This window comes from Vicia villosa, unplaced genomic scaffold (assembly GCF_029867415.1).
Source record: "Vicia villosa cultivar HV-30 ecotype Madison, WI unplaced genomic scaffold, Vvil1.0 ctg.003534F_1_1, whole genome shotgun sequence".
NCBI classification, from domain to species: domain Eukaryota; kingdom Viridiplantae; phylum Streptophyta; class Magnoliopsida; order Fabales; family Fabaceae; genus Vicia; species Vicia villosa.
The window spans coordinates 168528-240616 of NW_026706229.1; positions in this window are offsets into that span (position 1 = coordinate 168528).

Here is a 72089-nt window from a genome sequence, read left to right on the forward strand (position 1 = left end):
TTAAAATTTTGTTCCTTAGGGACATATGTTGCACGCGATGTCCTAGGACATGGTTCAAGAAGTTAAACCAGGGCCATCACAATTAACTAGCACAAGATGATGGAGAAGAATAGCAATTAATAACATGAGCAACTGGTATCCCACTTCGATGCAACTTGCACCTACGTTTGGAAGGTTGGATTCCAACCCAATAAAAGAAATTCCCTATTAGTAGCTTAGTACAACCAGTCTTATAAGCAAGAATAAACCATATTTTGTCCTATGCCTTTCCTAACGCTACCTAACGACTATCTATTTAGGTCTCTCCCTAAATATGAGAACCCCTCTTACTTTCTCTTAAACCAGGGTCGGCCCAAGGGCCAAGCCACCAAGGCTAGGGCTTTAGGCCTTAAAAGTTTGGGCTTAAAAAAGGCCTCAAAATTTTTTTATTTAGTTATAAAATTATATAATGACACATTAATCACATGTAGAATTGCAGTTGAGTTGCTAAAATTTAGGCCTCTTTTCCTTTTGGTCTTGAGTCCAGCTCTTAACAACCACAAAATTAATATTCAAAAAGATATTTTAAGAGCCTCATTTTAAAATTTGTTTTAAGCCACTAAACGGGTAGGGTCGGCCCTGTCTTAAACACTAACCCGAGTGTTTGAGCTTTCCAATCACCAAATCATAGTGATCAACCTCAATCACAACTATGAGTGATGTTGAATCTTACAACTCAACTAGACAAACCTATCATTCCAAGTTACTAAAACATAGTGTTGTACATAAAATAACAAGAACTCTTTTGAACCCTAAATTCTATAGATCTTCAATGTATGATTCGTGTCTTCTAATCTAGGAAAGAGCTCCTTATATAGCATAATTCTTGTGGGATTTTCTTCATAGATATTTGATTTGATTTCGTCCAGAATTGATGCAAAATCTGTTGGATATTATTTGTTCCTTAAATCTCTCCAATAAGATATGATTTGTTTCAATTTAAATTCAAATTTAAATCTCCATTAAAATTTTAATTAATCTTCATCCAGCTATCAAACATATCACCTAATCATATTGTTAAGTAAAACATGAACCTAATAAAAACAACTAAAGTGGTCTTCTACACCATCTTCCCTAATATGCCGCAAGCAAACACTCCTTAGTCTCAACTTGAGAATACTCTGCATATAGTTTCACATGGAGAAACATAGAAACAAAAGGGATGAGAATAAATTATATAAATTATAACATGGAATAATATTGTAAGGGTAGCACAAAAGTGAGTTACACAGTCCTCTTGACATCATATATACTATCACTTAATATTTTACATTGTACTTATAACATCACTTAGTCCTTCACAATATACATATCACATCGATTAGTGTTTCATTATATACATATAACATCAATTCACATTTTTCAATATACATATAATATATAGATGGATGCTAATGAGTTACACTTGTCCTCTACTCCAATATATGTGGTACCATTATTGGACTGAGAGTTATTTTACTGAAGTCCTAAAAGACTAGACCGAAGTCCTAACACTGGACCGGAGTCCTAACACTGGATTAAAGTCCTAACTTAAATCCAAAATATATGATGCATGATGCTTCAAAAAATGAAATCTTCCATCCGAACCTCCACACCATAATCCAAATTTTGCCAATTAAGGCTAACAATGGTTATTTCGAACCTAATAACATTTCTGATTAGGCTAAAACATTGGTCCTTTCAAACTGGGTTAATAATTGATTATGTCTTTTATCTTCTGCTATTTTACTTCTGCATAATTTATTGCTTTTAGTAAAACTATTATGTCAGTTGATGATGTCTTAACATATGTATTGACATTGTGTTTTGGTGTTAGGACATCAGTTTTGACATCTATTTGAAAATTCCCAATTTCAATTGGCTTCAGAGCAAGCATATTGTTTTGTTTTTGAGTGAGCTCTAGGGAAAATACTTTCTAGTACTATTGACAAGGAAGTAGGATACAATTGAAGGATAGAAAAACACTTAGAAAGGGGGGGGGTTTGAATAAGTGTAGTCTAAAAACTTGAACGATAAAAACAAATTACACAGTTATTTTTATCCTGGTTCGTTGTTAACTAAACTACTCCAGTCCACCCCCTTGGAGTGATTTACCTCACCTGAGGATTTAATCCACTAATCTCAACAGATTACAATGGTTTTCCACTTAGTCCGCGACTAAGTCTTCTAGAGTATCCTGATCACAACCTGATCACTCCAGGAACAATTGCTTAGACACAAGCTAAGACTTTCTAGAGTATCCTGACCACCACGTGATCACTCTAGTTACAACTGCTTAGACACAAGCTAAGACTTCCTAGAGTATCCTGATCACACTTGATCACTCTAGTTACTTACAAATTAATGTAATCAATTTCTAAGAGTATTACAATGCTTCTGAAAAGCTATAATCACAACAGTGATATTTCTCTTAAAGTTTAAGCTTAATCTCACTAATATATTACAATAGCAATGTAGTGAGCTTTGATGAAGATGAAGTTTGTGAGCTTTGATTTGAACAGCGTTTCAGCAAGTTAGTATTCACAGAATTCGTCAGAATCGGTAACCTTGCTTCTCATTAGAACTTCATATTTATAGGCACTTGAGAAGATGACCGTTGGGAGCATTTAATGCTTTGCGTATTCCGTACAGCATTGCATTTAATGTTTCACTCTTTTGTCAACTACCTCGAGCCTTGTTTACGCTGTGTCTACTGACGTTGCCTTTAATAGCTTCTAACGTTCCTTTTGTCAGTCAGCGTAGCCTGCCGCCATCTTGTACTTGCTTCTGATCTGATGTTTGTGTATACAACGTTTGAATATCATCAGAGTCAAACAGCTTGGTGCAGAGCATCTTCTTGTCTTCTGACCTTGAAGTGCTTCTAAGCGTGATACCATGAGAACTTCAGTGCTTCTGCTTCTGATCTCAAGTTCTTCTGATGCTTCCATAGACCCATGTTCTGATTCTGCTTTGACCATCTTCTGATGTCTTGCCAGACCATGTTCTGATGTTGCATGTTGAACCTTCTGAGTCAAAGCTTCTGAGCGCTGATTTGTGCATACTCTTTATATATTTCCTGAAAGGGAAATTGCAATGTATTAGAGTACCACATTATCTCATCCAAAATTCATATCCTTGTTATCATCAAAACTAAGAATATTGATCAGAACAAATCTTGTTCTAACAACAATAACATACCACCTATGTTAGATGGTGCAAACTATGACTATTGGAAGGTTAAAATGGTATCCTTTTTGAAATCCATCGACTACAAATCTTGGAAGACTATTTTGAAAGGATGGAATCATCCTATTGTGAAGGATAAAGATGGGAATGAGTCTTTGAAGCCAGAAGAAGACTGGTCCAAAGAGGAAGATGAATTAGCTTTTGGAAATTCCAAATCCTTGAATGCTCCATTCAATGGAATGGACAAGAATGTTTTCAAGTTAATTAATACATGTAATTTTGTGAAAGATTCTTGGAAAATTCTCAAGACAACTCATGAAGGCACATCTAAAATGAAGATGTCAAGACTTCAACTTCTCACCACAAGCTTTGAGAATCTAAATATGAAAGATGATGATAGCATTCAGGACTTTCACATGAATGTTCTTGAAATAGAAAATGCATCCAATGCTTTAGGGGAGAACATGTTGTTAGAACATAGTTTGGTTCTAATCATATTTTAGTGTTTTGATAGTAACAAGCAAATAAATATTGTATAAGAAAACATGGTACTCTAATTATATGTTTCTGATTTCAAAAGATGTACCAGTACCAGCACAATAAGAACTTGACAAATACACAAAGCTGGATAAACGCAAGAGATACTCAAGTCTTAAGGCAACTTCTGATACTGCACCAAAACGCTGCGAGCACATCTATAACAGAAGCTAAAATGCAAGGCTGAACAGAATATCACGAATACTGATTCAAAATAATGTTGTTAAAGACATAATCATTAGTAAAACGACTGCAACACTCCAAAAGCGTAATTCCCAAGGTTGATTGAAGAAGCTATCCACATGCAAATCCTTGGAGAAAACAAAAGCTAAGATAACACGCAAACCATTTAATGTTGCGTACAAGAGTTAAAGTTAACAGGAAAAAATCTTGAAGCTATATATATTCATGATCTTTTGAATCAAACAATGACAACAATCACACACGAGAACATCATTACTCTGAAAAATCATCAAGTGTGAAGAAAACTCTCTGAAGCAAAAACTCTCATATTCTTATTTTGAGTTCATAACTTTGTATTTAATCTTAGTGAAATATCACAATGGTGATTATAGCTCTTTAGAAGCAACCCTATACACTGTAATCAGAAGTTACATAATAACTGAGTCCTTGAGAGACCGGTTGGATCAGAAGTCTCAAGAAGTCTAGGACTAGTTGAGTCTTAGAAGTCAGTTAGTCACAAACAGTTGGTTTATGTAGGATTGTTAGTCACCAGCAGTTTGGCTCGTGCACTGTATTGTGAGTCATGACGATTGGTCGTGCAAGTGTAATCAGGTTCTGATTAAAGTGGATTAAGTCCTCCTTGAGAGAGGCAAATCACCTGAGGAGGGTGGACTGGAGGTAGCCTTATTCAGAAGGTTAACCAGGATAAAAATAATTGTGTTTTGTCTATCATCATTTAAAAAGATTCACTTATTCAACCCCACTTCTAAGTGTTTTCTCAACCTTCACATGTTAGAAGAAAAGCTTGTTAGGAAGATTCTTAGGTCTCTACCTAGAAAATTTGTCATGAAGGTAACAACTATTGAAGAAGCTCAAGACATCAGAAACATGAGAGTTTATGAATGTTTTGGTTCACTTCAAAATTTTAAATTTGCTATTAGTGACAAATTTGAAAGGAAAAACAAGAGCATAGCTTTTGTCTCCAACACTAAAGATGAAAAAGGTCAATATGACCTTGATACTAAGGAAGATATGTCAAATGCCATTGTGTTACTTGGGAGAAAATTTAACAAGGTGCTGAAGAGAATAAATAGAAGGGCAAGACTTGATATCAAGAACATCTAACCTAACATTAGCAAGAACTATAATTTTCAGGAAAGAAACAGAATTGAAGAGAAGTCATATCAAGATAAAATTATTCAGTGTTTTGAATGTGAAGGCTTTGGACTCATTAAGTCTGAATGTCCCACCTTCCTCAAGAAAAAAAGAAGGTTTTTTTTTTGTGTCTTGGTCTGATGGTGATGAATCAGAAGATGAAACAAAAGTTGAGACTGCTAAGCACGTGAATGCTCTCAGTGGCAGATGGGATTCTAATGAAAACTTCCATGTTGAAGAAATTTCTTATGATGAATTGAATGCTGCTTACAAAGAATTGTGCATTAAACATGAAGAATTATGTCAACTAGGAAAAAACATCAAGAGATCATGTTAATTCTCTGTTTTTGATTGGCTTTATGTTTGATAAAACCAACTTGTGAGAACATGTTGTATAATATGTTCCACTCAACTAAATAAGACATGTCAAATGAAGATGTCCCAGATGTTATTCGACACCGCGTCTATTATGTTACAGCTGGATCAGCTGAAGTTAGTTGATGTACATGTGCAGAATATTCTGGAATATTATGCAATCCTATGTGGCGCTTGAATTCAGGGATAAGAGATTGTCTCTGATTTCAAGACATTTGATTGGTTTCTAAATTTGGAGAAGATTTAGGAAACTCATATTTGAAGCCATATCTTCAGGGAGAAGATTATGGAAGATTTTCTAGAGTGCCCTGCAGGCTGCAGCAATTTGAAGCCCAAATCCAGTCCAGAAGATTGTTATATATAGCAAGCATCAAAACTATTAAGTTTTTGTGAACTTACATTTTAGTTTGTTAGGGTTTTTGCAGTCTTGTATATTGTGAACCACTCATATATCATATTGATAGAAGAGTTTGGTGTTTTCATTGAGTTGTAAGTTCTGTGTTCACTCATAAGCTTGTAAGCATTGAGTGAATGTGTTTTAAAAGTGTGCCTTCTATCATTTATGATTGTATTGAGGGCTATTTGAGATGGGATTCATACCTAGGTGAGTCTTAGGTAGAAGTTAGCACAGGTAGTGATTAAGTGAGAAGTTGTAAACGGGGGAGTTTAGCTTCAAATTGATAAAATCATAATGGACTTATCCCTGGCTTAGTAGCCCCCATAGTAGGTATTGTTGATACCGAACTGGGTGAACAATTACTTATGTTCATTATTGTTTCTGCACTGCACTTAATACCTTGTCATTGTGTGTGTTTGGAAAATGTTGTCTCGACATCCTTTAGGACATTTTTGATTTGAACGCCACAATTTTAGATCGTAACCCAGCTACAAGTTAAAAATAAGGATTGTCTAGCTGATATTTCTAATCTGCATGATGAAGTGACTTTGCCAACATCTAAACTTGAGAATATGACCAACTCCATAAGGATGTTGAACAATGGATCTAATCTGTTGGATGAAATACTTCAATATATGGAAGGAGGTAGAAGATCTACTAGTATAGGTTTTAATTATCAAACTTTGAAGAATAAGAAGAAAGCTGTGATGAAATTTGTTTCTGATGATGTAAAGGATAAGAGCAAAATGTCTAACTAAATGTCACAACATCCTGCTATGTGTCAGGAAACTCATGTCAACTATGTGATTAAGGTTTTAAAGTTAATTTCACTAAGTCTAAATGTGTGGTGACTAATGAGAAAAATGAAGTTCTGATGAGAGGAGGTAGGTCTAAGGATAATTGCTACCTATGGACACCTCAGGAAATTATCTTCTCCTCCATATGTATGATGTCCAAAGAAGATGAAGTTAAGCTGTGGCACCAAAAACTTGGTCACTCACACTTTAAAGGTATGAACAAAATTATGTCTAGAGAAGCTATCAGAGGTGTTCCTAATATTAAAATTGAAGAAGGAAGGATCTGTGGTGAGTGTCAAATTGAAAAGCAAACCAAGTTGTCACACCAGAAGATTCAACATCTGACCACCTCAAAAGTTCTAGAACTGCTTCAGATGGACTTAATGGGGCCTATGCAAGTTGAAAGTCTTGGTGGAAAAAGTATGATTATACTGTTGTTAATAATTTTTCAAGATTCACTTGGGTGAGTTTTATCAAAGAAAAGTCAAATGTTTTTGAAGTCTTCAAGGAGTTATGTCAAAAAATTCAAAGAGAGAAGGAAAGTGTTATTGTAAGGATTAGAAGTAATCATGGTAAGGAATTTGAAAACAGAAAATTTGCTGAATTCTACTCCTTTAAAGGTATTAGTCATTAATTCTATTCTCCCATCATCCCTCAGCAAAATGAAGTTGTTAAGCGCAAGAATAAGACTATACAAGAATCAACTAGAGTCATGCTTCATGCTAAGCATCAGGCATATCATTTTTGGGCTGAAGCTATGAATACTGCATGTTATATTCATAATAGAGTCACCTTAAGGACCGACACTTGAGCTACACTTTATGAGTTATGAAAAGGAAGAAATCCTACTGTTAAATATTTTCATGTCTTTGGAAGGAACTCTTACATCTTGGCTGATCATGATCAAAGAAGAAAAATAGATCCCAAGAGTGATGGAGAGATATTTATGGGTTACTCTACAAAAAAAAGAGCTTATAGAGTTTTTAATTCAATAACCAATTTCATGACATAATCTACAAATGTTGTGGTTGAACAATCAATCACAGAGAGTGGACATGATGTCGGTGCCAATGATGGAACATCATTTCAGATGGATGATGAGCCAGAAAATATGGTGAATAATGATACTGATGTTGACACTATAGATGTTGAGGTTGATGAAAATCAAGTCAACAAAGTTCCCTCAATCAAAATTCAGAAAGATCATCCTAAAGAACACATTATAGGAAATCTTAATGAAGGGATTACTACTAGATCAAGAGAGGTGCTTTCATATTCTTGTTTTGTCTCTAAGATTGAACCTACGAATGTGAAAGAAGCCTTAAATGATGAATTTTGGATCAATGCAATGCAATAAGAACAAGGTCAGTTCAAGAGGAATAAAGTGTGGGAGTTGGTTCCTAGGCCAAATGAAACAAATGTTATTGGAACAAAATGGGTGTATAGGAACAAATTTGATGAAAATGGAGTTGTCACCAGAAACAAGGCTAGACTTGTGGCTCAAGGATACACTCAAATTGAAGGAGTAGATTTTTATGAGACTTTTGCTTTAGTTGCTAGACTGGAATCCATCAGACTATTATTAGGAGTGGCATGCCTACTAAAGTTCAAGTTGTTTCAGATGGATGTGAAAAGAGCCTTTCTAAATGGGTACTTACATGAAGAAGTGTATGTTGAACAACCAAATGGGTTTATTGATCCTTCTTTTCCAGATCATGTATTCAAATTGAAGAAGGCTTTTTATGGATAAAAGCAAGCCCCTAGGGCTTGGTATGAAAGGCTGACAAAATTTCTTATCAACAATGCTCGAACATATTGGCAAAATATAAGCAGTCCTCTTTTGAGGAAGGGGTCTGGTGGTCTTTAGATCAAGAAAAACATATAGTGGTGGAACCTTCAAACTTATGCTTTACAGAACTTTTTTTAATTTACAATTAAGTCCTCGAAGTTGCAAAACCTTCCTGCAAACTTAAATTAGTTTTTCACCTCTGATACCTAAATCTTTTTAGGTTCTTAAATGTTAGTGGTTTTAAGATTTCTTGAGGAATTTCCCTTTGACCGTCTTAGATCATGCACTTTTTAATAACATTAGGCCTTTAAATGACATGGCTTATTACAATACTTGCATATAAACACACGATGATTAGATTTCTTTATATCATGGCAAATGTTAATGAAATATTTATTAGTTTGCTACCCTAATTTTTTAACTATAGGAAGTCTTTGATTAGATAAAATTAAATCCAATTTTTCTTTACCCGTAGTAAATTTTCCTAAGGTTTCATGCAAATCATTTACTTCTTTCTTTAACAAAACACAAGTTTCATATTTATCTGACTTTAAATATTGATTTTTAATATTAGATATTTTTTCCTAAGAATTTTATAACTATTTTCAAGAAAATTAAGATAACTTTAAAATCTATTGTGCTTCTTTATAATTTTTATTTCTCTTTAGTGAGCTTGACACTTAACCTAAAATTTTTCTTATACGTTAGAGTTGTTACTTCACTGTCGCCACCTTCTTTTGTGATTTTGAAGCAAATCTGTCTGTCTTTGTTAGATTCCTTTCTTTTAAAGGATACTTCATGGGAATCTTTGGACGTGATGCAATTCCTGAGGTTTCTCCCATTTATACATCTTTTCCAAGAGATTCCTGACATGATGAATCTCCAAAAAATTCCCAAATGTTGATTCTTCAAAACTACTTCCTCCTACAACACTAGAACAACAAAATCCACACTGATATTTTTCACTCTTAACGCACTAAGGCAATTTTGTGAAAAAGAAAGAAATGAAATGGAAAGAGTAAATAGTGAGAAATCATTATTGAAAATAAGTTTTGTGGTATAATTTGAAATGAGAAAAAGCCCATTGTAACGCCCTTGACAACTTTCAGGATTATCGACTGACCCCACTAACCAACACGGGTCTTTTTAGCGTGATTTGTCCTCACTCACACGCTTTCCAAGAAACTTCCCCGAAGGTCACCCATCCTAGAATTTCTCCAAGTCAAGCAAGCTTAACTATGGATTTCTTATGGAACGGGCTACCGAAAAGAAGATGCATCTTGTTGATATAGGTAGTACCCATCAATCCTTATAAGCTTTCCTTCAACCATGCAGGCCCATACGTAAATGGCCTCACGATCCCTCTCATTTCGATGTGGCGACCACCCTTGCCCCCTTCGACCTCAGGTGTTACATACGGTGCAACCACCCCTCTCCTTCTTTGGCCTCGGGTGTTACATGCCCACCAGCTTCCGCATGGTTCATCCTCGAACCACATCGTATTGGGAGAGGTACTACTCTGATACCATTTGTAACCCCCTATACTAATTTCAGGATTATCGACTGGCCACAAACCAACACAGGTCTTTTCATCATGATTTGTCCTCACTCACACGCTTTTTGGGAAACTTCCCAGAAGGTCACCCATCGCAGAATTGCTCCAAGTCAAGCACGCTTAACTATGAAGTTCTTATGGAACATGCTACCGAAAATAATGTGCATCTTGTTGGTATAGGTAGTACCCATCAATCCTTATAAGCTTTCCTTCAACCATGCAGTCCCATATTGCACAGCCTCACGATCCCTCTCATTCCGATGTGGCGACCACCCTTGCCCCCTTCGACCTCAGGTGTTACATGCGGTGCAACCACCCCTCACCTTCTTTGGCCTCGGGTGTTACACCCTCTATTTATAGGAGAAAATTTTGTCTCAAAAAGGAAAAAGGCTCATATGCCTTTAAATTGTACTTCAACCTTAATTTTGAAAAGGAAAACTTATAATGGAAATGTGTCTTAATTTATTAGAAGTATTCTTAATCTATTAAGAAGTCTTTTTCCTTGATCTAATCGATTGAATAAGGCCCCTAATCAATTATACAATGTACACAAGCTTCCTAAGTGATTATAAACCCTCTTGATCAATCTCACAATTACCTTGATGGTTCCTATATAGGTTTTAAGGTGTTTTTTTAATCAAAAGAGAGAGGTTTGAAAACTATTTTAAGTATCCGTGTGAATAGCCTTAGTAATTTTAGATTTACTCTTTTATCTTAACAATACACTAATCACTCATACATAGACCAGACGAGTTTTCACATTTCCTTTCTTTTATGATCTTTGAAGCTTCAAGACCATTGTTTATTTCATCATTGATTCAATATTTCATGTGACTTGACTTCATCTGACTTATGAGGTTTGAAAAGCTTCTTGATAGACACCATCATTAGATATTGCTTGACCAAATATCTTTAGGGATTCCACCAAGCATCGCTTAACATTAAGTGTTGTCTTTATTGAATTTGACTTGATTTCACAAATAAATCATCTTAATCTTGATATAACATTTTGATAATTACTTCTTCTTGACTGGTGAACACTTCATGTCATAGTGTTGTCATCATCAAAATAATTATGGCTATCTGATGGTTGTAGACAGTTGTATCTGCATGCACATAGATCTTGAAAAACCACAACTCAAACTATATAGGGTACACTAGTTTGGGTGAAGTAAAATAACCATTCATAATATCATTGAGTTGATTTAAATAAAACCAAAAATTTGGGGGTAGGGCAGTGGATTACCCAAAAACATGTTCTTTTTTTCCTTTCTTATATAACTATAAATGATGTATCATATTCTTTTTCAAAATTGCTTCAAACATTTTTTAGCATCAAATGTCGACACTTATAATAAAGTTCACTGTAAACATACTTGTAAATAATACATTTAATGACAAAACTTTCACCTCACACAAAAAAACGAGGTGTAATTTAATCTTTTATATAATTAAAGACACGTCATATTATAGTTAATTTTAAAAAACTATATATTCCCTTGGAAGAGCTGAAAACTGAGGGGTAAAGTATTTAGAGGACACGCTTTCGAATCTCGACACTACATTTTAACATCTTTTAATTTTTTAAAATTTTTGTATAACTTATTACCTCAATTTTGCTGAAAAATTGATGGGTAAAGTATTTCGAGGACAAGTCTTCGATTCCTAACAACTATATTTTATCACCTTTTAATTTTTTTTTAAATTTTTAATAGGACTTTACCCCTCGGTTTTTCTTAAAAATCGAGGTAAAAAGTAGCGTAGTTTTGAAAATCCAAAAAAATGCAGTTACTGGGGAATCGAACTCATGACCAATATCACCTTTTAATTTTTTAAAATTTTTAATGACCTATTACCTCGTTTTAGCTAAAATCTTAGGAGTAAATTAACTTTTTTAAAAAAAAAAAAAAATTATGTATGACCAATTGCTGAAAAAATTAAGTAACGAATCTTTGTCGTCCATTTATAAAGTAACAATGGTCAAGATATTTCCAACTTATCAATCCACATGAAACATTAGTACCTTGAATTACATAAAATACTTGTAACTTACAAGTATTAGATTCAAAATAATCAATGTGTGATATCCAAAATAAGTTAAAATCATGACACACAAAATAACAAATGTACAAGAGCCTAAAATTGAATCCACCAAGTCTAAACACATCAAAGTCATCACTCGTAAAATTAAAAAAACAAGCAAAAAAATGAAAGGTTTTTCATTTTTAAAAATTGCGTTCACCTAATATCCCGGTTCAATCAAATTTTTTGTCCATTTTGGGTTGGTTTTATTAGGTATATGACTCCACACATAAGAGGGAAGAGGGTGAATGGCAGGGGTTTAAAACATTATTATTTTCATTTTTCAAATTCTAAACATATTTTTGATAAAACGGTTGATAGATAGCAGCGAAAAAATAAATATGCGAAAAATAATGAATAAGGATAAAGAGATGACACCAAAAGTTTTCAAGGTTTGTTTCGTTTACCACCTCCTTGAGAGATGCGTTGTCATCTCCAAAAAGGGAGAGAATGTGGAACCATGTTTTGTAGTCCATTCAAGAAGCGATCCATGTTAAAGACTATCATAGTTTTCTTTTAATGACCATTAACCCAAAAAAAAAAATCCTCAATAGAAATTATACAGCAAAGATAAAAATAAATCTTGATGAATTTACAATATTACCCTCTTTCTAGAACAAAAACCTCACTTAAACACAGAGACTTTCTCGAAAGAGAGAGTGAGATGTGATATAGAGAGTTAACATTTCTGGATGTGAAAATATGAAGGGAGAGTCCTTTATTTATAGGATAGAGATTGGAACAGAAAAGAAAAATATATGTGGGCCATATTAATGATCTAATCGATTGGGACCTTCGGCAAATCAAATGGGTGCTCCAAATAATCGTTTACAATGGCTCATTTGGGAAATAATGGAGAGAGAGAGAGACATTTCCCTTTATTAAGAACCTATCACAATCATCCATGTGCATATTTTGCATTGACTCAATCGATTGGGTATATGTTCCAATCAATTAGACAATTCAAAAATATATCCAAACTATTATGACTGTTCCTGAATCAGCCTACACAATTCCAAAATATTTTTTAGGTTGTATTATTTTAGAAATAGAGGGTTTAAAACATGTTTTTTTTTTTGTGTGTGTGTATTATAAAGCCATACCACTTTATGAGAATTACCTTGTGTTTTAACAAAACATCTATCACTCGGACACGATTGAGCGAGCTTTAAACTTCCTCTCTTTCACACACTAAAGCTTTAAGATTTTTCCGAATAAAACCATCTTATAAGTACTTGCTTGAATCTTCTAGGAGATTAAGATTGAGATATCTTCAAGTTAAATTCCATCATTTGATGATAGAGATTGTACAACAATCTTAGTTCATCTTCTTGATTTGGAGAAAAAGTTTTGAGCAAAACAATATTATACATCAAAGGTTGCATCAAGTTTTCATATGTGAAACTAAGTTGTTACCATTAAAAGAAAAATATGATAGTTTTTGTTGATGCTCTGTCTGTTCTGTATTATTGTCTAATGTTTGGCTAAAACATATAATAGCAGCAAATGGTCAAAATGTGAATCTTGCAAGTTTAAAAAGAACACAACATGTATAAGCAAGATGTTAGATGGAATGTCGTGACATCAACTCATGACATCGCGCCTGCAGAACTGGAAGGAATATTCAGTTTGTACTCAACAGATACAGGATATTCGCAGAATATTTTGTAATCCTATGTGGCGCATATTTAAAGGTCAAAAGAATAATTGAAGAATCAGATCAGAAGATTGAAGATTCAGGAAGAATCAAATCAGAAGATTGAAGATTCAGGAAGAATCAGATCAGAAGATTGAAGATTCAACAATTTCTAATTTAGGAGATAAATTAGGAAACTCATGATTAAAAGACCTTATTTGTAGCAGAATATTCTGCATATTTGTAACAGCAAGGAATGCTGCGATTTGTAAGCCCAAATCCAATTGGGATCAGGTTATAAATAGGAAACTTTGTAACCTAGGTTGATATAGAAAACCTTATTTTTAACGATGTAGTCATTAGGGTTTCTATAGGTAGACCACCCAGGTTGTGGGATGACTTCCATGTCCTTCTCGAAACCTGTAGCTTAGAGAAGTGATTGTCCTCACTCAAAACTTGTAGGTAAGAGTTGAGTATTGTAAACTTGATTGAATCTGTGAAGCAAGATCAAGTATGTGTTCATTGTTAATTGTGTAAATAGCTGTTGCAGGGTTGTAACAGTTAGGTATCACTAGGGAGTGAGCAGAGGTTCTCTTGTCTTGGATGGAGTTCTGAGATAAAGGTTGCATTGGGTGGTGACTAGGTAAACCAGAGGTTGTTTATTTGTAAACCAGAGGTTGTTTACATAAAATAGTACTACTGATAGTGAAATCTTCTTCCTGGCTTGGTAGCCCCCAGAGTAGGTAGTTAGACCGAACTGGGTTAACAATTAACTGTGTTATTTATTGTTAGAACAAGATTTGTTATGATCAATTATCTTAGTTTTGATGATAACAATAATATGAATTTTGCTTAAAATAATATGGTACTCTAATCAAATGCAATTTCCTTTTCAGGAAATATATAAAGAGTATGCATAATTCAGCGCTCAGAAGCTTTGACTCAGAAGGTTCAGCATGCAACATCAGAACATGGTCTGGCAAGACATCAGAAGATGGTCGAAGCAGAATCAGGACATGGGTCTATGGAAGCATCAGAAGAACATGAGATCAGAAGCACTGAAGTTCTGATGGTATCACGCTCAGAAGCACTTCAAGGTCAGAAGATCAGAAGATGCTTTGCACCAAGCTGTTTGACTCTGATGATATTCAAACATTGTATTCACAAACATCAGATCAGAAGAAATTACAAGTGGCAGGCTACGCTGACTGAAAAAAGGAACGTTAGAAGCTATTAAAGGCAACGTCACTAGACACAGCGTGAACAAGGCTCGAGGTAGTTGACAAAAGCGTGAAACATTAAATGCAAAGCTGTACGGAACACGCAAAGCATTAAATGCGCTCAACGGTCATCTTCTCAAACGCCTATAAATATGAAGTTCTGATGAGAAGCAAGGTTAACGACTCCAAACCAAATTCTGTGAATATTAACTTGCTGAAACGTTGTTCAAATAAAAGCTCAGAAACTTCATCTTCATCAAAGCTCACTACATTGCTGTTGTAATATATTAGTGAGATTAAGCTTAAACGTTAAGAGAAATATCACAGTTTGTGATTATAGCTTTTAAGAAGCAATTGTAACACTCTTAGAATAGATTACATTAAGTTGTAAGGAACTAGAGTGATCAAGTGTTGATCAGGATACTCTAGGAAGTCTTAGCTTGTGTCTAAGCAGTTGTAATTAGAGTGATCACGTGGTGGTCAGGATACTCTAAGAAAGTCTTAGCTTGTGTCTAAGCAGTTGTTCCTGGAGTGATCAGGTTGTGATCAGGATACTCTAGAAGACTTAGTTGCGGACTAAGTGGAAAACCATTGTAATCCGTGCGATTAGTGGATTAAATCCTCGGTTGAGGTAAATCATCTCTGCGGGGGTGGACTGGAGTAGTTTAGTTAACAACGAACCAGGATAAAAATAACTGTGCAATTTATTTTTATCAGTCAAGTTTTAAAGCTACACTTATTCAAACCCCCCCTTTCTAAGTGTTTTTCTATCCTTCAATTGGCATCAGAGCGCCGGTTCTAAGGTGCAAACACTTAACCGTGTTTAGAAAAGATTCAGGAAGAGAAAAACGCTTCAGTAAAAGATGGCCGGTGAATCTCAAGCAAATCCAACTCCATCTACATCTGGCTCTGCTGAGAAATACAATGGTAACAATGGTTATACTAGACCACCAGTATTTGATGGTGAAAACTTTGAATACTGGAAAGATAAACTGGAAAGTTACTTTCTTGGTCTAGATGCTGATCTATGGGATCTTCTGTTGGATGGTTACAAACATCCGGTTAAAGCTACTGGTGTAAGGCTCACAAGAAGCGAAATGAATGATGATCAAAAGAAAGATTTCAAGAATCATCACAAATGCAGGACTGTTTTGCTGAATGCTATCTCTCATGCTGAGTATGAGAAGATATCTAACAGGGAAACGGCCCATGACATATATGAGTCCTTGAAGATGACTCATGAAGGAAATGCTCAAGTCAAGGAGACCAAAGCTCTTGCACTTATCCAGAAGTATGAAGCCTTCAAGATGGAGGATGATGAAGACATTGAAAAGATGTTTTCAAGATTTCAAACTTTGACTGCTGGATTGAGAGTTCTCGACAAAGGCTACACCAAGGCTGATCATGTAAAGAAGATCATCAGAAGTCTGCCCAGAAGATGGGGCCCAATGGTGACTGCATTCAAGATTGCCAAGAATCTGAATGAAGTCTCTTTGGAAGAGCTTATCAGTGCCTTGAGAAGCCATGAAATTGAGCTGGACGCAAACGAGCCTCAAAAGAAAGGTAAGTCTATTGCATTAAAATCCAATATCAAGAAATGCACTAACGCTTTTCAGGCTAGAGAAGAAGATTCTGAAGAATCAGAATCTGAAGAAGAAGATGAACTGTCCTTGATCTCCAGAAGGCTAAATCAACTCTGGAAGAACAAGCAAAGGAAGTTCAGAGGCGTCAGAAGTTCAAAGAAATTTGAACGTGGAGAATCTTCTGATGACAGAAGATCTGACAAGAAGAAGGCTGTCTGCTATGAGTGCAATGAGCCTGGACATTACAAGAATGAGTGTCCGAAACTTCAGAAGGAGAATCCCAAGAAGAAGTTTCATAAGAAGAAAGGTCTTATGGCAACCTGGGATGAGTCAGAAGATGATTCAGACTCTGAAGATGAGCAGGCTAACTGTGCGCTGATGGCGACAGAAGATGACGGATCAGAATCTACATCAGAATCAGATTCTGAAGAGGTATTTTCTGAACTTACTAGAGATGAGTTAGTTTCCAGTCTAACAGAACTTCTGGAATACAAGTCTCAGATTAGTCTCAAATACAAAAAGCTGAAAAAGCTATTTGAATTTGAAACTAAGAAGCTTGAGTTGGAAAATTCTGAATTAAAAGAATTTTTTTTAAAATTATCCAATAATGTTGGATCTCCTTCTGATTCAGAAAAATCCACTCCTAGTCTAAACCATATTCTGAAAGAATATGATTTAAGTTTCAGGAAGTTCTTATCTAGAAGTATTGGCAGAAGTCAGCTAGCTTCTATGATATATGCTGTGTCTGGAAACAAAAGAGTTGACATTGGTTATGAGGGTGAAATCCTGTACAAGCTTGAATCTGTGGATGATATGAAAATATCATACAAGCCTCTGTATAACCAATTTAAATTTGGCCACTCCCATGATATTAGGCACACATCACATGCACAAAGCTTTCACGTTACACACACTAAGAAGCATGTGACACAACCTAGGAAATATCATGAAACTCACATTAAGAATTATCATGCTGTTCCTCCTATTGCTTACAATGTTAAACCCAAGTTCAATCAGAACTTGAGAAAAACTAACAAGAAAGGACCCAAGAAAATGTGGGTACCTAAGGATAAGATTATTCCTATTGCAGATATCCTTGGCTGCAAAAAGGACAAAGCACAACATGTCATGGTACCTGGACTCTGGATGCTCACGACACATGACAGGAAGAAGGTCTATGTTCCAAGACCTGGTGCTTAAGTCTGGAGGAGAAGTCAAGTTTGGAGGAGATCAGAAGGGCAAGATAATTGGCTCTGGAACTATAAAGTCTGGTAACTCTCCTTCCATTTCAAATGTACTTCTTGTAGAAGGATTAACACATAACCTCTTATCTATCAGTCAATTGAGTGACAATGGTTATGATATAATCTTTAATCAAAAGTCTTGCAAGGCTGTAAATCAGAAGGATGGCTCAATCCTATTTACTGGCAAGAGGAAGAACAACATTTATAAGACAGATCTGCAAGATCTTTTGAGTCAGAAGGTGACTTGTCTTATGTCTGTTTCTGAAGAGCAGTGGGTCTGGCACAGAAGATTAGGTCATGCTAGTTTGAGAAAGATTTCTCAGATTAACAAACTGGATCTTGTCAGAGGACTCCCTAATTTGAAATTCAAATCAGATGCTCTTTGTGAAGCATGTCAGAAGGGCAAGTTCTCCAAACCTGCATTCAAGTCCAAGAATGTTGTTTCTACCTCAAGGCCATTAGAACTCTTGCACATTGATCTGTTTGGCCCAGTAAAAACATCATCTGTCAGAGGGAAGAAATATGGATTAGTCATCGTTGATGATTATAGCCGCTGGACATGGGTAAAGTTCTTGAAACACAAGGATGAGTCTCATTCAGTGTTCTTTGATTTCTGCATTCAGATTCAATCTGAAAAAGAGTGTAAAATCATAAAGGTTAGAAGTGATCATGGTGGTGAATTTGAGAACAGATTATTTGAAAAGTTCTTCAAAGAAAATGGTATTGCCCATGATTTCTCTTGTCCTAGAACTCCACAGCAAAATGGAGTTGTAGAACGAAAGAATAGGACTCTGCAAGAAATGGCCAGAACCATGATCAATGAAACCAATATGGCTAAGCATTTCTGGGCAGAAGCAATAAACACTGCATGCTATATTCAGAATAGAATCTCTATCAGACCTATTCTAAATAAGACTCCTTATGAATTGTGGAAGAACAGAAAGCCCAACATTTCATATTTCCATCCTTTTGGATGTGTATGTTTTATTCTGAACACTAAAGATCATCTTGGTAAATTTGATTCCAAAGCACAAAAATGTTTCCTTCTTGGATATTCTGAACGCTCAAAAGGCTACAGAGTATACAATACTGAAACACTGGTTGTAGAAGAATCAATCAATATCAGGTTTGATGATAAGCTTGGTTCTGAAAAACCAAAGCAGTTTGATAATTTTGCAGATTGTGATATTGATGTATCAGAAGTTGTTGAGCCAAGAAGCAACGCATCAGAAGCAGAGCTTCTCAGAAGCAAAGAATCTGAAGATCAAGTATCAGCTTCTCTGGAGAATCTAAGCATTTCTGAAGAACCATCTGTCAGAAGATCATCCAGACTCATTTCTGATCATTCAGAAGATGTCATTCTTGGAAAGAAGGATGATCCAATCAGAACAAGAGCATTCCTTAAGAACAATGCAGACTGTCAATTAGGTCTTGTATCTTTGATCGAGCCAACTTCTGTTGATCATGCTCTAGAAGATCCAGACTGGATAATTGCTATGCAAGAAGAACTGAATCAGTTTACAAGGAATGATGTTTGGGATCTTGTTCCTAGACCAGATGGATTCAATATAATCGGTACAAAATGGGTCTTCAGAAACAAGCTCAGTGAGAAAGGTGAAGTGGTAAGAAACAAAGCCAGACTGGTGGCTCAGGGTTACAGTCAGCAAGAAGGGATTGACTATACAGAAACCTTTGCACCAGTGGCCAGGTTAGAATCTATTCGTCTATTAATTTCATTTGCCACTCAACATAACATCACTCTCTATCAGATGGATGTTAAGAGTGCCTTCTTAAATGGTTATATAGATGAAGAAGTTTATGTCCATCAACCTCCTAGTTTTGAAGACTCTATGTCTCCTAATCATGTTTTTAAACTAAAGAAATCGTTGTATGGATTGAAACAAGCTCCCAGAGCTTGGTATGAACGCTTAAGTTCTTTCCTTCTGGATAATGGTTTCACTAGAGGAAAAGTGGACACTACTCTCTTTTGTAAAACCTTTAAAAGGGATATTTTAATTTGTCAAATATATGTAGATGATATTATTTTTGGAACATCTAATGCTACACTTGGAAAGGAGTTTGCTGAGTCTATGCAGGCTGAGTTTGAAATGAGCATGATGGGAGAACTCAAGTACTTCCTTGGAATACAAATAAATCAAACATCAGAAGGAACGTATGTTCACCAAACCAAGTATGTGAAGGAACTTCTGAAGAAGTTTAATCTTCTAGACTGCAAAGAAGCCAAAACTCCTATGCATCCAACATGCATCCTAGGTAAGGATGAGGTAAGTAAGAAGGTAGATCAGAAGTTATACAGAGGTATGATTGGATCTCTTCTATATTTGACTGCTTCTAGACCTGACATTCTTTTCAGTGTTTGTTTGTGTGCTAGATTCCAATCAGACCCTAGAGAATCTCATTTAACTGCTGTTAAGAGAATTCTAAGGTATCTGAAAGGTACTACTAATGTTGGCTTAGTTTACAGAAAATCTAAAGAATACAACTTAGTAGGATTCTGCGATGCTGACTATGCTGGAGACAGAATTGAAAGAAAGAGTACTTCAGGAAGTTGCCAATTTCTTGGAAGTCATTTGATCTCCTGGTATAGCAAGAAGCAAGCAACTATTGCTCTATCAACAACAGAAGCAGAATATGTCGCTGCTGCTGGTTGTAGTACACAGATGCTCTGGATGAAGAGTCAGCTAGAAGATTATCAGATATATGAGAGTAACATTCCTATATTCTGTGATAATACTTCTGCTATATGTTTATCTAAGAATCCTATTCTTCATTCAAAAGCTAAACATATTGAGATTAAACATCATTTCATAAGGGACTATGTTCAGAAGGGTGTTCTATCTTTAAACTTTGTGGATACAGACCATCAATGGGCTGATATCTTTACAAAACCCCTGGCTGAAGATAGGTTTAAGTTCATTCTGAAGAACATCAGTATGGATTTATGCCCAGAATGAGAAGATGAGAAGTTCTTATGTATGAGTATCTTCTGAAATGAAAGTGGATTATTTGTTAATCAGAAGTTCTGATTAAAATCTTTTAGAAATTATGATTCGGTTATTACTAACGTTTCATTGTCTAAGTTGATTCAGAACCTCTTTTAAAGAAAAACAGCTGTAACGTTTTATCTCGGGATGGTAAACCTGTCTTTACTGTTCATGGATAAGCGCGCGTGCAGTTGAAGGGACGCCGACCATAGGTAACTGTGCAAGTCACCTCATTTGTCTTTATTATCTCTCCTCATGTCACGTAACATTAAAAGCTATTCATCATTTGTTTCATTTTATTTTAAATACTCTTCAAACGCTTCTCCTTCCCTCTTACATTTTCTCTATAGTACTTTTTCATTTTTTTTGTCTATTTAAATCCTCCGTTCCTTTGCATTCCTCATCAAGTTTTTCTCTCTCTCTTCTATTTCCTTTCTTGCTCAAACAAAGTCTTTTTTCCTTCTTTAAAAATTCCTAGTTCAAACCTAGCGTTCATCATGAATCCTTTCAACTCAATGAAAACGGATGGAAGGGTTACTCAGTTACCGGATGTGAAGCATATCTTGGGATGGCTCTCCAAGTCTCTTTCAAGACAGATCTCTTCTTCAATGCTGTTATCAAAATTTATCCAAAGGAAGAAGACCTTCTTGAGTCACTGGAGCCCGTTTGCAACATTAGCTCCCTGTTTGTGAACTGTCCCTCACTTCCTCTCTGGTCTCTTGAATCTCTCCTACAGTGGAGGTTCTAGTCTGAAAAGACAAGAAGACCACAGGGATTCTTGATGGGTTGACACAGAATGTGTCTTGCTAGGGTTTTGTTTTTAATTTTTGTAGTCATTTCCTCTTGGGATGACTTTTTATGTATTTGCTAGGAATGTTTCTCATCTTGTTAAACATAAGAACCTTTGTAAAATCTTTTGATTATCAATGAAAAGTTTCTTTGTTTTTACATTCCAGTAATTTTATTTGTCGTTTTATACACCTGAATCTTTTGGAATATTCTTTTTGATGTTATGACAAAAAGGGGGAGAAGATAAATGATAAATGATTTGATTAATCTATCAGTTGCTGGGTAAAGCTCCCACACATTCACTAACAAGAACTGCAAGTTCTATATTGTTTAAGTGTTTTGCAGGTATAAAGAAGTGAAGAGAATCTTCAAAGCAAAACCATAAGAAGCGTTATTCTGTAAAAAGAATAAGCTTATGGAAACTGAAGCAAGCTGAGTGCTGTCAAGCTTCAAAATCAGAAGCACTGAGAATAGAATTTGATCCAAAATTTGTCTATTTGCTTTGACAAAATTCTATTTGCTCTGATACATTATTTTAGCCTATATGGCTCTGATACATATCATGTGTTCTAATATACATTTTATGTTCTGACTCGTTCATGCTGACTTTTGTCGTTTAGTTTTTGTTCTGTAACATTTCAGGATGTAGAGATGCTCTGATGATGCTCTGGTACATTCCACAATGTTCTGATACAAATCTAGCATGAAGTGATGTTGGTAGAAATTCAAAGCTCTGAAGCTATCCGAGGGAAGCAGAAATCAGAAGCTGTGAATGTTCTAAAGATCCAGAAAACTCAAGTTCTGAAGCTGTCCTAAATGGAAGCAGAAATCAGAAGCTGTGAATGTTCTGAAGATCAAAGAAATTCGAGTTCTGAAGCTGTCCTAGATGGAAGCAGGAATCAGAAGCTGGGAATGTTCTGAAGATCAAAGAAATTCAAGTTCTGAAGCTGTCCTGAATGGAAGCAGGAATCAGAAGCTGTGAGTGTTCTAGGGATCTAAAGAAATTCAAGTTCTGAAGCTGTCCATTGGAAGCAGAAGTCAGAAGCTATGAATTCTCTGAAGACAGAAGCTTATGTGATCGTCTCTACCGAAATAATCAGGGAAGTCTTTTATTAAAGTTCTTCGAGTATTTATTTCAGGGGGAGATTATTTATCTCAGGGGGAGATTGTTAATCTCAGGGGGAGACATATTCACATGCTTATGCTATAGCTGTGTAATTTGTCTTTTGCCGTCTGCTCTTTCTGATCGCAAATTCATATCATTTATATATGTTTTTGTCATCATCAAAAAGGGGGAGATTGTTAGAACAAGATTTGTTCTGATCAATTATCTTAGTTTTGATGATAACAATAATATGAATTTTGCTTAAAATAATATGGTACTCTAATCAAATGCAATTTCCTTTTCAGGAAATATATAAAGAGTATGCATAATTCAGCGCTCAGAAGCTTTGACTCAGAAGGTTCAGCATGCAACATCAGAACATGGTCTGGCAAGACATCAGAAGATGGTCGAAGCAGAATTAGAACATGGGTCTATGGAAGCATCAGAAGAACATGAGATCAAAAGCACTAAAGTTCTGATGGTATCACGCTCAGAAGCACATCAAGGTCAGAAGATCAGAAGATGCTTTGCACCAAGCTGTTTGACTCTGATGATATTCAAATGTTGTATTCACAAACATCAGATCAGAAGAAAGTACAAGTGGCAGGCTACGCTGACTGACAAAAGGAACGTTAGAAGCTATTAAAGGCAACGTCAGTAGACACAGCGTGAACAAGGCTCGAGGTAGTTGACAAAAGCGTGAAACATTAAATGCAAAGCTGTACGGAACACGCAAAGCATTAAATGCGCTCAACGGTCATCTTCTCAAACGCCTATAAATATGAAGTTCTGATGAGAAGCAAGGTTAACGACTCCAAACCAAATTCTGTGAATATTAACTTGCTGAAACGCTGTTCAAATAAAAGCTCAGAAACTTCATCTTCATCAAAGCTCACTACATTGCTGTTGTAATATATTAGTGAGATTAAGCTTAAACGTTAAGAGAAATATCACAGTTTGTGATTATAGCTTTTAAGAAGCAATTGTAACACTCTTAGAATAGATTACATTAAGTTGTAAGGAACTAGAGTGATCAAGTGTTGATCAGGATACTCTAGGAAGTCTTAGCTTGTGTCTAAGCAGTTGTAATTAGAGTGATCACGTGGTGGTCAGGATACTCTAAGAAAGTCTTAGCTTGTGTCTAAGCAGTTGTTCCTGGAGTGATCAGGTTGTGATCAGGATACTCTAGAAGACTTAGTTGCGGACTAAGTGGAAAACCATTGTAATCCGTGCGATTAGTGGATTAAATCCTCGGTTGAGGTAAATCATCTCTGCGGGGGTGGACTGGAGTAGTTTAGTTAACAACGAACCAGGATAAAAATAACTGTGCAATTTATTTTTATCAGTCAAGTTTTAAAGCTACACTTATTCAAACCCCCCCTTTCTAAGTGTTTTTCTATCCTTCATTTATCTTCTGCATTGTTTGTTCAGTTGTGAATGTTATGACTTTGTTTATAACACCAGGTTCAGATGTGTTAGCTGTTCTAAACAGAACCATGTAAAAATTATAATTTGGTTATGTCTACTGAACGTGTGTGATCCCAGGTCTCATTGACTCCTTTTTGGAGTAATTAATTAATGGGGGATCCTTCTATTCTGCTTATGCTATATTAATAACAGATCAGATGCCTTGACATCGGGATTGGCATCCGAGTCTGTCATACCAGAATTTTCAGCTTTAACTTGGATCGCTTCTTGAATGGACTATAAAACATGGTTCCGCATTCTCTCCCTTTTTGGTGATGACAACACATCTCTCAAGGAGGTGGTAAAAGAAACACACACACACACACACACACACACACACACACACACACACACACACACACACACACACACACACACACACACATATATATATATATATATATATATATATATATATATATATACATGGTGTGGTTAAACTCTCCCTCGATTAAGTAGAGAATATACTCTACTCCCTCTGAGAGTATACTTCTCCCTCTGTGCCACAATCAAAAGGTGGATAAAAGATGCATTGCGGGAATTTAAATATGAACACAGTCATATAAATATTTAGAAAAGGGAAAAATAAGCACACTTCATTGAATCAAATTATATTGAATTGAAGTACATAAAGCGATAAATTTGCAGCAATTGAAATAAGTAAGAGCTGAAGGCAAACACACTTAAAGACTAAAACACATTGGTGATAATACTCATTTCCATAAGTATGATCATTCCTCAAGATGATCTTATTGATTTTTTTCCATATCTTTGGCCAGATTCTGACATATCTACATGGCATTTTCTATTTTTGTTTTTTCTGATTCTTCTAAGTCTTTTTCTTCATTTGTTAAGTCATCCCTTAATTCTATATGTTTGATGCAAATCTTCATATTTCTAAGGGAGGAATAGTCGATATTTTATTGGAGGAGTTTATTGCTTCTCCTATAGTATCAACTTCAAATGAGTCTAGGAGTATAGTGATTAGTGTTCCATATGGAAGTCCCAATGACTAAGTTTTTGTGCACTAGATCATATGAAGAAGCATCCATTCAACCCTGTTGGTTGGAAACTTTTCAATTAGAAGCCAAAGAGGGATAATATCATCCTTGATGAACAATTTAAGGTTGATGTTCCTTGGAAGGAGGATCTTTGTAAGGATGTACCAGATAACATAAACTCTTGGTTTTTAGAAATCTTGACTTCATGGGAAGTGTTTTATCGTCTGTGGGATTCGTAACAAAGAAGTGGGTGGAAATGGAGCACTTGAATTTTTTAAACTCCTTTGGTGCTTATTAAGTGTAAGATATCCTTTGGAAGGGAAACTCAAATATCCTTCCGAAATAATCCTTACAAATATCTATTTTAACTCCTTTTACGATTGATCTTAGGGATGTTCCAACAATTGATATATTTGAATAAAGCTCTCTCACCAAATTTGGGAAAATTTGACCAGATACCTTCGTAAAGAATTCTCTTAGTGATCCTAAAAATATTTGAATATATGGTTTTCATCTCTTCATGAAGCTTTCATCCATGAATGATGGTTTGATCACTTTTCGGTTGGTTATCATCTTTCTTTCTTGAGTTCTCTCTAATATACTAGAGGTAAAAACTGTTCTTGTTGGGGTATCTCCATAATGGTAGATTTTTTTATGAGGCCATGATGATACTTATGCAGTGAGAGAAAGACTCACACAAGAAAAAAGAACATAGATGAATATATGAATTGCAGAAGAATGAGAAAGGTTTACCTATTTATAGGAGAGCTTCTAATGATTTTAGAGCGTGTAAACCTTGTACAAAATCAATGGAAATTGTGCACAGTAAAATTCAGAGCCAAATCTTTCTAAGAATTCTCCCCTAACCAATTTGGTTAAGGCTCCAATCAATTGAGTCATCAAATCTTCAGAGATTTTGTTCAATTTTCATCAATGTCAATATTTGATTGAGTTGTAGATGAAGTTTCAATCAATTTGGATTTCAAAATATGTGCGCCAATGTGATCTAATTGATTGGCTTAAAACTCCAATCAATTGAGCCTTTGCAGATTGACCTTCTTAATGCCTTTCGGGCCTTGTGCTAGGTTGGCTTTGATTTTCTCACTTTTTGCACCCATGGCCAACTTATTTACACCTATTTCTATGAAATACTAAAAAACTCATCTATTTGATTAGCAAAAATATTTTAGATGATGAGTAAAAATTAAACACACTATTTTATAGAATTGATCAGATTTTTTTGATCGTTCAACCTATAGAATAGTGTATTACCTTGATTACAAAGTAACCTTGACGAATTTTCATATTTTAAATTTGGTCCAAAAGTTTTAAAATTTATAAAAACTTACCCAAAAATTTAATAATGATTTGTTTTATACTCCATCCAAATAAAAGAATTTTAAAATAAATAAATTTTAATTAAATTATTTAAATTTTTAAAATTTTTCTATTACCTCGACCAAATCTCTTAACGTATTTATAGAAATGTTTCACTACTTCATTTCTTTTATGAAACAAACTTGTAATAGTGCACTCGTTGATTGAGCTTTTGGTTTAAAAAAAAAAAACAAAAATATTAGTAACTCTATATTGTACAATATCTTAAAGCAAGGTTTTCTAAATTTCACCTAAACTCAGTTTTGGAGCTTTCTAATTTTGTACATATGCTAAGACCTTCAAAAGTCTCGTTTTGAAGTTATTTTTAGTTTTTTAATTTATTAATTATTTTTCAAAGTTGTTTTACTGAAAGTGAAATGGACAAATAAACCAATCCAAAAATGGTGGGCGTAGGATGGAGGGGTAGTCAAGAAAAGAATTTAATATCTTGCTACTGAAACATATTCCCTAGTCTCTCTATTTTAAAATATACTAAAATTTTAATATAATATTAATTATTATTTTTCTAATTTTATATTTTAATTAAGGAAAAAAAGATACGCACTGACAGTGTAAAATAGTTTTACACTGTCAACCAATGACGATGATGAATCAGGACAAGTCATACTGAAAATTTAAAAAAACTTGTATGACATGGCAAAACGTTATATTCTAATTGGATGACAGTGTAAAACTTTTTTACACTGTCACTGCATAACCATTAAACTCTTTAATTAATATTTTTTACATCACTCTTAATTCAATATTTTTAATTTTTAATTTTAATTAAAAAAATATCAATGTGTGATAAAAATATTTTAATTAAAATATTTATTTATTTATTTAATATTATACATCTTTTAATTTATGTAAATTTGTCAATTTGATTAATTATTTTAAAACCAAAGTAATATTTTTTGTGATCTTTCTTTAGTTATGTGTACAATATTTGATGAACAAACCTATCCAATTCGTTGACTCATTAACTGTTTTCTTCTAATCAAACTTGTTGTAGTTTTTTGAAAACATTCCTTGTCGATAAATTTTTATTTTCTAATACGGGCGAGAATTAAGTACTAGTACATTCCAAAGTACTTAAAGCATTATTTCCTATTAATAATAAAAATCAATATAATAAACTTATTTATTATCGGACTTAAAACAATAAACCAACAAAATATCTGCAAAACAGCTTAGTTCCGCATTTTTAACAAATATGAACACTTTTAAGAAAAAAAATTTAAAAACAATGTTTTTTATTAGAGTTTAATTGCTATGCACTGTCAGTGTAAAACTTTTTACACTATCAATGCATCATAACCACTCAATTATATTACTTTTAGAAAAATTAAAATAAAAGTCAAACGCTTAATAGATTAACGGTTGTGATTCACTGACGTTGTAAAACTTCTTTACACCGTCAGTGTATTCCAATTAAATTCTTTTTATTAAAGAATTTTTTTGAAGAAAAATATTGTAAGGTATAAACATGTAAACTTTTGATTTTTTTTTTTTATAGTTAAAAGAGGGCCGTAGCTCGTGATATAACCGAAAAAAAAAAGGTAAAAATAATAGGGGACAAAAAGTCAAAACCTCAATCTAACCAATTTTAAAATTAAAAAGACCTAGTTTGTTTCTATTAAAGTCCATAGTTATATTGGTATATATATCATTCCTCACAATAAAATTAGTAATTACTAAGCTTAAGTTAGCAAGCTTATATAAACAAAGATTTCCTTTTCAGGAAATATGAGTTGCCAGGTTAATATTTATTTTCACCTCTGTCATATGGGGTTAGTTTGAAAAAAATCTTGTAAAAAAAAAAGTTGTAAAAATTCCTCTAAAAATTGAAGATCTCTTATTTTAAACCTTGTAATAAATTTATTTTTAAAACCAACCTTGTCACTTGAAGGACTCTATCATTTTGAACCCTGTAAATTATTATTTTTTAGTAAAATCAACCTTGTCAGTCATATTCCAGAGGGTTTAAAATGACTGAATCTTCAAATAGCAAGGTTGTTTTTAAAAACAAATTTTTTTACAAGGTTTAAAACGAGAGAATCTTCAAATGTGAGGGGAATTCTTGCAACTTTTTTTTTTGCAGGGGGATTTTTTAAACCAACCCCATATGGCAGGGGTGAAAATAGGTATTAACCCAATTAATTATTTTCATCTCTTGTATGAAGTTGTCCCGTTTATTCTTAATCTTTCACGGCACCGCAGATGGTTTGCAAGCAAGAACCACTAACTTCGAATCTCTCTCCAGCCATAAATTTCTCCAGTTTTGAGTAAGAGCATGCTCCATAACTAAAATAGCTCTCATAAGCTCAGAAAAAAAACAGTTTCTTAACCTAGATTAAAAGAAAAGCTACCTAGATTCCCTTCTTCATGATTCTAAAATACCCCCACAAGCCGCAAAATTAGGAGTGCTCCCCCAGGCACCATCTATATTAACTTTAACCCATCCCAGGAGAGGAGGACATCACAAAAACTCGTTGATGACTTGAGGTTTGGGAGGATGAACTTCTACCAAGTTTTTTAACACCTTAAAATCATGAATGGAAGAATTGTCACAGCTTAGTGTGAGGTTTCCAGTCAAAGATAACATAAAAGCACACAAGATCTTCTCTATTGTGAGTGACTTTTTTGGAAACAAACAAGATTCTAGCATGCTAGATGTAGTAGATTGAATTTAGCACTACTAAACTAATGACAACTTCACACCGTTTAGAACTAGTGCTTCTCTCGGAACCTACATACAGTTTTCCAAAGAGCTGGTTTGAAGACGTTTATCGAGCCTATTCTCCAACCAATGCCAAATGCTAACTATAAACCTACAATAGAAAAATAGATAGTGTAGTGTTTCCTGACTTTCAAAATAAAGACTGCAAACAGAAGAAATTTGAAACCCCCTTAAGCAAAGATTTTCATTTGTGGGCAGCTTCCTATTAATCAATTTCCAAAATAGAAGTGACTTTGTTGGGGGGTATAGAGGAGCTCCAAATTAACTTTCCCCATGGCTTGGATTGATGATTTAAAGAATTATGGGAATAGTTAATCTTGATAGTAAGCTTGAAATGCAGTCACTGTATTGTCTGGTATCGTCTTTTAGTTTTGATATTTTTGTCAATTTGCATGTATGTGTTATTTGATTATTCGTGTGTTTGTAATTTGTTTATTATTTGATTATTCGCGTGTTTGTAATTTGTTCATTTTGAATTGTATTCTGTTCGGTTCAGTTGTTTAGTATTGTACCTTAAGGCCCATCATTACTCAATTAATTAGAACGTTGGCCCATGATATTGTGCCTTTTTTAGCCTTATAAGTTGATTTTCGTCTTTTCATCAAGTGTTGCTTGAATCACAAGTTAGAACACTTGAATCAAGGTGTAGTGTTACTTGATTCCAATCATGTACATTGTGTGACTCGAATCATGCAAGTTGTGAAAATTGGATTTTGGCACTGTGTGATTTGACTCGAATAACAAGTTTAACCTGAATCGAATCATAACTTCCATGAAATTAATAATTTGGCCCTTCCATATTTGATTCAAATCATGAAATACAAGTGACTCGAATCACAATGCAATATAACTTAAATCATTGTTTACACTTAACTCAAGTCATGGGTTTGAATAGTGATTTGAATCATAACCTCAAAATTCCAAATTTCCACCTTAGATTTAAATAGTTGTTTCTTGGATCCAAAAACAAGAATCTCTCTCATTATGAAATTTTCGCATAATGAAATAAAGATGAAACTTTTGTAAGATAAATATCAATTTGTCTTTCCTTCTTTAGTGTGTTTATTCATAGCACCCTTTGTATCTTTTTCTTGTTTGAAAATAACATCTTATGTAATTCATGATAGATTACATCTCCTTTTTTGTTACACTTTATGTATGTATTAGTTGTTGAGGGAAACCACAGAAAGAGAGATAATCAATCTCGTAAGGTTTCAATTTCGATTAGGCTCATGATAATCATCAAGAACCAAAAAAAAATTTACCCAGAAATTTGAGAGAACCTTTGTGTGTGTTCTTCATTTACCAATATCCATCTCCTTGTGGATACCTTGCGATTAACATCCAAGAATGTGGATTCTATGAGAATTAGAGTGTGTATGTGTGTGTGCGTGATTCTTTTTGCATAGTTCTTCCTTTTCAACCTCAGCCCTAATCCAGTGTTATGGACCCTCGTCTCTAAAGATTGAGCATTTGAGGGAGACTACTGGTACATTAAGGTATCAATTTTTGGTGAAGTTTACTGTTTGTAACAGGTGCAAGAATCATTTTATGAGTGCGGTTTGGAAGTTGTGTTATCTGTCAAGAGAAGAGTTTCACTAAACTCCATAGAAGACTTTGGCATAACAGGGTACTGATGGTTCGTAAGCAGAGTTAGGAGTAGTCCAACGTTGGTGAAATTGTGTAAAGACAGTTCGTAGATGAAGTTGGTAGTTATCCAATTAAACGCTTAGCTAATGGAAACCGCTCGGACAAGATGTCGGTGGGATCAAGGTGGATCGCCACATATGAAGACTTGGAGCAAGTTATTGTGGATAGTAAGGTTATTGGATCAAGATCATTGAGAATCTTGTTTTTGTTAGCAATTTGAGTATCTGCATCAATAGAGGATTTATTGTGTGTAATATTTTGTAATCAAAATACTTGTATCAAACTTATGATATAGGAGAAGATCATGATTATTTTCCTATGATTCTAACACCATTTAAGCGTGGAGTAGGCAAAGTGAAGACGAACGCCCAACCACTATATATCTCTGTGTAATTTTATTTCTTCCCTTATCTCCTTTAATTTTCTGCATCTATTATTGTAGCTAGTGCATTATTGTATTGCTTGTATGTCATTTAGGTTAGATCTTGCTTAAAGCGATTTAATGTGTAATCTTAGATCTTTGATGTATCAAACCTATTGGATTGTCATAAATCCAATTATGCTTTGAATGAATTTCTATGTAAAGGTTGTTAAATCACTTCAGAAAGAATCATTCCTTTAGTGATATCATGTTATATTCTTAGTGGATTAGTTAAATGAGATTCTCTAATCTCTCTTTGTGTTGTGTTTTACTTCAGCGTATTTTAAAATCTCTGATTTCATTTTATGGGGACCTAAACTGTTTTTCAAATTACCTTTTTGGGAGATCGGTCTACTCAAACCCTTTCTAGAGCTTTCGTGTCCATATTTTCATCTAACAATTGGTATCATAGCTGGGATTTTGATCAAAGTATTGCGACTCCAAAAGTTGAGGACGTGGCTCCTTTTAATCCTAGACGAGTTTTTCTATTAATTTGGAAGCTTATGAAATTGAGTTAATCCGAATAGTATTACATTAATTTCCTAATGTCTGATTAATCATTGCATTTGTTACATAGATTAACTTAAAGTAAAGACTTAATAGCATTTACTTCAATCATCAATTGTATTTAAGATATTCTCTAAGTTTTGATTCATCTAGGATTGAACTAACAGTTTTGAGGTATGTGCAGTGTACCCAGAAACCTAACACTATGTCTTAAAGTTTGCTCTTTATTAATCCTACTTAAAGATGGATATGCATTTTTATGTCAACATGCTTGAAGTTTTTGAGATATTAAAGAAAGAAGCAAAAAATATCTTCAAGTGACATACTCTTCCAAAGTTATCGTAAAAAGAAGGTGAAAGCAGTTTTTGACATTTGGCAATATTATCGAAGTTATCAACAATTGCCAGAGATTCAAGGGTTTCAAAGTGTCTCATAAGTTTCCAATAATCGTCAAAGAGTTGAATCAGTTATTTGAGATTGTCAAGATATGTCGATCAAAGATAATCAGAACATCCAGCGTACAAGTTCATTTGAAGTTTTATGAAGGAGAGTCTGATAGTGATTTTTGGTTGTGCAAGAGGAGTTGTATCCAATTTGTTTATGATTGATTGTACTTTAGCTTATGTTATTCTTGTTTTTGATTACTAGTCGTTTTTCGTGTGCAACAAATTAAGCCTATATCATCAAAATTGGTATGATCGTTTCAACCCTCCTTTATTCTTTTTGTTGTATGCATGTTTGTAATTATTTGTATGCGTAAATGTATTGGTTGTCTGAAATATGTGTATGTTCTATATTTGTGCATTTCATGTTTTATTCATTCAATTGCCTCGTGCATCAATTTAATTTTTATTTTGCTCGTGCATAACATCTACATACACATTATTTATTTATTCATATATTTTCATTTATTTCTAGTATTAAAAATATTTTGGCATTTGCATTAAAACCATTTTTTTCACTAAAATCATCATTTAAACTTTTTCATTAAACCTTTTTCATGCTTTAAATTTTTTTCAAATGTTTTCTTCATGATTCGAGTCATAGTTATAACCTGATTCGAGTCATAGTTATAAACTGATTCGAATCACAACTATGAGAAAATTTTGAGAAATGGGTCTGTGAAATTTGATTCGAGTCAGTACTTGTACATGATTCGCATCACAGTTCATTTACTTGAAATTTTTAATGCATGATTCAAATCACACTTATAACATGATTCAAATCATGAAAGTAAAATTCACCATTTAACACTTTTCAACGCTCATTTTTTATTTTCTCTTCATTTCAACCTATTTTCAAAATTTCTCTTAAAAACGAAACCCATTTCCATTTCTCTAAACTCATCTCATCACATTTCATCAAACCCCTTTTAGATCCAACCTCTCCATTCATCAATTATCATTTGGTATCATCACATCCATCAACCATGAATTCCACTTCATCCGACAAAAGCAAGTTGCAAGTTCTTCATATCCCACCAGTCCAAAGAAAATCAAGATGCTCACAATGCTCGCAAAAAGTCATCTGCTTAGAATCAAACCCTTTGAGCTATCTGTCATAAGTTTAGTAATTTGTTGCATGAAGCGAGTCTGAATGTGTTTGTGAAAACATTCTTAAACAAGTCGATTGATTCTGAGTATTTTATCTACAAGCGTGTTAGATCCGAGTTAAATGTCATGTTTCTTGAACCCTTGTCCAAACACGATTTGCTAAAGTTCATTGGATTGAACAATAAATTCAATCCACATCACGTCAAAGCTTTCTACTACAATCTATAGTTGATTCCTGCTGGTTTAGTTAGTAAATGTAAGGAACATGTAGTTACATTTAATTATGCTGATTTTACTACTCATTTTGGTTTGAAGTCTGTTGGTATGAATGTCTGTGTTGCAAGATCATCATAATACGATATGATATATTTTGTGCAATTTATTTCTAAGTTTGTTTTTAGTGATCGACTTGACATGGCTAACTTTTGTAACACCCTGATTTAATTTAAATTATTTTTTGTAATTTAATCATGTGATATTTGGTGATCTTGTAGTGTGATTGGTATTTTGGTGTATTAGAGAGTCCTTTGGTGTAGGGTGCCTTATAAAATATAGTTTTAGGTGTTGAGGGTGTGAGTAAAAGTGTAGAACTTGGTGGTGTGGTGAGTAAGACTAATTAAATTAATTAGTAATACTAGTTAGTAGTCTATTTAAATAATATAAGGTGTGTATTATTTAAATTAAATAAGTGTTGGAATTATTATAACTATACTTATTATTATTTTAATTAGTTAGGATTAATAATACACTACAAGAAAATTAAGGTTTTACGACACAAAAATTGCGACAGTTACTTGATAACCGTCGTGATTGGCATATAAAGACAGTTGTTACGACGGTTAACACCAACAGTCCTTATTTTTTTAAAAAATTAATAAAAAATTACGACAGTTATCAATAAACCGCCCTAAATTAAAGTTCACGACGGTCAAATAACCGCCCTAAAACATTTATCACGACGGTAGATCAACAGTCGCCCCTAAACATTATATTCACAACGGTAAACCAACCGTCGCGTCCCTAAAATCCATTAAAAGTCACGACGGTAATCCAACTGTCGTTGTATTTAATGGAAACACAAATACTTGCTTTAACACATTTTTGTTGCTGCCTTTATTTTTATGGGAAAACAAAAAAACAAAAAAATATGTTTTCATTTAATTTGGTAAAATAGAATTAGAAGAGGCTAATAGATAGAGCACTGACGAACCCCAAACCCACTCTCTTCCAAAAATTTCATGTCCATTTTGCCCTCATAACCCCAACGGCATCTTCATTTCCTTCAACTTCACCAAATCCTAACCCTAATTCACAACATGGAATTTCAGATATTGCGTCTTCTCTCAACCATGCTCTCGGATCTCTTCGGATCTTCGATCATCACGGATACCCTCACATTTCTCCATTATTGACCGCTAGGGTTCGCCGTTCTCGAACTTCATTTTGCTTCTGTTCGTTTCTCCATCGTGTTCGGCATATCCTAAAATCACTAATGATGCCCTCTTCGACATAGATCCTTTCTCAATTTAGTTTGACCACTGGTTTTTTTTGTTCAGCTCATCCACGCTTTCCATTTGAACAACCATCCTGTGTCGTTGATTGCTCAACCATATTTCGGGGTTTGTATCTCAACCTATTCGGCGTTCAAAGATCGAATACCAAGCGTATTAAAGCAAAGGATCCAGAAGGTTAGTTTATAAATTTTGATTCCATCTCTCTAGTTGGTTTTACTTTCTGTATTCATGATGTTATCCCCTGTTTTGCTTATCTGAATAAAAGTTATCGGATCTCTGAATTTGTGTAGCTGTCTCTACATAGTGATTCTAGTTTGTTATGAACTGGTTAAAATATTATCATGTTGATGTCCTTAGCTGTTTGTATAAAGTTATGTTTTTTTAGCTCAATTTATTGGTTAAATTTTGTTCTTGGAGTGACAATGGTTTCTCAGTTTCATGTGAGTGAGTTTCAGTTTGATTTGGATAATATACCTTTGGTTTACCATTTTTACTTTATTTTTTATTTTTGTTTGTTTTAACTTCCAGCTTCATGATAATGCTTTGAAAGGGTATGTGTATATTGATAGGTTTTATATTTTTTTGAACAATGACTCAAATGGGTTATGTTTTTTAACTGTTTCTTATGTTATGAGTAGGGAACTGATTTGCTAGCTCCTACAAGTTCTGATACAAAACAGGTACCATACTTTAAACCATCCAAACTCTGCATAATTCTGCTTCCATTCCTTGACTGTATTTCTGATCCACCACAAATATATTTTTGAATTGGCAGTTTCATTAAAAATTGATAAATTTGATATGTTAAGAAATGGTTTTGTTTCTAAGCTTCAGGTAGAGTTATTTATAATCTTTAGTTTGTGTTCTATGTAGTTATTTTGCTGTTCGTGTATCTCAATGTATAGTATCAACCAATTTAGGATATCAAATAGATACGATGCTAACTTAACTCGTTGTTGTTTTTGCTTATTATTGATCATGTGTGGAAATTCATATTATGTTGTGTCTGCTTTTCTTTTTCAGGTAAAGCAGTGTCACTTCTCATGTAGAAAGATTTTTTTAGAATCTTTTTTATCAACAACTAGACTTAGTGCTTCAGCTAGCCTTCATTTTATTCTCGACCATCCTATGGACAGTCTCCAACGCTTAGTGAAGATGATAAGAGGATTAGGAGATCTAGTGGCATCAGCATATTTCTATCTATATATGACTCACTACTTAGAATCTGCCAATGGCACATGTGTTTTTGTTTATACTGTATCATTTTTTAGTATGTATAAAAATGTGAACTAGATGAACCCTTTTAAATTGTGAAAGATATGTATGCATATATAGTTGAATTTGTTAGTATTTTTCTATTTTGCTATTTTAAAATTTTGTTTGAGTTTAAAACAAAAGGGTATGCATAAAAGAAAAGAAATAATGGAAAAGACATGACATGAAGATCATGAATTAAACCGTGATGCAAAGTCAGTGTCACAAATATATATTTTTTTAAATTGATTAATTTAGCGGGGTTTTCAAACCTCTGTAGATGTTTTAAACCGTATGAAAATAAAACACCAAATAAACTTCACGGCGGTTTGAAACCGTCGCAACTAGCATTGAAAATAAAATTTAAGCTGAAATCCACGACGGTTTGTAACCGTCGCCATTCCTAGTTTAAGTCAGTTCTAACCCGTCGTGAACAAGCGCGACGGTTAGTGCGACGGTTTCGGCAACCGTCGCGAAATTGGTTGGGGACACATGATTCTGTGACGGTATTGCAACCGTCGTAGATTGTAAATGGCGGCGGTTTTAACCGTCGTAATCTGCCAAAATGACTGTCGCAATCTGCTAATTTTCTTGTAGTGATAATATAATATAATATAATAAATAGAAAAAGAAATGTTGAAGGATAGAAATTGTTAGAACGTGAAACACAAAAAAGTGAGAAAAGGAAGCTAGGGCTCAAGGTAAAATGAGACCTCCGTTGTTATGAGATATAAGGTCTTGCAAGAACTCTAAGGTAAGAGTGAGATTCTAATTATCTAAAGGTTTGTATGATGATGATGGGTAGGTGATGTCTGTGTTTGGTTTTGTGCTTTTCTTCTTCTCTCAATGATATAATCATGGTTGCAATTTTGTAATTGTTGGATTAATTGTATGGATAATACAATTGTATGTTGTTGATGAATTAGATGTGTTAGAATGTTGTCTAATGATGTTGTGGTCGATGGTTGAACGATGAATTGTGTAATGTTATTGTTGAAATTATGTAATTGAATTAATGGCTTATGATGGATGTTGTGTTGTTGTGTGTGGTTGCGAGTCAGCTTTGGAACTAAGTTATGGGTGTTTTCTGTGAAAAATATTTGGGGTTTGAAACCTTTAAAAGGTGATTATTTCGTGTTAAAACATAAGCTAAATGATTTGTAAGAAGAATTGGGTTTTGGGATGGCTTAAAGGGATTTTCATTTTGAAAAAGTTGCAGAAAAGTGCTTTTGTCAGCAAAGTAACCATTTACTTGAAATAAAGTAACCCGTTACTCTGAGTTAAAAATATGTTTATGGGCTGGTTACAGTGAAGTAACCAGTTACTTAAAATAAAGTAACTGGTTACCTGAGAGCGAAAATGTGAAAAATGGTTTTCTGGACTTAAGTAACCTGTTACTTGAAATGAAGTAACCCGTTACTATGCTATGTGAAATTTTTTGTAAAAACTTCAAAAACTCATAACTTTAGTTCTAGGTGTCCGATTGACGCGCCATTTGAAGCGTTGGAAAGATGGTGTAATGTACTTTAACTTAAAATTATTTTAAGTACTAGAATTCTTATTATTTGAGGCGTGTGCATGTATTTAATGCATAGTGAATTTATGTTGTTTGTGGAACGTGTGCAAATGCATTGTTATCGCTTGCTATATCATTGTGTTGTTGTTGCTGCATGTTTTGGTAGGTGTTTGGTGCATGGTGGCTAGTAGTGGCGAGGTACATTGACTACGGTGAAGGTATTTGTGCGTGTGGTTGTATGGTATGCATAATATGTTGCATGCATTTATGGTGTTGGACCGAGGTCCGTATTTGGTGAGCCTCGATCCCACTGTGCGGATTGGGTGCGAGTAGCTAATTCCTATGGTGATGAATTAGCGAAGCGTTACTTAGTAACGATTTTGGACGGAGGTCCATTTTGTGAGCTTCGATCCTAGGTGAGGATCAGAGCGGTGTAACTGAGAGTTCACATTTTGGTATCACATGCATTAAGTCAAGATGTGAGTCTCATTGCATATTTTGATTGTGTCGTTCTGGTGTTGGTTAGCAGTTGTGTTGATTGTGTGGATTTCATTTTGGAATGGGTGATGTGCATGTAATGATTTGATGCTTTCTTATTATCATGCTTTCCTTTATATAATTATGATATTTCACCCCTTCTGTTTGAATGTTGACTCCACGTAGATAATGCGTAGGTGATCCACTGTGAAGGTATGGAAATTAGTGGAAGATGTTGCTCTCCTTTATGCGTTGTTGAGTCGGTGTCTGCTCTGATATGTAACAGTGGGAGTCGATGCTTGTTTTGTTTATGTCAGAAGGTAACTATGTGTATACCTCCATTGTTGGATATTGTGTTATATTTGATCATTCTTTATGATTATTGTTGTTATAACTACATTTGTGATGGTTATATTTGGAAGAATTAAAATATTTAATTATTGGTGTTTTTCGCGGCTAATAAAAGGTAGACTTTCAGACACATGATATGGTCAAGATGAGGAGTAAGTGTTGATAACTTACTCTTGGAAAAAATATAACCCTCCTATACATATATATATATATATATATATATATATATATATATATATAGAACACTTAGTTATTATGATTGAAAAAAAAAATTAATCACAACCATTAATTATTAGAATAGATTGTGTCATACCCCAAAATTTGCCCATCTCATTTCTCTTATTCAAACTCATATCAAAGTACAATGCTCAAAGACACCTCCTCCTAAACAATGGTTCAAGGAATTAGGGTTTTGATTTCTCTGAAGAAAATGAATGAATCAAAGGCTCCAATGCATTTCATATGGCTTTCAAACTATCTCCATGACAAAATTCAGGTTTCAATTCCAAGGATTGATCACTCAATTGCTCAGAAAGTCAACAGTCGACTAATTTGATCTAAAAGTCAACTGTGGTCAAAGTACAGTCAAAACTCCTGATTTTTTGTCAACAACCTTATTTTGAAGTATCATTCATCATTTGATCAAGGATTGATCATGTTTCATCAAGGAAAGATAAAAAATCAACAAAGTCAAAAGTTTCTAAATTAGGGTTTTCATAGGAGAAAGTCAACTGGACTTTGACCAGCCATAAATCCTACATGGAACATCAGAAATTTTCCATCCGAAGTTCATTTTGAAGGAAATTGGATTCTCTACATTTTTGTATCTCACAAGCCAAGTCCAAAAATGCTTCATTTGAGAGATACGGATCAAAAGATTATAGGTCCTTTTTGAAAGTCCACCAAAAGCAGTTTTTTTTCAAAGCCAATATCATCAAGATAAATTCTTTAAATGGAAAAAAACTTCCAAAGTGGCTTGTAGAGGACATCTTGAGGTTTCTAAAAAGTCCTAGAACTCCTCCATATCTTAAACATTGAGGGAGATATGCCTTGTTAAAGTGGGATAAATTTGAGTGAAAAATGTGAAGTAAATATGGTTCAAAATGAGTTTTCTTGCAAAGGGGCCTAACTTTTCATGATCCAATCTTGTTACTCAAGCTATCTAGAGGATCCAATCTGAATTCCACGAATTACTTATGATTTTTTGATTTTTATATGAATTTTTAATCATTAAAAATCAATTTAATCAAATAGTTAAAAGGGAAAATACAAAGGGATTTGATTTGCTTTGATTCTAATCAAATATAATCACCCAAATATCCAATATTGAGTGCCAATTTAGTGGAAATTTATATTGGAAAGATTGAGAGGAGATTGAATTAAAGAAGAATAAGGGAATTAGTTATGCTAGAGAAGCTAGTTTGTCATCTACTGGTTTGTTATATGTTGACGTGAAAGCTTATTTTCATGATTGGTTTGGTAAGATCTTGGCTAAGAATCAAGAATCAAGTTTATGAAGACCAAATTATGGGCCGTTTTGAAGTTGTGGTTAAGGAAGTAGAAGAAGGTAGAAAGAAGATCAGGGAAGAAATGAAAGCAAGCGATGCAAGAGTTATGACTGAATTCACTACTTTGAAAGGTGTCATAGAACACATCAGAAGTTATGCATTTTTTTAATATTGATCCTGTAGCTAATATTATCGCTTTAGACCTGCCTACAACTGATTTATCTTGACCGTTTACGCATTTCATACTTATCATAACATATCATTTTGCATCATGTTAATTATTAATCTTTTGAATATTATCTGATGCTATTTTGTATATTTGCTCTTATGAATTTTTGGTTATGTACTTAGTGGAAAATTTTAGCCATGTTTTTTTTTAGTATTTCTATATGTTGTTTGTGATTTCTCTATGCTATCTCGTTTCTTGATCATTTTTTTGAAATTGCCTCTTTTGCGGTAATAATTGTATGCAGTTTTTATTGTGCTTGTTTAGTTCTCTAGTGTGGCATTTTAATTGTTCGCTTTTTCTTTGTCATGGATTTATTTGTTTGTGTTCTTCTCTTTTTGATACTTTTCAAAGGCGGAGAAGTTATCGAGATATTATCGATATTCACGCGCAAAAAGTGTTTAATGCAGGGTCAACGTGAGAGCTAAATACGTTGTACAATCATGTGCTAAGTTGTACACTATATTCAATTTTCAAATTCCAAATAAGCTCAAATAATATCGATCAACAATAATATCTCTAAAATTTCCAAACATCAAAAAGGGGGAGAGTGAATTTGCAGTCATGGTATCGTCATTTAGTTTTGATGCTTTTTTCAATTTGTGTGTATGCATTATTTGATTATTTGTGTGTTTGTAATTTGTTCGTTATTTAACTATTCGTGTCTTTGTAATTTGTTCAGTTTGACTATTTAGTATTGTACCTTAAGGCCCCTCATTACTCAATTAATTAGAACGTTGGTCCATGATATTGTATACTTTTTTAGCCTTGCAAGTTGATTTTTGTCTTTTTATCAACTTTTGCTTGAATCACAAGTTAGAACACTTGAATCAAGGTGTTGAGTTGCTTGATTTGAATCAAATACATTTTGTGACTCGAATCATGCAAGTTGTGAAAATTAGATTTTGGCGCTATGTGATTTGACTCGAATCACAAGTATAACCTGACTCAAATCACAACTTCCCATGAAAATAAGAATTTGGCCTGCCAAATTTAATTCGAATCATAAAATACAAGTGACTCGAATCACAACACAATATGACTTGAATCATGGTTTACACTTGACTCAAGTCATGTGTTTGAATAGTGATTCAAATCATAACCTCAAAATTCCAAATTTCCACCTTAGATTTAAATAGTTGTTTCTTTGATCCAAAAACAAGAATATCTCTCATTATGAACTTTTTGGATTATGAAAGAAAGATGAAACTTTTGTATGATAAAACATCTAATTGTTTTTCCTTCTCTAGTGTGTCTATTTCTAACACCCTTTGTATTCTTTTCTAGTTTGAAAACAACTTCTTGAGTATAATTCATTATATATTACATCTTTCTTTTTGTTACACTTTGTATGTGTAATTAGTTTTTGAAGGAAACCAAAGAAAAAGATTTGACCAATCATGTAATGTTTCAATTTTGATCAAGCTCATGATAACCATCAAGAACCAAGATCTATTTTACCTAGTAATTTGAGAGAACTTTTGTGTTTTATTTATTCACCAACATCTATCTTCTTGTTGATACCTTACAATTAACATCCTAGAGTGTGGATCATGTGAGATTTAAAGTGTGTGTGAGATTCTTTTGGTAGTGTTCATCATAAAGGATAACAACGTTATTAAATCAAAATCATTGAGATCTTGTTTTTGTTAGTAGTTTGGGTATCTACATCAACAAAAGATTTGTTGTGTCTGATATTTTTTTGTAATCAGAATGCTTGTATCAAACTTATGATAAAGTGGAAGATCATGATTATTTTCCGATGATTTTGACACCATTGAAGAGTGGAGTAGGCAAAAAGAGAATGAACACTGAGCCACTATATATCTTTGTGTACTTTTCTTTCTTCCCTTATCTTCTTTATTTTTTTGCATCTATTATTGTAGCTAGTGCATTATTGTATTGCTTGTATGTCATTTAGGTTTGATGTTGCTTATAGCGATTTAATGTGCAAGCTTAAGTATGCTATGTTTCAAACCTATTAGATAATCATAAATCCAATTATGCTTTGAATGAAGTTCTATGTAAAGGTTGTTAAATCTCTTTGTTTGAAGAGACTTTGGTTATCTTGTAATTGATTTTCATTAGAAAGAATCATGTATTTAGTGATATCATGTAATATTCTTATTGGATTAAATCGTTGAGAAAATTTCAAGCTCTCATCGTGTTGTATTTTTCTTCCACGTATTTTAAAATCTCTGATTTTGTTTTACGGTACCTAAACTGTTTTTGAAATTATCTTTTTGAAGGATTGGTATATTCAACACCCCTTCTAGACCTTTTGTATCTATATTCTCATCCAACAAAGTTGTCCATTTTCACTTAGTTTCCAATATCAATAGCTTTAATTAAATATTTAATTTAGACTATTAGATTAAACTAAAATCAATGAACAAAATTTGGAGTAAATATATTGAGTTACTCTTGAAGTAAATATATCCCTCTCATCATGCCATCGTTATCTTCTCCTTGTTCTTGAAGTAAATATAACCAAGTGTTCTCACTTGAGTCGTCCCCTATATATATATATATATATATATATATATATATATATATATATATATATATATATATATATATATATATAATTCAACCGTTGGATTGAAACATAATATCATATAGATCATACCTATAAAGTTTGAGCTTAATCTATAATGATTTACTATGTCATTGAATTACATCAAAATTAACGTTATATGAAAGCTCATTTTGACGTTAATCTTTGGATATCTTGATCGTATAGCAAATCATTATAGATTAAGCTCAAACTTTATAGGTATGATCTATATGATATTATGTTTCAATCCAACGGTTGAATTTAAGAAATATTAATTCGAAATGTAGTTATTGAACGAGTGTAACTCGTGGTGTAACTCTTACGGTGTAATTTGATCCCTCCTCATATATATATATATATATATATATATATATATATATATATATATATATATATATATATATATATATATATATATATATATATATATATATATATATATGAGGAGGGTTATATTTACTCCAAGAGTAAGTTATCAACACTTACTCCCCATCTTGACCATTAATTCTTTTCAATCTAATGGTTAAAATTAATGAGTATTGATTTTCTCTCTCCATATTTAATTACTCATTAATTTTAACCATTAGATTGAAAAAAATTAATGGTCAAGATGGGGAGTAAGTGTTGATAACTTACTCTTGGAGTAAATATCACCCTCATATATATATATATATATATATATATATATATATATATATATATATATATATATATATATATATATATATATATATATATATATATATATATATATATATATATATATATATATATATATATATATGGAGCGACTAAAGTGAGAACACTTAGTTATTATGAGAAATAAAAATAATTAATCACAACCATTAATTATTAGAATAGATTGTGTCATACCCCAAAATTTGCCCATCTCATTTCTCTTATTCAAACTCATATCAAAGTACAATGCTCAAAGACACCTCCTCCTAAACAATGGTTCAAGGAATTAGGGTTTTGATTTCTCTGAATAAAATGAATGAATCAAAGGCTCCAATGCATGTCATATGGCTTTCAAACTATCTCCATGACAAAATTCAGGTTTCAATTCCAAGGATTGATCACTCAATTGCTCAGAAAGTCAACTGTCGACTAGTTTGATCTAAAAGTCAACTGTGGTCAAAGTACAGTCAAAACTCCTGATTTTTTGTCAACAACCTTATTTTGAAGTATCATTCATCATTTGATCAAGGATTGATCATGTTTCATCAAGAAAAGATCAAAAATCAACAAAGTCAAAAGTTTCTAAATTAGGGTTTTCATAGGAGAAAGTCAACTGAACTTTGACCAGCCATAAATCCTACATGGAACATCAGAAATTTTCCATCCGAAGCTCATTTTGAAGGAAATTGGATTCTCTACATTTTTGTATCTCACAAGCCAAGTCCAAAAATGCTTCATTTGAGAGATACAGATCAAAAGATTATAGGTCCTTTTTGAAAGTCCACCAAAAGCAGTTTTTTTTCAAAGCCAATATCATCAAGATAAATTCTTCAAATGGAAAAAAGCTTCCAAAGTGGCTTGTAGAGGATATCTTGAGGTTTCTAAAAAGTCCTAGAACTCCTCCATATCTTAAACATTGAGGGAGATATGCCTTTTCAAAGTGGGATAAATTTGAGTGAAAAATGTGAAGTAAATATGGTTCAAAATGAGTTTTCTTGCAAATGGGTCTAACTTTTCATGAGCCAATCTTGTTACTCAAGCTATCTAGAGGATCCAATCTGAATTCCACGAATTACTTATGATTTTTTGATTTTTATATGAATTTTTAATCATTAAAAATCAATTTAATCAAATAGTTAAAAGGGAAAATACAAAGGGATTTGATTTGCTTTGATTCTAATCAAATATAATCACCCAAATATCCAATATTGAGTGCCAATTTAGTGGAAATTGATATTGGAAAGATTGAGAGGAGATTGAATCAAAATTGGCTTATTTTAGAAACTTTCATAAATCAAATCTTCCAAAACTTCAATCAAAGATTTAAAGGGATTTAATCCAAAAATGTTGACCTAACATGTCCTATCATATAAACCAAAAAAATCCAGATGCAAGGGACACGTTTTTTCAACCAGGAGAACCCTAATCAAAGAGCAAAAACTTCTTCAATAACATCAATTCAATTTTGAAGATTGGTAGGGATTCAAAGCACTCAAAGCCTTGCAACGCGTTCTTGAAGGTACTCTGAAGCTATCCAGGTCATCCCACTCGGGTAACAAGCACAGAATCGTCCTCCAAGGATCACGGTTTGTACTATTCTTGCAATCTTCGAATGTCATAATTTACGCATCTTCATCATGATTTAATGGCATATGTATGTTTGTTATGATGCACTCATCGTTTCTGGACTTTTAATTGGATCATTACGCGCATATATAGTGTATCACCATGTTAGGGTTCATCCCTTCAAAAGTTAGGGCTTCTTGATTTAGGATGGATCAAGGCTTAATGCAGGTACCAGAACATTCGTATTGCTTAGACGATCACAACTGTGGTCTTGGATTATGTTTTTGGTGCGTGTATGTGATTTTACGATTGCAGGTTGCATTGCTACGAACAGGAACCGTAGCAAATTCGTAGCAGATTCGTAGTAATAGTTGCAGGTTCTGAGCTTGAAGACGAAGCATCCGTGGCAGCACGCAATTGGTGGGATTCAAACATGGGGCGCTGTTTACGGTGATTTCCGGTAAACAACCGCTAGTCCTCCAAACTATAATAAATATGATTTGGTTACTCGCAGGATCGACTAGATTGATCCTAGGACATAGTCAAACGAAAGGTTTATTGATGTGATTTGGTTCATACCTGTTTGTTTTGATTTCGAGAAATTTATGTTCAAATGACTAATCATTCGAGATAACGCTGGTTATATGAGTTAGTGTAACTTCGACGCATAAATCGTAATAAGAAAACATGTAAATTGCGAGAATGTAAATTGCAAGAAAATTAACATGCAAGAATGTAAGTCGCAAGAATATAAATTGCAGGAAAGTAATGTGCATGAAATTAAATGACTTCGAAAGTAAAAGTTTAAACAAGGAAAGTAAAGAAAACGAAAAGATATTTGATAAAAGTAAATACTCATGTATTCAAATTGGTGGTGTCATACGTACATTTCTCAGCGAACTCTTTCTCTTAACACTTGATACTTGAGCGATATGTGAGTGATTTGTACAAAATGAACACACGAGATCCTATCATTAAGACTCCTATTTATACTAAATTTGACCCTAACGGTCATACAATAATCTAATGCCACGTTATCCACGAGAACTCTGGGGATGCCATCTGTCTATGTGCAGTTTATAGAAACCGTTTCGCAATTCAAACCTTCCCGCTCAAGTCCTTTTTGACATGTGGCCATATAGTTATATTCGAAAATGTTACGGAAATACATTAAGCTTCAGTACTTTATGTAATTTTCCGCGAAATGTCTAAGTCTTGGCAAAGATATCTTCCGTGTTAGCTTCGATACTTCTCTCCTTCGTTTCAACTTAGACATTTTCTTGAAGCATGGCCATCAGTAGCCATTTTTTAAATCTTCGAAGATGGTCGTCAGTAACCATCATTCTTCGAACTTAAAACCTTCAAAGATCAACTTCTTAAACGAAATCTCCAGCTAACAAATTGCCCCCAATAAATGCCTGTTTCGACAAACGAGAGAAATAGGCGTTTCTTGCCATGATGGGATTTCGTTTTGCTTTCTTAGAGTCCCGAGACTAATAATTGACGTCATAATCAATTATGACTCTATTTCCAAAACGTCTTGTCGCTTTCAAAAACGTCTTCTCAACAGTTACATTCCCACGTCTTGACCTTACTTTATGATCATTACTCCTATATCTAGGAATAGAGCTGGTGACTTTTCGACCGCCGTTGGATTAAATCAATACTTGCCGCGTGTCCTTTAGTCTTTACCCAAAAGATTTGAAAGGGTTTCCGTCAAACCTTTAAATACCTAGTCTTTTCCTCTCTTTTTTCCTTTCAGTTCTATTCCTTCAAACTCTTTTCAGAAAAGACCATACTTAGTTACCTTCAAACTTCTTCCTCAAATCAAACATCCTTCAATGGCGTCTTCTTCAAATACTCTCCAACCAGTTCTGAAGCTTCAGAAACCTATGCAAATGGGGAACCAAGAATACATACCAAATCCGAATACTGCGGAGGAACGTGCCATTTACGCTTCTCAGGTAATCATCCCTTTTGAACTTTCTGGAAAAACTTACGCTTTCATGGGCCCGTTACCAGGAGAAAATAGTTCACCAAATAAATTCTTTCCTGCGTATTATAAGACTAGGCCTCTGGTTAGCAAGATTAAAATAGACGATGAAGGTAATCCAATCTTAGAGGATTCAAACCCTGCAGAAGAGGCTTCGACTGCGCCTCTCGTAGCCTTAGAGAAAATTAGGTTAGATTATGTAACCAATTTTGTGAAGGTTTTTAGGTCAATCCCTTTAGCAAAAGATCCCGAACTGTACTATTCTTGGTTAGCCAAAGTGGAGAAACAAAAGGCTTCTTTCTGGCAAGAGTTAGGGATTTATGACCTAATTCAATTGTCCAAGACTGGTTTAGAGTATAACCAAACTATGTTAGTAGCGTCAGTCCATTTCTGGGACGCTTCTCACAATACCTTTCACCTTCCATGTGGAATGATTACTCCAACCCTTTTCGATGTAGCTGCCATCACAGGGCTTCGGCCGACTGGCGAAACCTTTGATCCTAATATCTTGGATGTTGACACTATCAACTTCAACGAAGCTACAGTCACTTATACTGCTTTCATCCAGCAATATCATGATCAGGCAAATGCTGCAGTCTCTGACGTAGAACATATTGCTTTCCTGGCATTATGGCTTTCGAGGTGTGTTTTCTGCTCCAGGTCCATACAAGTAGCGAAAAGATATCTTTGCATGGCTAATCAGTTACATGATGGTAAGAAACTGAACCCGAGCCAATTGATTCTTGGATTTCTTTACGAAAACCTTGGTGAAGCTGTAGATCTTGTAAAGACTTATACAACAGGATCTCTCCTTTTTGCTGGTCCCTTCTGGTTATTACAACTGTGGCTTAATGCCACCTTCGAAGCTCACCTCCCATTCCGGGGCGTCGTCAACGAAGAAGTTCCAGAAATCAAAAATCGAACTCTCGAAGGGACTAGATTGGCCTTGTTAACCCCGAAAGAAGAAACTGGGAAACTTCGTGAACATTTCTTAGCATATGTAATGATGTTTGCTAAACGTTACCAGTTTAATTCTTCGATGGCTCCATTTGTACGAAGAGCTGTAGGTCCTGAATGGTTTACTCGAGAGTTTCCTGCAACATCTCCGGATCACCAAGCTGAGTATTTGGCTATTTGGGAAGCTTTTCTTACCCCGAGGTTATTCTATCACCGCCTTCGACCTTCCAAAGGTCAATGTATCCTCGTTTGCTATCAGCCAAATCTTGTGTCGAGACAGTTTGGGTTGGTCCAAGTGAAGCCCAAGTGTCTGTATGACAAATGGAACCACATGTGCTTCCGTACTTTATACCTAACTGAAGATGAATGTGACACGAAGATAGCCAGACATACTGATGTTTTCACCCTTTCTCCTATCTCTTTCGTTCCTGCTTTCTATTCCACTCCAGATTTTCAACAATGGTGGTCAGATTATTATACCACACAAATCTATGATGTCGAAGGCCTTACTCGAGAACTAACTGAAGCTTTTACTGCTGTGCAGGATAAATTCCACAAAGGTACCTCAACTCACATTAAAGAAATCCAAGCTTTTCAAAAGTTCTTTGAAACTATTTACAGGCCTGATGATCTTAGTCGGACCGTTCGCGAAGCTGCTGTTATTTTACGTGAAAAGTTTTCTGCAAAACTGGATAAGTTGAAATTGCCCCCGTCTGTTCGACCAGAACTACGTTATGAAGTGACATTTAAACTTAATCCTCCAAAATTCCCTCCACTACCAAGTGCTGATTTTGGTGTGGCTTTAAGTCCTCCTTTCCCAGACTGGTTCGAGTGTGGGAATGCTTTCAAAATTCTTCAAGAGAGTACCAAAAAACGCGCTGAACGAGTGGTCCCGACTAAGCATACCCTGGATACTTTCAAAGGGCATCTTCATATAGATCTTGAACACGTTCGTGTCTTGAATCCAATACCCAAAGGTTTGGGTCTAGTTAATCTTTAGACTGACTCTTCTCTCTCTTACCGAAATAATAATTCCAATCTTTGTTACAGCTGTTGCTCGAAAGAGAAAGGTTAAAGCAACTGTTGTGCAGAAAGATTCTGAGGCCTCAAAGAGAAATAAGCCAAGTGGGAGCGATTCTATTATGACTGACGCGAAACCCACAGTACACGCACATTTCATATTCCAACTTGCATGTCTTACGAATAACGCTTATTTTCTCCTCTTCACTTTTCAGAGTTCGAAGCCTCCAATGCCTTTGAAGCGAAAAGTTCTTCCAGCTACTACTCCAGACGTTGCTTCGGATGAGGAAGACAAGTCTCCCCCTTGTAACAGGCAAGGGCATAAAAAGAAACAGAAGGTCACCACTCCTGTGGGCAAAGGGAAAGGACCCGGGTCTTCGAAGATTACCTCTTCGAGTGATAAGATGTCTTCTGAAGAATCGCCTTTAAAAGCTACTAGTAATGCTCTCGTGATGGAAAGCCACAATTCAAGTCCAGCCACTAATATAGCTAAGGTATCTAGGCTTTACAACATAATCATTTCTATAAATTTTATTTCGAATGATTAAGTTAACGTCACCTTATGATTGCAGGATGATATTGGAACAACTACTTCTGATTTCAACTCCTTCAACGCTGCCATTTACCTTGGTAATCCCCAAGGTGAGCAAAGAAGTCTTTTGCTTATGTCGAATAATTCTCTTGCAACTCTTACACCACAATTAACCATATTTGTTCATTTCTGCAGATGTCCCTCAACACGCCTCTCATATACTTTCACCAGTCCTCGAAGACGCTCCTCCTCTTGCCACTATCAATACTGTATCCTCTGTTGAAGGAAGCCATTCGACTGATGATTCTCCTCCTACTCGCAAAGACGCTCACATGGGTGAGGAGGACCAATTCTCAGGCGAAGATAATGCAGCTGTACCATCAACTGGGAGTGAGGACACCGTATCTGATCAAGGTGTCGTGGAAGAAACCGCCAAGTTGATCGAAACTGACCTCTGTGGAAATTCAAATTTCGAAACTGTAGTTATTCCTGAAACTACTCCAATGTCTGCCCCAACCATACCTACTCCTTCAGAATTGGAGCAACTTAGGCAAACTGATCCTCTCAGCTTTCTTAAATCCATGATGAACATTGATAGTACTTCAGCTCTTGCGTCCGAAGCTTCTCCAACTGTTCAGACCAAGTCTGGGGACAAAGAGGACACCCCTGGCCTCCTTCATCTAATAAAGGAGAATTTCTTCGAAACGAACCTCGTCGAAATCTTAAGTAAGGACTCCACGAGATGTCATGGCTTGAAGCAACTCTTGAAGAAAGTGGATTTACTTCTGGTTTCGAAAGAGGTCTCAGATGTGATTGTACTTCTGGGCTCTTTAATCGACCAGCTTCAGTCTAACATTCTTCAACAGAACAATGTTAATGAGCAGCTTGCTGCAAAAATGGCCTCTCATAGTTCTTCATGGAAAGCTGCCACTGAGGCAACCAACAAGGGTGACGCTCTTAGGTTGGAACGTTTGAAGAACCAAGAAGAATATGATGAGTGTGAGAAAAATATACAATCTTGGAAGCAAGAGATTAAGAAACTCGAAGAGAAGATACAGGAAGCTGAATCTCGCCAAGCAACCATTCGACAAACCAATGATCAAGAGATAGCTGAAGTAGCGCGACTAGGTATCCAACACTTCGAAGCTGCGCAGAAATTGGTGCCAGAGATCGAAGAGTTGAAGAAGCAACGAGCATTGCTTGAGCTTCGTATGTCTTCGTGGGAGGCTCAGTATTCGAAGATCAAAGATAGCCTTCCTAGGGATTTCAGTTAATTTTCTTCGAACTTTGTATTACTTTTTTGTGGCGTAAATCCCTTTGTTTTGTAATTGCTCATTTTCAGAATATATATATGCGAAACTCGTCTTTTTATGTGTTCACATTTTTTGCTCTGAGATGACCAATGGTAATGTTTAGCAATACTTCAAAATATTATCAATATATTTCTTTTTACGCCACAGTAACCTTAATGAATGCCTCACGTGGCTCGATTGCCCTTCGCAGCCCTAGACTTGACGTTTCTCCTCCCCTTAGCCGTAATCATCATTATTTTGCTGACGTCATTTCCTCTCAAACGTCTCTTTAAGACGTGCGTGCATCAGTTTTTATGATTACGTTCCAACTTCCAAGGGCGGGAAACGGCGGTGACCATAACTTCTCTCTGGAAACACCAAACGCAGTCTAATCAATCATTAAAACTGAAACGTTTCCTTATCACTCCTTTTGACTATATAAAGGGTTAGTGTCCCATTCTTTTCTTCACGCTTTTTCCAAACCTTCACTTCAGAACTCTTTTCTTCCTTCTCGTGCTCTTTTCAACCACAATCTTTTTCAACCTTTAGCATGGCACTCAACAGCAACCTAACCTATGCTAACATTAGAACTCTTATTAAAAAAGAGTTCAAACCTTGCCCAGAAGAATTCAGCAGGCATCACATCAGCCTTCGTGCTCTTTTCCACAACCAGGGGATGGGATTTTACCCAACCATTTTAGAAGGGAATGTTTATCCCAAGATGCTTGCTGACTTCTGGATGTTTGCGTACCTACGCATTGATCCTGAAGGAAGAACTACCATAGTTTCTGAAGTTCGAGGGGCTGAAGTTTCTATCACGCCCTCTACCATCTCTGACTTGTTGCGCTGCAGCAACACTAGAGCGACCTTTGATGATAACAGCTTCACCATGACCACTTCTGTCTTACTGAAGGGTCTCATGGAGAATGATCCGTATAGCGCCAAAGTCATCAGGATTTGGCATCAACTTCTAGTGGGTAACTTTTACCCACGAAGCTGTGATGAGAACAACATTATGGTGGAGGACTTGGAGTTCATCTCTTGTGCTTTGCGAGGGGTGAAGATCAACTTTCCTTTGTTGATCTTCAAGCGACTCGTGGAAACTGTCGCTTTAACTTCCTCTCGAGAGGGTTCAGTAAGTTGCCTTCCCTTTGGGAGGTTTTTATCCTACTTGTTTCTCAAGAGAGGTGTAGTGCGAAGAATGCGAGATTTGGGGCGCATGAACATGTTCGAAGCAGAGGGTCTTCATATGCTGTCTTTGGAAGACTTAGATCAAAGGGTCAACTAAAGGGTAGACCTTTTAGGTTTTTTACTGCTTCGTTTTTTTGTAATCTTTGCTGCTCCATATGGACCAAAGTCGCTTGTACCTCCTTTTTTTAAAATTAATGAAGATCTTCTGCCGTATTTTTATTTATACATGTTTTCTGGTCATGGAGCCATTTTGGTGCAAATCTAACCATTTTGGCTCACGTAGTATTACTTAGATGTCTACGTTTTTGCAATCTTTACTTCATGCATGCTTGGTTTGTATCTCTTTAGATACTTCCCATTCACTCTTAAGATCCTACGATCTTCTGCTAATTCCTCTATCTCGTAAGCATTATTTGAGAATACTTTCAAGATTCGAAAGGGACCTTCCCAGTGTGGGGACCATTTCCCCAAAGCTTGGTTCTTTCGATCTATAGGTAAAATAACTTTCCAAACTAGGTCATTATTAATAAATGTTTTACCTTTCACCTTTTTATTGTATGCTCTGGACACCCTTTCTTTCTGTCTCTTTATCATCTCCAAAGCTCGAAGTCTGTCTTCGTCCAAGTCAACTAATTCATTCATCATCAGTTCCTAGTACCTGTTAGGGGGAATTTCTGCTTGTCTTTGTATCCGGACTGATTGCAAGTATATTTCAACTGGGTGTACCGTATCATGTCTGAATGTCAGTTGAAAAGGTGTAGTGTTCGTAGCTTCTTTCGGAGATGTTCGACAAGCCCAAAGTGCTTGGTCCAACGTTCTGTGCCAACTTTTAGGTTTTTTCCCTACATGCTTCTTTATGAGACCAATTATTATTTTGTTCGCTGCTTCGACTTGTCCATTTGCCTGAGCATAGTAAGGTGTAGAAGTAAACAACTTGAAGCCTATCTCTTTGGCGAAATCTTGCATTTTTCGCCCAGTAAACACTGATCCTTGATCTGTAGTTATACTTTCTGGGATCCCAAATCTGTATATAATATGTTTTTGAATGAACTCGATCACAGCTTCTTGATCAACATTCGCGAGTGGTATAGCTTCGACCCATTTTGTAAAATAGTCGATTCCCACTAAAATATACCTTTGACCTCTAGATGACTTGGGGTGAATTTCTCCAATTAGGTCCAACGCCCATCCTCTAAAGGGCCAAGGCTTTATTATTGAACTTAGTTCATTTGCGGGAGCATGTTGAATACCTGCATGTTCTTGACATTCTTGACACCCTTTGGCAAATTCTATGCAGTCTTTTAACATGGAAGGCCAATACATTCCGTATCGAAATAGAAGCCATTTCATTTTGTGCCCCGCTTGGTGGGCACCACATGCTCCGCTATGCACGTTCGAGAGAGCTAAGTAAGCTTCCGCTTCACCCAAACATTTTAGCAATACTCCTTCAGGATTCTTTTTAAACAACTCATTTCCCATCAGAAAGTATGATAAGGCTCGATATTTTACCTTTCTATCCGTGTCTGACGAAGGGTCCTTCAAATAATTCACAATTGGACTTCTCCAGTCTGTGTCTGCCAACGAGTCTATGTTCAAAACTTCGAATTCTTCTTTGTTAGCAAACCCTATTTGTGAGTTTTCCAGATCACTTGGAGAAAGTTTCGTAGCCATTGCTCTGCCTCTTACTTGGATCAATTCCTCGAATTTGCTTTTCGATACCCTGTACCCTGAGGCTAGTTGTGCCAAATCGTTTGCTTCCTGATTATGCAATCTTGGGACATGGTTCAGATCCACATATTCGAATTTTTTAAGCAACCTATTTGCTATGACAAAGTACATGATCAAATTTTCTTTGATGCACTTGTACTCTTTCGTTAGTTGTTTAATCACCAATTCGGAGTCTCCTTTAATTTCGACTCTGGTTGCCCCCAATTCTAACAAAGCTTCAAGTCCGGCTATCAATGCTTCATACTCGGCTTCATTATTGGAACATAGAGGGCCTTCGATTTTATACTTGAGCTTTGTTGGAATTCCTTCAGGAGAAATTAGCAATATTCCAACGCCAGTTCCTTCTTTCTGAGTTGAACCGTCAAAGTATAACTTCCAAGGTGGCAGTTCCACGTATTGCTGAGAATTTTCCACTACTGCATGATCAACAATGAAATCTGCCACAATTTGCCCCTTCATTGCCTTAAGGGGTTGAAATGTTAAAGAGTACTCAGTTAGGGCCAAAGCCCATTTGCCAATTCGACTATGTAATATTGGCTTCGATAACATATGTTTAATAACATCACAATGGGACGAAACATAAACATCAACTGGCTTTATATAATACTTGAGTTTAATACATTAGAAATATTAACAAAGGCAGAGTTTTTCTATTGCACTATACCTAGTCTCTGCATCATTTAGTACTCTACTTAGGTAATAGATGGCTCTTTCGATGCCATTTTCATCCTCCTGAGCTAACATGCTACCTATTGTTTTATCTGAAGCTGAAATATACAAGCGCATGTGCTTCTTTCCATTCGGAGGAGCCAATATTGGAGGATGCATCAAGTATTGCTTGATCTTTTCGAAAGCTTCTTGATGTTCAGCTAGCCATTCAAACTTGCCTTGCTTGAGTCGAAGCAAAGGTGAAAAGGCTTGTGTGCGTCCACTTAAATTGGAGATGAATCTTCTCAAAAAGTTTATCTTCCCCAATAAGGACTGCAGTTGCTTCTTCGTGGAAGGAGGATTCGCTTCCATAATGGCCTTTGTTTTATTCTGGTTAATTTTTATCCCCTTCTTGTGGACCAAAAAACCTAGGAAGTCTCCCGCCTGCACAAAGAAAGCACATTTAAGGGGATTCATCTTCAAGCCATGTTTTCGCATTCTCTCGAATGATTGGCTCAGATGATCTAGATGATTGGAATCTGGTACAGATTTTACCACAATATCATCTATGTATACCTGCATAAATGTTTCTATAAAGTCATGAAATATAGAATTCATTGCTCTCTGGTATGTTGCCCCAGCATTTTTTAGGCCGAAAGGCATTACTACCCATTCGTATGTACCTATTGCCCCTGGGCAACGAAAAGCTATTTTAGATACATCTTCTTCTGCAATGAAAATATGGTTATATCCAGAGTATCCATCTAACATACTCAGATACTCGAAACCTACGGCTGAATCTACCAGCATTTCTGCCACAGGCATAGGATATTCATCCTTAGGTGTTGCTGCGTTTAGATCACGAAAATATATGCATACTCTTAAAGAACCATTCTTTTTAATAACTGGCACAATATTAGCAACCCATTAAACATACCTCGTGGTCTGGATGAATTTGCAGCGCAGGAGTCTTTCTACCTCTGCTTTGATCTTCGAATGGATCTCGGGTGCAAACCTTCTTGGAGTTTGCTTAATAGGCTTTTTCCCTTCTTTGATTGGCAACTTTAGTTCGACCAAGTCTCGTCCCAAACCAGGCATTTCGTCGTAATCCCACGCAAAACAATCTTTGTTTTCTTTCAGCAACGTAATGACTTTAGATTTTAGAGTTGGTTCCAGCTTTGCACTAACATACGTTATCCTCTTCCGATCTCCTTCCCCGAGATTTACTTCTTCAAGTGGATCTTGGGCTAACATTTTAATATTTGAGGCCATAGGGTCTTTTTCGAACCCCAGAGGCTCTTCGTCGTAGATTGCGTCCAGTTTTTGGGTAAGTTCTTCCTCTGTGGTGTTTACCATTCGAACTGGATCTTCAAAGGATCGAGAGGACGCACAGGTCTGTGTTTTGTCATCTCTTCGACGTCAGTTTCTTCACACTCCTCAACTTCAGTTTCTTGATTAAATTCGTGAGGGAGGACCGACACCACGTTGCATATCAAGTTGAGAGATGATACTCCATCCGAATCGAAATCATTTGTCATTCTATCTTCTTCCTTCCAAGAACTGGAACGCATCTTTTCTTCTTCTTCTAAAATATTTTCAGCTTCGAAGAGTCTGCGTTCTACCGAAGGTTTACTTGCCTTTGCCCCCTGGTGTTGGACTTGGTTGTTGCTAGACTCTCCAATCTCTCTTGGCTTGTGTTCTCTTTGGGCCTTCTTCATTCTCTGGTGCCGTCTCCATTGGGATCTAGACATAGGATTTCTACCTTTGTAATTCTCAAGCCAATACATCTCTCGATTTGAGGTCTGGAATTGCTTCCTATAGGCCATCGAAGTTCTTCCTCCTTGGTCCCAACTTCTCCACTTATTGGTTCTTGCGCCAGCTTGCACCCATCTGTCCCTAGGTGTATCTGCAGGGACTTTGAATGTGACCCTTCGTGCCTTAGGGTGAGGACTGTCAGGCCTCTTATATGAAGTTCGATTGTCGAACGTATATATATTAGGATGGAGACCTTGGGTTTCTCGATTCATGATAAAATAACTCCTTTCGAGGGAACGCGCTAGGAGTTCATCATACACTGCTCCACACCTGGGACATAACACCACTTCTGTATTTGCTTTGTGGCATCTGACCAAGAAACTCACCAAACCTTCGTTTAGGAACTGGATTTGCATTGTTGGTTAATTTACCGTTCCTAAGGTTCATACAAGGTCTTCACAATTTCTAGACAAAACAAAACAATCAATTAATAACACTTAGTTTGACACTGTCCCACTGGGCGTGCCAATTTGTTTACGGTGATTTCCGGTAAACAACCGCTAGTCCTCCAAACTATAATAAATATGATTTGGTTACTCGCAGGATCGACTAGATTGATCCTAGGATATAGTCAAACGAAAGGTTTATTGATGTGATTTGGTTCATACCTGTTTGTTTTGATTTCGAGAAATTTATGTTCAAATGACTAATCATTCGAGATAACGCTGGTTATATGAGTTAGTGTAACTTCGACGCATAAATCGTAGTAAGAAAACATGTAAATTGTGAGAATGTAAATTGCAAGAAAATTAACATGCAAGAATGTAAGTCGCAAGAATATAAATTGCAGGAAAGTAATGTGCATGAAATTAAATGACTTCGAAAGTAAAAGTTTAAACAAGGAAAGTAAAGAAAACGAAAAGATATTTGATAAAAGTAAATACACATGTATTCAAATTGGTGGTGTCATACGTACATTTCTCAGCGAACTCTTTCTCTTAACACTTGATACTTGAGCGATATGTGAGTGATTTGTACAAAATGAACACACGGAATCCTATCATTAAGACTCCTATTTATACTAAATTTGACCCTAACGGTCATACAATAATCTAATGCCACGTTATCCACGAGAACTGTGGGGATGCCATCTGTCTATGTGCAGTTTATAGAAACCGTTTCGCAATTCAAACCTTCCCGCTCAAGTCCTTTTCGACATGTGGCCATATAGTTATATTCGAAAATGTTACGGAAATACATTAAGCTTCAGTACTTTATGTAATTTTCCGCGAAATGTCTAAGTCTTGGCAAAGATATCTTCCGTGTTAGCTTCGATACTTCTCTCCTTCGTTTCAACTTAGACATTTTCTTGAAGCATGGCCATCAGTAGCCATTTTTTAAATCTTCGAAGATGGTCGTCAGTAACCATCATTCTTCGAACTTAAAACCTTCAAAGATCAACTTCTTAAACGAAATCTCCAGCTAACAGGCGCGCGCTTTTTTATCCATGATCTGATGCGTGTCGTCCACGTCCACATGCTGCACATGTCTCACTGCAGCTACCCGATCAGTATCCAGACCAATCCAACGCTTCTGAATGCGCTGGTGTACCATGCTCCCACAGAGGCGTACCACACCAGATTGCTACGCTAAGTTTCTTTTTCTTTTTATTTTTTTTCTTTATTTTAATTGTTTTTTATTTATTTTATTTTATTTTCTTTTGAATTTCATAAATGTTTTTTTCTTATTTCTTTTACTCTTTTTTTTCTTTATTCTTTTAATTACTTATTTACTTTTATTTTATAACTTAATCTTTTTATAATAATTTTACAATTGTTTATTTTTTTATCGAAAGTTCGGTTTTTTACCATTCTATTAATAATATTGTAATTTTGATTAAATGGTTAATTTAATTTAGTTGTTTAATTACGTAGTTAATTATAAATATTTTTATTAATTAATTAAATTACTTATTAGGTTAGATAATTTAATCGAAAACCTATTTTTGTCGATTTAATTAATTAGGTTGAAAACCAATAATTAATTAATCTAGTTTTTGTTTATTTTATTAACTACAGTTAACTTGTGCCCTGATCAGGGTTTACGAGGTTTGTCGTTAGATCATTCATACACTAAAAACATATCTGTTTCTATGTGCAACTTTTCAGGGTGTAGCAACCTGCCTAAACATTTAGATTTTAGAGAGTCGCCACCTATTCTGAAGGGCGAATAGGAAACCCTACGCAGTATAGAGATCAGGGTAAGATACTATATTCAGGTCGAGGGAAGGTGTTAGGCACCCTCAACCCTTTCCTATTGGCTTTGAATCTAAGGTAAAGGTTTGTGGCTAAAATTATTGAAGTTTATAGGTAAGGAAATGAATAAGGGGAAAATTGAGATTTTAGGGAAGGGGGACTCGCCTTGTTGCCAAGTGCCTACGTATCTCCTTATGAGAATCAGAGTCAACATAGTTCGGGCCACAGGATTGTACGCCTTAGAATTTGATTTGAATGGTTTGAAGTTGATTTGAAATTGTTTTTTGAAATGCGAAGTTCGAAGGTATTTTGAATTACCTTATCGTAGTTTGAACATCGCAGTATTGAAAAGATGAAAATCCGTGGTTTGTGATTTGATGTATTTTAAGTGTTTTGGGCGCACAACCCTGATTTAATATGGCACTATTAACCGCAACGATCAATAGATTCGATCGCCATAGTTAACAGATTAGTAAAGGATTGCTGGCAATTCTAATCGATTGATTCGATTATCACTTTTAGCAAATTGATGTATTTTAATTATTAATTTATTAATTTATCGTTACCCCTCATAACCGATAGTTTCGATTACAAATAATAACGAATTGATAAGGGGAAATATGCTAATCATCATAACCAATAAGATGGTTAAAACCATTTAGCAAAATAAATTTATTTGAATTTTAATTTATAGGATTTGATTAATTAAATTAATCGATTATTAACCATCGCGACCAATAGATTTAGTCGGAACGAATAATAAATTATCCTAATATCTTTGATACTTTGGGAAAATGGGATGGAGCAAACCCTAATATCTTAATGTATTTAGTATTCTAAACCTAAAATAAATTCCTAATCCTAATTAAATTAAATATAAACATAATTAATTAAACCTAAGAAATTAAAATTAACCATTTAATTATATACATAATATAAACTAAAATTAACCATTTAATTATATACATAATATAAAAACAATTAAATAAAACCTGGAAAAAGATCTTGTGTAGCTCCTTTGTGAGGGTGCATGGTGCACCTTGCAATCCTGGCACGTTAGATGGGACTATAGGAGATCTGATGGCTGAGCATGGAGGATGTACAGTGGGTGCACATGGGTTTGTTGCGTGGGATCGAGATTTCCAAGTCTGCAAACATAAATCATCAAAATATATGTAAAAGGTGGGAATCGATCCCACCCCATGGAGGTCAAAGATTCAGAATGCCATGCGTTGCCACTGCGCCAGATCCAATTAGTTGTCATTGATTGAAACACAAATTTACATAAATGAAACGTAATAACTAAACAAAAGAAGAATGAAAACATGAACCAGGTGGGGTCCCCGATGTATCGTTTGGACCAGTCATTGCTGGGATAAGTGCTAGGACCTGTTGACCCACCAATAGCAGCTCGCGAGGGCGCCACACGCGCGGGTCCTCCTTCAAAAACGTGAAGCCTCATCGGAACAGTAAACTCGCTCATCTTCTCCGGCGGTCAACAAACGAAACACCTGCGAAAACCACCAAACGTGAAAAGAAAACAACCCAACCCCACTAATTTGGCCGTTCCGATTCCAATGGTGCAATCATATTGCTCTGAAACCGTCCCTAACCCTCAGTTCGAAGCTTCTCCAAGCTTTTGCCCTAACAATGGTAAGTATGATCCCACACGTGAAAACTCCAGTATATTGGCCCAGACCTTCTCTAAACTGTACCAGGGACTTGAATAGACGGTTAGTTTAAATCGTAACACAGTAGAATATGAGATACGAAAACTAAGTCACGTATGAACATGGTGATCGTGACATGCACATTCCAAGTGTTATAAGACTTAACTAAAGGTGTATTCTTACCATGTGTTACCTCAGGATGATGATGATACGCTTGGTACTCGTGGATAATGGCTGAAAAAAACTTTTTGATCGTGCCCTAGCTTCATGTATTTTTTTGAAACCTAAGAACCCTTATTTTTGGCTGCCATCCCCCCCTCTCTCGCGGCTGCATCTCTCTATATATATATGAGATCACTTTAGGGTTTAGAAAATTAGAAAGAAATCATGCTTTGATTAGAAGAAAGTTTGATTTGATTTTTTGTATAAAATCTTTCCAAGTTTAACTCCAATCTATTTTTTGATCTTTTTGCCACAAGTCTTCAATCAAATATTATGAGTGTATTCTTAATATTTGATAAAATAAGCTTAACACCAATCTTTTATTTTTTTTCTTTATTTATTTTAACTAAAATTGAATTGAATTAAATCCAATAAAATAAAATAAAATAAATAAAAGGAAATCATATAGTTGGGCTTAGAGGTTATGGACCATGCTAGAAATGAGTTTTAGAACATGAAAGGATTGACCCACTTGAAAGAAAATTCAATTTTGCTCAATATCTCTTTCATGCATTTTCTCAAAAATTAGTCAACCTTAACAAGTCATAACTTCCTTGATCTTAATTCCATAGAGGTGATTCTTGGCTCTTTAGAAAGCTTAAGGTGTCCTCTAAAGGCTCTCTTTAGTTTCATCTCAATTGAAGCTTCTTGAGATCCATTTGAGGCCTTAGAAATTCAAAATCCTTTGATAAAGTGCAAACCCTAGCTTTGAGACTATCGATAAGGAGAGAGTGACTTGAATGATCCTTTGAACCTAGAGCCATTGAAGATGAATAGAGGAGGGCAAATTTTGGGGTATGACAGCTGCCCCTGTTCAATCTTCTTAAACCTGAAGAGTCAGATAGGCACGTCTGCCTATCATGATCTAAAGGTAGAAGATGATTGAACACAGAGAATGCCCCTAAATTTGCGTTTGTTAGGAAGAAGTCATGTGGGAGATGGGCTTTGAAGATGCCATCCAAGGTAAATACCTCTCTCTCTCTCTCTCTCTCTCTCTCTCTCTCTCTCTCTCTCTCTCTCTTTTTTGGATGTGGAGCAGATGGTTCTGATTGTAGCATAGCCTAAAAAGGCAACCTGAATTTTATGCAATGGTATGATGCATGCCATGTATGATGCAGTAAGCCTCCCAAAATAAATGAGAGCGATGTATGCATATGCATTATGTATGAATGAAGTATGTTAGTTAAATGATGCATGATTGTTAGTTGAGATGTGTTAGTAGCTTTGAAAAGAAAGATAGAACCTTTGCTTGTTGTTGATGAAATTTTGGGGAACATCACTGCCGAGGGACTAACGTGATAAACCCAATTGAAGTATCGTTTGAAAAAACCTTGTGCTCGAGTGTGAGAGAAAAGAACCGTCCTGCTAAAGCCTGAGTCTTACATAGCGAGGACTTGTAAGAGGGATCACTTGTTATGATTCTAACAAGCTCACCTGCACCAATAGGGTCATTTGCGAGGGTTATCGCAAACTCACCTGCACCATTAGGATCATTTGCGAGGGTTATCGCAAACTCTCCTGCACCAATAGGGTCATTTGCGAGGGTTATCGCAAACTCACCTGCACCATTAGGATCATTTGCGAGGGTTATCACAAACTCACCTGCACCATTAGGATCATTTGCGAGGGTTATCGCAAACTCACCTGCACCATTAGGATCATTTGCGAGGGTTATCGCAAACTCACCTGCACCAATAGGGTCATTTGCGAGGGTTATCGCAAACTCACCTGCACCATTAGGATCATTTGCGAGGGTTATCACAAACTCACCTGCACCATTTAGATCACTTGCCCTAGTTCGGACGAGCTCACCTGCACCAAAGGAATTGCCTGCCATGATTCTGACAAGCGTACCTGCATGAAAGAGATTCACCTGTTTTTAGACTCCCGACTCGAGGGTTGGAGACTGGGCTGTTGTCACAGTCAGACGGGAACTGACTACCAGACGGGAACTGAATTTTGATGTAACAGTCAGACGGGGACTAACTACCAGACGGAAACTGGATTTTGATGTAACAGTCAGACGGGAACTGACTTTGAAAATGATTTTCCAGGACGAGAACTGGACTTTGAGATATGTAGTATGTGAATGCCCCATATGATATGCGTATGCTAATGCGTATGTATGTATGCTGATGGTGATGTCAATCCTAAGATTTTATCTCCTTATTGAGCTTATTTAAACCATATTTGCACCTACACCATGACTATGCTTATGCTTGCTTTGTAATTTATGCTTATGTATGCGGGTAATACTTAGGTATATGTTGATTGATGAGTGAAACAAAATAATGTCTTCTGTAGGACTACCTGAAAAGGGTTTTGGAATGGATATGAAAATTTGTCTTGAAGAAGACTACCTGAAGAGGTTCTTAGAATGGATAGAAATTTGTCTTGAATAAGACTACCTGAAGAGGTTCTTAGAACAAGAATGTCTCGAAGAAGATTACCTGAAAAGGTACTCAGAAAATGAATGTCTTGAAGAAGACTGCCTGAAAAGGTGCTTAGAACGAGAATGTCTCGAAGGAGACTACCTGAAAAGGTGCTTAGAAGAGGAATGTCTTGAAGAAGACTACCTGAAAAGGTACTCAGAAAATGAATGTCTTGAAGAAGACTGCCTGAAAAGGTACTTAGAATAGGAATGCCTTGAAGAAGACTACCTCAAAAGGTACTTAGAAAAGGAATGTCTTGAAGAAGACTACCTGAAAAGGTACTCAGAAAATGAATGTCTTGAAGAAGACTGCCTGAAAAGGTACTTAGAATAGGAATGCCTTGAAGAAGACTACCTAAAAAGGTACTCAGAAAATGAATGTCTTGAAGAAGACTGCCTGAAAAGGTACTTAGAATAGGAATGCCTTGAAGAAGACTACCTCAAAAGGTACTTAGAAAAGGAATGTCTTGAAGAAGACTACCTGAAAAGGTACTCAGAAAATGAATGTCTTGAAGAAGACTGCCTGAAAAGGTACTTAGAATAGGAATGCCTTGAAGAAGACTACCTGAAAAGGTACTTAGAAAAGGAATGTCTTTGAGAAGACTACCTGAAAAGGTACTCAGAAAATGAATGTCTTGAAGAAGACTACCTGAAAAGGTACTTAGAAAAAGAACGTCCTGAAGAGGACTACCTAAAAAGGTTTTTTGGGATTGACGATGATTGTCTTAAAGAAGACTACCTAGAAATGTTCTTAGAATGTCTTAAAGAAGACTACTTGAAGAGGTTCCTAAAAGGATGATAAATGTCTTGGAAATGACTACCTGAAAAGGTTCCTATAAAGGATCGTAGGATTTGTCTTAAAGAAGGCTACCTGAAAAGGTTCTTAGAAAGAGGATGTCTTAGAGAAGACTGCCTAAAAAGGGTTCTTGGAATGTCTTAAAGAAGACTACCTGAAGAGGTTCTTGGGAAAGAATATCTTAAAGAGGACTACCTAAAGAGGTTCCTGAAAGGATGATAAATGTCTTAGAAAAGACTACCTGAAAAGGTTCCTAGAAAGGATCGTAGGATTTGTCTTAAAGAAGACTGCCTAGAAAGGTGTGGTGTAATGTATCAGCCAATGTATGTAATGCATGATTTAGATGTGTTTGCATGATGCCCCAATGATAGGTTGTTGGATGCTAGCGCGATTTCCCACTACCTGCTTTTGGACTTTGAAGATCGTAGTTAGGAGAGAGATTGATTCGAAGTTGTAAAGTGTGAAGACGCCTTTTCCTTTTATTGTGCGTCTTATGGATTTGATATCCATTGCCCTAGTATTTTTGTGGAAAAAGATGCTTATGAGGGAAGTGTCCCAGGAAATAGCCTTGTCATATGCTTCGACGTTTAGATTGAAGGTGTCGCGGGCGAAAAACCGTTTTTGTTCCTCTTTTTTGTGGATGAGACACCTGATGCCTTCTTTGGGCTCGAGTACTCAAAAAAATGATTTTTCTTTTGTACCGACCAAACTTTTTATTATTTCCAAAGGAGGAAAAGGAAAAAAGCTGCAATAACCTAAAAGTGGGGGAGAGATCTTTGGGTAAGAGGGTTGGTTATACGAAGGGAAGGTATTAGCACCCAACGTATCTATAGTACTCTATAGGTTTCTTTGTTATGTTTTATTCCATTCTTGTTGTGGTGGAGGTTCTTGTGAAATAGGTGGGACCTAAGGTGTTTGTTTGATTATGCTCGCAAAGATCATCGCGATCCTCTGCATACATATCCCCTAGAGGGAATCAGAGCATCTGTAGCTCGGGGTCTACGGGTGCTAAGGTTTGAATGGTTTTTTTTTTTTGTTTTGTTTTGCTCGCCAAGGATCGACCTTGTGCCTACGTATTCTCAAAGGGATGTTGAGAAAGTCAGAGCAATCGTAGTTCCCACTTATGCTAGTGGAAGCAAAGGAAAATAGACAAATGTCGTCTAAATGCTAGATGTATCTAATCTATATCATCACATACATCTGTTTGATTTTTGTTTGAAAATCTTTTCATTATAAGCCCGGGGCCATGCCACTTAGGGTGCTTAGAATGATAAAGATGTTTTTGTTTGTTTAACCAGCCTTGTGGCAAAAGTTTTAATGAAGTCAGCCTTGTGACAAAAACTTTAATTAATCAGCCAGCCTTGTGGCAAAAGTTTCAATGAAGTCAGCCTTGTGACAAAAACTTTGATTAATCATCCAGTACGGTGGTAAAACAGTTTGATTGATTAGCCAGCCTTGTGGCAAAAAGAAATTTGATTGATTAGCCAGCCTTGTGGCAAAAAAGTTTGATTGATTGATTGTTTGTGATGATATATAAGAGATACTCCTAGCATAGAGATGAAAAATGTCTAATCTCCTAGGGTATTTGTTTTGGATATTGGGGATGCTTATAAGAAGCCCGTGGGTCCTTGTACGAAGCCCAAGAGGAGGCTATCCGAGGGTCCTTGCATTGTAAGCCCAAGAGGAGGCTATGGGAGGGACAATCCAGGGTCCTTGCATTGTAAGCCCAAGAGGAGGCTATGGGAGGGTCACTCGTTTGTACAAAGCCCAAGGGGAGGCATGGTATAGTTGGTTTGAGCTCTTAGAGCGATTTCACCGGGAAACCATACTCTATGTCCTAACCTAAACTAGTGGAGATTCTTTGCACGAAACCCAATAGGAGGCTATGGGGAACCTAGTGTTGTACTAAGTTGAACAAGCATATATAACATAATCACAAATGTGAACAAGTACGAACAAACATGAACAAGTACATGAACAAATATGAACAATTATACATATATGACAGAGTGTGCGTGTATAATGGAGTTTATGAAGGAAATATACCTGTAAGCATGATCCATTTGTATACACAGGGCTCGGGACTCACACTCGGGGAGAGGTCCATTTGAATTTATTCAAAGCTATGTAAACAGGTATTTACAAAAGGGCTTGGGACTTATACCTACATGGAGGCCCATGGTATATTTTTGGGAAGATTTAAAGAAACCTTCATTTTTGGTTTGTTATTAAAGTTAAAACAAATAGATTGAGCTATGTACAAAAGGCGTACAATGAAATACCTAATTTCATGTACTAGAGTGGGTATGTACAAAGGGGCTTGGGACTTATACCTACGTGGAGGCCCGTGTTTTATTTACAAAAACATGGTTGATTGTTTATTTACAGACGCGTTGTTTGAAAAACGGTTTGAAGATTTGTTTTGAAAGAGTTTTCTGTACAAAGAAAAACTGTATAAAGAAAAAGAAAGGGACTTATACTCTCTAATATTCGAGAGGCCCATGTTTTATTTTCATAAAACATGGTGGATGGTTTAAAAAAGAGTTGAAAGATTTGTTTGTTAAAAAAAACTTGTTGGGAAGTTTATTTGGAAAAAGTTTTCTGTTAAAACAAAAACTGTACAAAGAAAAACGAAAGGGACTTATACTCTCTAATATTCGAGAGGCCCACTGTTTTGAAAAACAATGGGTGATTTGAAAGTGAATTGACTACTGTTGTGAAAACAGTTGATTGAAAATGAAGTTGAATTGATGAAGACAGACAAGTAATTCGTTTCTACAGTTATGGAGTTTTAGGCTTACCTCGAAGAATGAGAAATTGAATTTCTGAGTTTGAGGTGTTACCGTGATCCTTAGATGTTAAGCATTCTCACCAGCAGAAAGGAATATCGAATAAGCTCACAGCTTTTAGCATTCCATGATCATCCAGTAATTGTTTATAGATTTCTACAGCAAATGGAAGACCAAACAAACAGACAAATCCAGAGAACAACAGAGAAATAATCTCGAAGTCTCGGATGAAGTGAGAAAATTCAAGTGATATGTGCAACAGTAATCAATTAGAAATTTAAATGATTAACTACACAAAATAATATGAAAATATTAATTCTAAAAGAAAAGATATTTTTGTGATTTTTCATGAAGGAAGAAAATAATTAGAAAACATAAAATTAAATATGCATCTAATATATTTTTGTGTTTTTTAATAAAAATTAAAAAAAGAAACACACTTATAAACATGTGAAAATATTAAAAGAAAACTTTTAATCTTAAACAAAACATATTTTTTGTCATTTTTAATAAGGTTTAGAAAATAAAACTAAATCCTAGATTAAATTAAAATACTAAGTATTTTTTGTGCAAAACTTTTCTTAAAGAAAAATAGAAAAAATAGTTAATAGAAAAACATTATAAATAGGCCTGAGGTGTTGAAAAACGAATTGGGAGGTGCTGGCCCAAATGTTAAAAAGCTGAACAAAATAAAAAGAAACAATTGCTGGGTCGAACCGGGTCGGGTCAGGGTGACCCGGATCCGCCTCCTAACAAACAAGTTTGGGTTGTGAAAACCCTAAAAATATTGAGGAAAAGAGGCCAAGCCTCCCTCTCTCACTTTCACGATTCTGGAAAAAGAGGAAAAAGAAAATCAGAAGAACCAAGACTCTCTCATCTCTTGCTCACCATCCATGGCTGAAATAAAACTTAACCTCCCTCCATTCAAACGGCAACGACGGCCATGGAAGAGTCCTCGGAGACTCTCGGTTTCTCTCACTCGCGGGTAACATCAACACCAAACAAATCCCTTACTCCCGCGGTTCTTTCTCTCACGTTATCTCTTTGCTCTCAACATGAACGATAACAGAACCACTTCTCAACGGGAGTTTCACGGCGGCCATGGAAGAGAGTTGCTGAAACTCGAATTCACACACAGAAGTGAAAACCAGGTATGTTCTTTGTTGACTCAACTCTCAATCGAAGTATGAACATAAAGTTATTCGGTTAAACTCCAAACTCACCACCACTGTTGTTCATATTCAGATTCAAACAAACATAAGAACCAATAGTTAGAAAAAAAATCTGTAAATATCTTTGTGCAATTTTCTTACAGTTAATCAATTTTGGAGTTGATTTTATGGTGTATTAAGCTTAGTTTACAGAGAAGATTTAGTATGTTATTTTTCTGCATTTTCAGTTGTAGTGATAATAACTCAAGCTTTCTCTGTTTTTGGTTTCAGACAATTCATCAGTATAACAATCAACAGTAATATTGAGTGTGAGGTATGAAGATAACTTACCTGTGGCTAGAAGATTTTAGCCGGATTACTATTGAAGGTATGTTGTTTACCTTGCTTCTGGAAATTTGACAGAACAGTATTTGTTGCTGAATTTTCCGGTGAATTGTTGCTGTGATGTGATGCTGAACCGTGACTTTGTTGTTGTTGTGTTGCTGAATTTTGAATCGATGTTTGCTGCTGCAGGTTGAAGTTGATGTGGGGCTGCAACTGAAAGTCAGAGGTATGGTTTCGAACCTCTCTTTTTTCTGGAAATTCGGGTGGTGTTATTGAAGGACACTTTGAGTTGCTCAATCTTATAGCTATGCAAGAGTGTAACAACTTTTGAATTTGTTGTTGTAGGATCTATTTTGATGAAGATGATGCAACAAAACCTTTTTTTGGATATTAGGGAGACTTGAAGATGCAACTTCAAGTTGTTGCTCTCCATTAAGGTATGAACTACTTCTTCACCCCTTTTCCAACTATGGAACTAAGAAACTTTGAAAATTATGAGAGAAAAGGGAGGAGTGAAAAAAGCAAGTAGTTAAGGTTGCTTTGGTGTGATTTGCAATGAAGAGAACACCTCTATTTATAGGAAAAGCTTAGGATGTGTTTGGCATAAAAATTAACTTGATTGGCAAGATTGTAATCATTGAGAAAATAAGAATAAGAATAAGAATATTCTCCATGTCATTATGCAAAGATATTTCTTATGATATGAATCATGCAAGTGGAAGAAAAATCTCTCTTTGATTCCTTTTTGTCTTGAATTATCTCTTCTTTTTGAATTGTTTCTTTTATTGGACTTTTTGCTAATCTCACCCCTCTTTTTGTTTCTTTTTTTTTTCATGTTGCATGAGGACCTTGAAGAAAAGCATGAAGAAATTTGATCTTGAAGAATGAAGGCTTGAAGAATTCAAGAATTGCATTTGAAGTTTTATTTTTTTCTTTTCCTTGTAATTCCAACTTTGTATGAATGAAACTTTGTATTCTTGCAAATGAATGGAATTTTGTAATTCTTGAATTTTGGATAAAGTCCACTTGTAAATCATTTGAAATTTAGAACTTTGTTCATGTAAAGGAACTTCACTTGTAATGTTTGAATTTCTCTTAGAATCCTTGAATGGAAAATGTATGAAACATGAATATTTCTTGAATGAATTTGAATGCAATTTCTATGTCTAGAATCAATTCTTGAATTCCTTTGAATGATTCTTTGAAGAATGTTCTTGCACCAATGGACTTTTAATTCTTGAATTTATGGTTTTAGAACCATACTTGAAGCAATTCTTTCAACAAATTGACTAAAAGATATTTCTTGCAATTTTCATGAATTGTTTCAAACTTGTATCATCTTTCAAATAATCCATAAGAAACAATTTTCTTTACCATGACGAATCCATAGGCCAAAATCTTGAAATAGATTCCAATCAAAACTCTTGAATCACACAAATGGATATGGCACACTTTATTTGAAGATGATTGAAACCTTTGGTTGACTTCCTGGGGATTTTTAGGGTTTCCCAAATGTGATCCCTGATTTTGGTCCCTGATAGTTCAAAACCCTAATCTGAGGATTTGTCTGATCAATCTTTGTGTAGGAGATGTTCTGAGCCAATGGATTAGGTCAAAGTGATGTACTTGGGGTCTTGAGGTCATGTCCCAAGCCATTAGGTCAAATTCTGAGCAAAAGTCAGGAGTATGCTGTCTTCAGTCAAAACCCTAATTCAGTCGATTCAAAGCTGTTGAGTTTGTTGAAGTGAATCTCTGAGGACCAAATGTTGATTGTTGATGAAGATAGTTCTTTTGAGATGAAGGGAGAACAAAACCCTAATTGATTGTTACTTGTACTGATGAGTGATTTCCTGATTAAATCCTGCTGAGTCACAAGTAACAAACACAAGCTATGCAGTTTGTTAGAGATGCAAATGATGCATATGCAGATGATATGAGGTGGTATCTTAGGTCAAAAATTGGGGTATGACAGATGCCCCTATTTAAGTTTCTTCAACCTGAGACATGAAGATTGAAAATCTTCGTTTTGATAGGGTGGAAGAGACTTAAATATCAGAAGACGCGAATTTTGGACCTAAGATACCAAAATTGCGAATGATGCAAGGATATCTTTACCGAGGGAATATCAAGAACTGACTCCGCTGGGGAAAGGAGATCGGGAAGGACACCTCAATCCGTTTTAGGAAGAGAATCCGTTTTGTCTTTTTGGGAAAGCAAGTGTATGCTTCACCTGGGAATGATAGCTTTGTAAGAAAAGCTTACCTATTGACATTATCGACTATCTGCATGGGGATAGACTCGTTTAATAATGCGAAGGTGAAAAGTATGAAACTGTATTACCGACTATCAGCATGGTGATAGACTTGACAAGGTAAAAAGAGTTTCAAAGGTTCGGTTAATATTATCGACTATCAGCCTTGTGATAGACATGTTTAATAATATAACCAGAACAAAAAGGTTACCGACTACCAGCCTCGTGATAGTGGTTCTGAAGACAAGATCAATTATCAGCCGAGTGATAAAATGATTCTGAAGACTTTGTTAGGGAAATTACTGGTTATTCAGCCTTGTGAATAGTAATAAGGCCCTGATTGTCAAATGGTCTTCAGGATTGATTTCCTTGAGAGGAAAAAGCTTTTGAAAGAGACATAAGCCGCTCAGATGATAAGGCTATTGCTTATTGTCTGTTTTTTTTCACGACTCTATTTGAGGAATCGGAATTTGAATCTTTGGTAAAGACAAGGTTCTAATCAAGAATGAATTGGAAAGAAATAGTCAAACAAGACTTTGTACCCATGAGGAATGAACTCGAATGGGGGTTTTCTCCTTTGTTTTGGAGAGGAGAAACTAAAGCAACCTTCTTCCACGAGGAATGATCTCAGTGGGGAACTGGAGAAACAAAATGTTCTTTCTGCTTATGGGTGACAACCTACTTGGAGAGATGACACGCCCATACTTTTTCTTTTTTTCTTCTTTTTTTTTTTGGGATAGATATATCCTAAACAGGTGATTTTAAGCAGACATTGAAAAATGCAAGAATGCATAAATGATGAAAATATGTATGAATGATGAATGTCATGAATGTAGCATGCATACTGACAATACTGACAGACAATGAAGTATATACTGGAGATGGACCGACGTCGCAATATAACCAGATACTTGGCAAATGCTCTTCAACATGGTGTAGATAACACGGGTGATGAATGGTGTTGCGTGCTTTAAACTTCTCTGGGGAAGATGAGCATCTTTTCTCATTGAGATGAAAGAACCTTTTCACTGGAGATTGGAGATCTTCTTCATTGGGGATAAAAGACCTTCTTCACTGGGGATAGAAGAGCTTCTCTTATCATAATCTTTGATTCATCCTATGGAGATAGCTGTTGATGTTCCTTCTGTTGTTCACAACTCAAAGGAAAATTTCGCTTTTATTTTGAAAAAGAAAAGTGAAGTAAATTCATTTAAAACTTATTTTTTTCTTTTTTTCAAAAACGAATAACACAATTAAAGCGTCATTTTACAAGCTAAAAGAAATTAGAGATTGCAAACAAATGGGCACAAGGCTCAAATTTATTTAATAGGATGGTAATCAGCTAAAGGCGTGATTCCATGGAGTATTTACAAAAGTTGGAAATGGTAATTATGCGGAAAAGGCTACATTGAAAGCAATAACCACTATTCCCTCTAATAACTTTGAGTTCCAACTGTGCTTGTCGCTTCAGATTGATAATGATTTGATTGAAGATCCTTTGATGAGGTACAGACTCTTCAGGTGACGAAGTATAGACTAATGCAATTACTTTGTCATAAATCCCTAATTTTTGCCTAGATTGCCCTTTCAGGTTTTCAATCTACCAGGATGAATTTTTTCTGTTTATTGTCTCTAATTTTTGCCTGGACCGCCCTTTCGGGTTTTCAGTCCACCGAGACGCTCATTTTTGCCTAAGTCGCCCTTTGCGGGTTTTCGACTTACCGAGCTGTTCTTTTGTATTTTTTAGACAAAGTATTTCTTGACTGCATCAGCATTCACAGGATGTGGGAGTTCATCACCATCCATGGTTGTAAGAATCATGGCGCCGCCAGAAAATGTTCTTTTGACAACATACGGGCCTTCGTAATTAGGAGACCATTTGCCCCTAGAATCTGGTTGAAAAGACAAGATCTTTTTAAGCACGAGGTCGCCTTCTTGAAATTCACGAGGTCGAACCTTTTTGTTGAAGGCGTGTTTCATCCTTGCTTGGTACAACTGTCCATGGCATAGAGCAGTCATACGTTTTTCTTCGATTAAGTTC